The sequence below is a fragment of the Manacus vitellinus genome, unplaced genomic scaffold, assembly GCF_001715985.3.
Source record: "Manacus vitellinus isolate BGI_N305 unplaced genomic scaffold, ASM171598v3 scaffold_8_pilon, whole genome shotgun sequence".
In the NCBI taxonomy this organism is placed as follows: Eukaryota; Metazoa; Chordata; class Aves; order Passeriformes; family Pipridae; genus Manacus; species Manacus vitellinus.
This window is the reverse complement of record NW_021940864.1, coordinates 23510818-23582906: the sequence shown is the minus strand read 5'-3', so window position 1 is coordinate 23582906 and position 72089 is coordinate 23510818. Positions and strand designations below refer to the sequence as shown.

The 72089-nt window shown below is 38.8% G+C and overlaps 1 protein-coding gene across 1 annotated transcript; it reads right to left on the bottom strand.

The window, feature by feature from the left end:
• Nucleotides 1-15703: 15703 nt before the first annotated feature.
• Nucleotides 15704-54832, bottom strand: ADSS2 (adenylosuccinate synthase 2). The gene is given in 17 exon segments (XM_029965123.1): nt 15704-17022; nt 17784-17933; nt 22581-22678; nt 23328-23452; nt 23869-24023; nt 26866-26992; nt 28700-28781; nt 29083-29190; nt 32259-32325; nt 34552-34602; nt 35357-35425; nt 37678-37784; nt 51734-51744; nt 54113-54136; nt 54138-54185; nt 54187-54455; nt 54571-54832. Coding segments are annotated over 17 exon segments (1806 nt in total). The 3' UTR covers nt 15704-16969.
• Between the last annotated feature and the right edge of the window lie 17257 nt (nt 54833-72089).

The following is a 72089-nucleotide window of genomic DNA, read 5'->3' as shown; positions in this document are numbered from 1 at the left end:
CCATGGCTCCTGATGTAAATCGCAGGCCATCTGTGCATTAAGATGGCCCTCTCTCTTTTCCTGGGTTACAGAAATGAGATACAATAATTGGATCCTTCGAGCTGAAAGGACATAGGGCTAGTGCTTACTCCTTAATGCAATTATATGAGGCGACAGGCAGAGGTTTCAGCAGCATTTTAAAACCGCCAGATAATCAATACAGAGGCCAAGTAGGAGTGGTGGGGTTTCCAGCTAAACAGATAAGGTGTTGCATCACGTTTGACCTATTTCCCAGCATAAGCATCACTTCTGCCCCAGTTGTTCTTTTAAAAGATATCAGTGGATACTGCTACCACTGCAGAACAAGAGGTAAACATCACAGTCTTCCAACAAGGTGTTAAATGGGCTCCATCAAAGGTTAAATCAGCAACCCCCAGTGCAATTCTTTTGTAATATTTCTTTAACATTGAAAACAAAAATGAATGGCCCAATGGTTCAGAGCAGGCTTGTGGCTTTCACATACCCATAGGTACACCCAGCCAGCATCAAGTGTATGTAGGTCCTTGTCAGGCAGCCTCATCCCTGAGGTAGAATGGGGCAGCATCTCCCATTCCCACCTTCCTGCAGTCACTACAGGCTGACTATTGCCAAATTCAGGACCCTACCAACCTGCCAAGCTGGAGCAGGCAGGCAAAGTAGGCAGGCACAAAAATGCAGGAGTGCAGTCATCCTAGTTCATCCTGTAAAATGAGTCCATGTTACTGGAAAAACAAAGCTGTGCTCATCAGCAGGTGTGTCAAGGATCCTGCCCCAAAGAGATGTGTTGGCTCACAAACCTCCTGCCCCATCACCTGTAGAAAGTCAGTCCCAAATGCCATCACATGCCACAAGACTCATGCCAGTATCCTGCGAGTGTTGTATTGGAGGTATTAGGCCACTGGGTTAACGAAGGGGTGGGCACTGAGGAACTGGTCTGGGTGTATCTGGGGAGAAGGCAAAAGCAGCCATAAGGACACTTTTCCAGGCTGTCCCAGTACCTGAATGGCTGGCACTCTATGACTGCCCCCAGATTTTTTATGTTTCAGTGTACAGAAATACACAGATGATAGATGGTTCTTGTTCCCAGTGAGGGCACAGATGAAATCTGGGTGAAATCCAAGTGCATGCAAAAGCAGGACCATCCCTGACAAGGCACAATGTGCTTTTCACCACTGCAACTCCATGCACAAATAATTTCCTCCTCAGCAAGTTGATCTTACACTGTGCTTCCAGGATCCCTTGCTGCAGGGCAAAGTTAAGGCCTCAGCCAAAATATTTAGAAATGAAGGCAGCAATTTGTATCCCTCCTTTAACATGCAGAGCCAGTACCTCGCATGCTAGGTTGAAACATGAATGACATGGTTTAGATCCTCATCTGTCATTTAGTGGACTCTGGTCCCTGTGCTACTGGCCAGGAACAAGGACATTTTGGATATATGCTGTTTCAGTTCTATACCAGATTCATAGCTAGCAGGGCTGGAAGTGCCTCAAGAGGACTGAAGAGTGGTGAAGATGGGAGGAGAGAGCTCCACCTGCTTTCGAGTTTGTGCACCTCTCCATCATCTTCTCCCATGCTGACTGGGCACTGCCATTCAGTATCTCTCAGTTCAGCTCAGTACATCTCTGATGTCCCCTAAACTCCTCGAGTGTGGGGGCTTGGGTTGAGTCTTGTGCTCAGGACATGCATCCCCTTGTCGATTTCGAAGTCCACAAATGAGTTTCAGTCCCTGGATGGAGATGCTCATGGGAAAATCAGATTCAGTTTGAAATGAATTACAAATAGGTACTGCCGGGCAGATGAATGTCTGAAGCTTGGATCCCTGCAACCACATGTCCTGCTCCCAGATTACCTCACATCTAATGTGCTCTCTTTAGCAATTTCTCCCATTTTGTGCTGCAGAAGGCAGAGATCTGCGGCTTCAGTGCTTGTAAATCCCCTTTTCCTCATGGCACCTGGCTAACACTGCTCCTGAGCTCCTGCAGGTCTGAGTTTGTGTTTTCTTCTCAGGTGCTTGTTTAGACAAAGGAACTGAACTACAGAGACTGAACATCTTTGAGAACATCACCTTCACCAAGCTGGCCAGAAAGTTTGGGAGTTATCTGGAGGGAGCTAACAGAATGATTGCCTAGGCCTTGTTTCTACATGAAACAAGATTAAAGAAAAGCCCCACGGACCCAAATTTACAGATGCCTCTTTCAGCCTTAGTAGTGTCCTTTGCCTGTAATCTCCAATACAGCCAGTTGGTGCTCTCACCCTTCCTCTTTCCCCCTCACAAAAGTGTGCCAGACACCAAGACCTAGCTCTCTGACCTCTGTCTCTTGGCACTGAAATAGTCTCAGTATTTAGACTTCCTTCCCAGCCATCATGTGTCCCCAAGGGGGACCATAGTCTTATTTTACAGTTACAGACTAATTTGATCTGTTTTTCAAGTTGCTTCCAGTTCCTAGGTGCTTTCCCCTTGCTGCAGAAACAAACAGAAAGACAGACAGGTTTCTCTGAGGTGAGAGCTGACTTCTTGCACCCTTTGTTTGCTCCTGCTTCTGCCTCACTGATCCCCCTCCAGCATGGAGCTACTATCCTAGCGTCTTTCCTTTCTGTGGTAAGAGCAGCATATGTCTGGATCATATATCTGGATCAAAAATCCAAGTTGTATCTTTATGAATCGCCAAGAAAAGAATACTCCTTGATCCAACCCATGTGTTGCTTCTCCCCCCTGGTGCCAGAGCATATGATTTGAACAAGGCACCCAGCTTACCTCTTCTGGGGAGAGCTCTGCACAAAGTTACACTCGTGCACGAGAGCTTAGAGCCGTGCAGTGCTGCTCCTCTTCCTCTTTTTAAATGTCAGATCCAGGCCGTCACTCTCCTTCACTTTTTTTACTATTGCAGGTCAGCCCGTCTTGCAGTGGTGGGGGCTTGTCCCTGGCGTTAGGGGAGGGGGAGGCAGCAGCATCTCCAGGTGTGCCTGGATGACATCTGGTGCAGAGCTGTGGGACCGGGACCATTCTGCCTCTGGGTGAGCCTCTAAGAGCAGTTTTCCCAGAGCCACTGTTTGTGTTAAACCACTTACTCTGTTATCTTCCAGAGGGAAATTATTTTATTTTTTCCACAGATGAAGAACATTAATGCCATTAAAATAATAAGAGATTTAGAGCATCCCTTTGTTTATACAGTGACATGCCACAGTGACAGGCACAATGTAAATAGCTAAACACTGAGATAACCAAACACTTAGACTCATGTAAAAACCCCAGCATTTTTCCCATTCCAAATTCTTTAGAGTAATCTGATTTGACTTCCAGCACAATGCATACTTTAATGATGCCTGAATAATGACTAGGCAAGGAATTAACTCCCACAGTGGGTTAATGCACTCACTTTCACCCAGAAGACCTAGGCTCAAATCCCAAATAAATCAAATGGATTTGGTGATCTCATTCCAATTCCTCATGGTCCTTTGTTCACACTCTGCAATTTGATAGAGCCGGCGGCCCCTGCCTGCCTCCTGCAGAGAGGGGCCAGCCTTTGGGGAACAGAGATGGTGTGGGCTGGGGGTGGGGGGAGCATAGCAAAAACCAGCATGTCCCTCTAATCCAGGGATCTCAGCTGCTGAAACAACAGGGGTAGGGTGGGGAGGGCTTTCACAGATCGACAGCGTTGCCACACCACCTCCTGGGTGTTGGACATTCACTGCTGTCAAACACCTTGATGTCAAAAAAAAGCGTTTTTAACTGCATGACAGATGCTCGAATATAAACTGCCTAAGTGTGACCAACTGCAGGTTTGTCTCTCCAGGTTTATGCGCGGGAGAGCAAACATAATTCACTTGGCCTCTGGCAGGGTCGAGGGAGGTCTTCAGTAGGTGACTGTGCTGACAGCATTTATGTGTCCTATGAAGGTGGTAGTGCCAGCAGGGTGGGATGAAACCATGCACCTATCAAACAGGGAACATGGAGATAAAAATCTTCTTTCTGCTGTCTGATATTTTCTGCATTACTTTTGTGATCGTTGCTAGGGTCACTTGGCTGACAATGGGAACCTTTCAGTGGCATTTCCAAATCCTGTTACTGAAAGCTAGATTCCTGGCACCCATATTGGAGCCTGCAGATCACACTGGTGAAAGCTGAAGTTCTCCACAGCTATGAAAATTACATCACTCCTGCCTCGGTGCTCCACTTTGGTTAAAAAAAATTGAAAGGCTTCTTTGTCTTCTTCTATTGTTTTTTATTTAATTTATTCTGCTAAGACTGTACCGAAATCACAACCACTAACACTACAGACAAATGCCAAGGAAATAGCTGAGTCAGAATACTCTATTATTTTACCTTTCCAAATGGGGGGTGCAAAACAAGAAGGTCGATGAAACAAAGCGCATGTACCCATGCAAATGTAACTGGTATTAAAAACACCATGCAGGTAGTGCTTCATCCCAAAGAAGACAGAAAGAGAAACATTAAAAGTTTTCCATGAAGACTGAGTCATCATGTAAATCTACAAGGACTAAGTGCTTTTTAAAATGTTAATATGGACAAGTTTTAACGAGTTTAACTGTGTTTTTCTTCTCCTCAAAGTGCCATTGACTGCAACCCAGAAGCCCACAAAGTGATGTGAAGATAGCTTGTGACAGCTGAGTAGCAATGGTTGATGAAATTCTGGTCACACCAGCATCCATGAGAGCACATGCCATCATTTAAATAGTGACAGGACGTCATCCCATCTTTTCAAATTCCTGATGCTCATATTAATAAGGAAGTCTTTGTGATGATGCACATTACTGAAATACTCAGAAAATAGTTTAGGTTTCAGTTAGGAAACCAGAGGAATGTTGCTGGTACCAAGCAGGATATCCTTCCTGTGCTGACTTGACAGAAAGAAGCTTTATTTCACATGTGAAACATATGGGACAAATCAATGCAGCTGAATTATGGAGCCCACATGATGTCTACCAACTTCAGCAGGCACAGTCCTCAGCCTTTGTAGCATCAATCCTATTTATTAGCAGTGGCAGAGGGGGCTCACGGCTCTTTCCAAGCTGCAGCTCAGCAATTAGTGCCTTCTGGGCTTAGCTCAGTATTTGTGAGCTGTACCTGAGGCACAGATGCTGCTGAGGTGTGTAAGCTGAAGCACGGAGCGATAACATGGCCCCTGAGCATGATCTCTGGAAGGAGTCACTGCTGGGGAGCAGAGCTGGAAGGCAGTCCCAGTCCTCTTCCTACCCACTGAGCACCAATGGCTCTTGCCTTAGAAGAGCTGGGAAATTCAGGCTGTCTCTCAAGGTATGGAAAACCACACCCACCCTGTAACAGCTCTCTACCCTAAAGTCCTGGTTACAGGCAGGAAGCAGGAGCAGGAAACCACTGAGGTGGGCTGGAATGGTGGTGAAACCCAAGCACCCAAGTGAATCCACAAACACCCTGACCTTCTTAGTACTCACTAAGGAAAACTTAGCAACACTCGAAGTCCACAGCAGCTCCCAGGAAATGACTCCTGCAATCCAGAGGAAGGCTGCAGCAGCAGAGGGAGCAGACGTTTTGAAAATATCACATAGACCTGCAGCAGCCAGACAGGGAGAGCACAGCCAGAGAGAGGACAGAGGGGACACAGACGGGCAGTGTGTGCTACCTCCACCCCTTCCCTCGCTTTGCTCCTGCCAGCCAAGAGTGATGAAGTCATGAAAGTGGATGGTGAAAGACCAAGCAAAATTAATCTCAGTACACTCAGCACACACAACAGGGGCTTGTGCTCTCACATAGGCCGGGAGTCAGGAGTGAGACGCTCTTGAAAACGTTTCTCTGTGAGGAGGGCTCTGCAGCGCTGGGCAACGCTGAGCCCTGCAGCTCGAGGTAAAACCCCTGGGCGGGAGGTTTGTGGCAGGGTCTGCTAAAGCTCTCTGCTTCCCCGAGGGATTTCCAGAGGCCACCACGGCCAGGTAGGCCGGCAGCCACTGAGCCTTTCCCTTCGCCCCGTGCCTCCTGGGACAGGCATCGCGGCCCCGGGAGCCACACACGCCGCACTGTTTGTGCTCGCGCTGTTTACACACACGAATTTAAAGCATCTCCCCCGGTTTCTCCGCAAATTGCTGCATTCAGATGAAGTGGCAGCTGCTGTAATTAAGACACAGTTAATTACATATCCCCTTAATTGCAATGATAGGATTTTGCCAATTTGGTAAATAAGAATTGTTAGGTTTCTTCCGGCAAGTGCAGCCTCAGCATGGCTCAGATGTGGCTCCCTTTGTCTCCGGGCAAGTGGCGAGCTGACCGGCGCTGGGCCGGGAGGGCAGCTCTCAGGTGCCAGAGGTGCTCACTTTCGGCTGCCCAGCAAATTTCAGTTCGCGAGCTGCCTCTGTCTAAAAAGCCTTTGCAGAGGGCAGCATCTGAAGGGAAACGTTTAGCCTGAGTTTCAATGCAAGTGTGGTGTTGGGAAACTTAGGGGGCAGGGGGGTAAGTTGAAAGGAGAGGAAAATGTTCTCAGTCCTTTCCTTTTATTTAAGAAATGAGTTGATAATTGAAATGAGTTGGATTCCTTACAATAAGGAATGAAATCTCTCAGCCCCCTGCTACTGGGCACAGACCATGGCTGTCGCAACCTTTTAAATTCCAGCTCTGCCCTCTAGAATGACTATAAAAAAAACTTTGCAAGTTTCTTTATTTACTGTATCTATTTTTCTCCCTTACTGACTGTGCTGAATTTGGAAATTGCTCTTCTAAACAGCCAACCAAGCAAAGCCCATGACCAGCTCAAGCCAGTGCACTCTGTCCCATCAGTTTCTAGCTCTCGTCTCCCATGCAGCCCCACCACTGCTCTTCCAGGAACAAGTCTCCACCTGCCTGCACCAAAATTACCACCTTGACACAATTTTGCCTGAAGGGAGAAAACAGGAAGACAGAAGGGTTGCAAAATGCCAGGGCTGAATCTGACCATCGTTGCTTGTTTCTGAATGAGAGTGAACTGGGCTCCCACAGGGACGGCCAAAGCCTGGAGTGAGCAGAGTGGTCAATGTGAAGAAAATCCGTCTTTCCATTCTGCTCTGGAAGCAGCTTGATACTAATGAGATTATGTCCTTTTTGGAATTTCTTTTTGGTGCTTCAGTAGACAGAGCTGTCATCCATATTAATGAATGAATTGCGGTTGACTGAACAAGTATGTTCAGAGTACTCTCACAAAAAAAGTGGCACAAAAATCATCCATTTACAGCCAATTTTCTAAGATCACTCTAAACTTAATAATTATTAAGTAATTTAATAAGTTATGATTAGCTAGGAATTAGTGAAAATATTGTTTGTATTTGCCTCTCACTTCTTTATCCAACAGGTAAACTCAAGCTTTCTCCTCATGGGAAGCAGCAAGTACCACCTCCAGGTGAGCAAGGCAAACTGGTTTGGCACAAGACTCAGCAACCACAAACTCAAGATCAGGTTATTTTCTTGACAGCATTAGCAAGCTGTTGGTATCAGCTCGAATTGTGACATATTCAGACTTGTAGGATGTTTGCAGAAACAAACAAAGGAATGTGGTCTAGATAAAACTGCTTTGGGTTAGGTGCAGACTCGGTCAGGGGGAAAAAAAAAATCACACCCTGGAAAATGGTTCATCAACAAACCAGGAAAATCTTTTCAGTGAATGGTCTCTGCTTTCATATAATCTAAAATTTTCATTGGTGAAGTCAGCAATGGGATAAAGAGTGTCCTCAGTAAACGTGCAGGTGATGCAAAGCAGAAAGCAACCAAAAGTACAATAGAAAACACACTGAGAGTTCAAAATTACTTTAACATTGGAGAAAGGGTCTGAGAAAGATAGGCTACAATGCAGTAAGGCTGTGGACAAGTTTCTACACCTAAGCAAAAAAATATCAATAAAGCAAATGGAAAATGGACCAAAATATGAATCAGCAAACCTGTGACATTAAAAAGCTGGGAAACATCATACTAGAATCCATAATTAAGTTTCCTGAAGCAAGATACATTATGTCATCCATCCCTTTCACTCAGCACAGCAAACATCAGCGGAAAAACTGTGACCATTTTCAGGTCTCAACTCCTCAGTCACAGAGAAAAATAAACCAAAGAGACAGCCTTGGAGATCTCTAAAAATTATGTCCAAGCAGAGCTTCAGAGAACTGGTCGGTCTGGGGAAAAAACAGGGACACAGCAAATACCCAAAACATTGCTGCAGAAAAAGAGGGAATGATCTGTCCTCCCTATCCATAGCAAAGACCACCAAACAGCAAGCTTGAACTGCAGCAGGAAGGATCTGAGTGGCTGGTAGCAGAAACTTTCTAAGAGTGAAACACCAGAGCAGATCACCACAGAGGCTGTGAGGTCTCAGGTTAGGCAAGTGCCTGTCTGTATCACTGAAGGCAGAGACCATCCGCTCATACCAGACCCTCATGGTCCCTCCTGGCTCCAGGAGTCTGTGTGTCAGAAGCAAAGCTCTTCCTTCTTCCCTGCCCCACCTCATTTTTCCTGGTCTCCCTATTTCAGTGCTGAGATGTAGGTCGTAGCTCATATGACAGAAGGGTGCATAAAAAAAATCTACTCAAATTACGCCTACATTTCTAATTCCAGAAAGGTTAAAGAAAGCTTTACTTTCTGTCTACAGCAAGTAAGATGTACGAGAGAGCATGTCCAATAAGACATCAGAAAAAAATTTACCCTTTAAGACCAACCCTGGACTCCCTCCTGTGCCAGATCATAGTTTTTGTTTCTTCTCCCTTCGACTTTCTTCTTTAAAATTCACCAGTTAGGAGATGTTCCTACACGCAGACCTAGGAGTAACTTGAAGAGAATGCAACCTGAGGATTAGCAGACACTACAGTTTAATTTACCAAAGTGCAGCAGCACTCCGGAGGGTGGCTCGGGTGTGCAGGGGCACAAGTTTCCAAGTGATTTGTTGACAGATTAATTTTTCCCCTCTCCTGTCCAGCTCTTAAGTCTCCCAAGACACCACTCCATTTTATTGTGTATAGTCAACTGCAACATTGCTAGTAAATTGGCTCAAACAGCACTCCAAAATGCACTCACACAAGGCTGACACTGGTGGGACTGCTCCCCTTGCCCCTTCCAAAGTCAATATGGAAAGTAGGAACTATCAAAAAAACAGGCCTAGAGAGGCAGAGGGACTTGCTCACACCATCTTAGCAAGGGAAAGGGAGCTCAGGCAGACAGTGCCTGTGACTGTGTCTGCAAGCTTTGCCTTTCCTGATTTTAATTCCATAATTTATTGAAGTCTGTAACCTCACTGCATGAAAGGTAAGCTAACATTGCAGCCTCGGTCTTTGTCCAGTCTGTAAGCAGAAATACCACGTAGTTAAACTTTACTGGTATGAGTTTTCTTGGTTTTCAAAAGCAGTATGGATTTCACATTGGAAAAATAATTTTTTTTTCTGTGTTAAGTTACACAGGGTTCAAAAGCAAGATTAGGCTATTTTTTAAATGGATTATTACTATTTAGCACAAGCAAGTAGATTACAGATGGTCCTGCAATTTTAACTGTATGGCTGGAGCATTTGGACATGCTGCTTCCCCTTGCCTCCACAGGCTCCCTGCAGGTCCCTACATGAACCATTTATCTTCTGCCTTAGGCCTCTCTCCTATGGGGCTGTCTGTTAAATCCAAAGCCACATTCACTCAGAGCATGGTGAGGTTTTTTAATACAGCATGTTTCAAAAGCTTCTGAAACTTGTAACTAAAGTTTTACGGGCAAAGTTAAAGAGAAAGATGTAACCTAAACATTCCAATGGCAAATTTCAAAACTATTTCTGGGTGTATGTCCAGGCGAAGGATAAATTCTGACATGAGGGCCCTTGAAATGTACACCAGGAGACAGACAAGCTACTCAGGGTTTGGGAGAAACCTTGTAAATTCTGTGGTAGACATGGTTGCTACTGGCACTCTCTCAGGTAGCTGGGTTGGCAACCCAAATACAGAATTCCTGCTGGAGAAAGGAAGATGCAACATCCCCCACTTCCCAAAGACGAGGGATGAAGAACGCTTCCCGCTGAAGCCATGCCAGGGTAAAACTGGAGAAGAAGAATCACCCCCGGGGACGAGTTGGGGAGAGGAGAGGAATCTCTGTTGGTGCTGCTGACTATGATGAGGACAACAGTTGTGCAGAACTGGCTGACAGGGATATGGAAATGTTGGTAAATATAACAGTGATTCTCAACAGCTCATATTGTGTGTGAGTGTTGGAGTTGTCACTTTTGTATGTTGTATAGCTACATTTTCCAAGATTGACTGAAATTATCTAAAGCATGAAAATACATTCTTTTGTAGACTGAATTAGATAAGGAGGTTTTACATCATGCTCTACAACTAAGTGGAAGATGCGATGGTCTTAGTTTTAGGAAAAAAAAAATTAACTGTGGATGTATTTGAGTAGTTTCTAAGATGGCTGTGTCATGACACTATTCAAAACAATAGTCTGACTAAGATCTCTGGTGAGAATCAATTTTAACACCAAACTCCTGGAGCTGCAATATTAATTCACACTCCAGTGAAGTTGTTGCCATGGAGTGGCCAAAACATAAATCACCAACTTTGATGGGCAACAAAGCACAGAAAATATCTACTTTGTTTTCCAAATACTGGTGAGTCAGTGTTTTATACACAGCAGCCAAATTTCATTCTTCAGGAGGTAGAATAAATTATTACTTAATTGTGACAAACAAGCAGACCATATCAGACCATGGATATAATGAATCAGTCTGCAAAGAAATTCTGCCTTTAGTCACAGAGCAGCACGCTGTTGTCCTGACATAAAATACTCTTTAAAAAGTTAACTGGCTCCTGCATTTGTTTGTACTCTATGACCTGCCACTGATATTGTGCAACTCATTCTAGAGACTCCCATAGCTCTGCAAAATTTAACATTTTGTAGAATCTTTACTATTACATGCAGACATTGTTTCTTTTCTTCCTGAGGGATCCCTAATAGGCATGCTAGCCCACAGGGATTTTGCTACCAAAATGGAGATTAATACATTCAAGCCATGTAAGCAAGTTCTTTCAAGTCTATCAGCAACTCCTTAAGAAAAAACCCCAACCAACCAACCAAAAACCCCCAAACATTTAACATCATTGTCTGTAGGAATTTGGCATGTTATACTCTGCAAAGAAACTAAGGGAGTTTATAGATCCTGCACCGATCTTGCCACCAGCCTCTTGAACCACAGAGCACACAGCATGTGCACAGGTCAGGCTATCAGTCAGTTGTATAAAAAAAGTCTGCTCAAGACTTTTAGCATTTCAGAAGGGTACTCTTTTTTTTTGGGGGGGGGGGGGGCAGGGAGGAGAAGAATTGCCCAGCTCTTAGTTCTTAAATTAAGAAAATAGTGCCTTCATCTGCACAAACTCATATTTCTTCAAGAAAGGCAAGATTTTGCATTGTTATCAATGCCACCCCCTTATTCATTTGTAAGCTCTGTACTGGGAGAAAAATATTTTTTTTCCATAACTGCCACACAAAATAAATTACTTTTCCACAGCTTGGGTGGGATTCCTGCTCTCTGGCCTCCTCCTTATACCTTCACTAACTTCTTTTTGCTTGATTCATCAGCTCAGCTGTTCATCCTGGAAAGGATGTCCAATTTCTAACCCGCACAACTAGGATGGGTCCACAAGGCACCTGCATCCAGAGGAGCTCCAGGGTAAGTTTGTGCATTGAAGTAAACCCACTAGACCTGTGGAATAAGCCTTCCCCTTTTATGCCTATTGTGGGCAATGCTGCAACAACTTCTAATGATTTTTTTATGACTTTGGTCTACAAGAGGAACAAGGGAATCCAGGCAGAGTAAACCAAAGCTACACCAAAAAGTTTTAGGCCATACCAAGAGTGCTGCATGACTTTATCATGTATATAAGAATCTAGAATGGAAAACATTGTAAAAAAAATCTGGACTTCTTCCCACCATGAAAATTTGCTGTATTGCATATTAACTTCAAAAATGTTTAATTAAAAAAAAATAGTAGAATGTCACTGGCTATTTCTGTTGGGAAGTCAAGGCTTTGGAAATTCTAGTTATATTAAACTAATACAGTTAGTTGCTTGACTGCAAGAGGCACAACCCTTATCAAGCTAATTACAAGTCAGAGCCAATTGAACAATACTGAATTATTAAGGTCTTACTGTACATTCTCAGGCTGTTAATATCTATTAGATTACAGCTGCATTATACTGAGCGCTCATTTCAGCAGGAGATTAGAAAGTACATTTATAATGCTGGCTACTCTTTGGGTGGATCATGGTATTTACATACCATATGTCAGCATGAGATTACAGAATGATTTATGCTTTTTGCCCAGACCTTTCAGTAAACTGCAACTGGTTCCAGTAAACTACAAAGCTGAAATCCCATTCCAACCTGACTCTGACAATTCAGCTCTCAGGGAAAGATCACTAGCAACTGGTACAATCAAACTTCATAAAAAGCCGCATTTGATTTACCCTATCTAAACTCAATTAAGTGATCCATGCTGTTTTTCCTGTCGAAAGGGACACACAAGATGAACTAGGGAGGTCTGCCTCACTGTAAATGAACTAGTCCTAACCTGCATGCACAAAAAACCAGTAATCTCACTTTTTGAAAAAAAGAGCTGCCCCCAAAGCCATACCAACTGCCAACACTCAGGTATCCCAGTTCCCTCTGTAACAATGCAGAGGGCATCCAATGAACAAGGAAAATTATTTGTACTTTGCAGTTGTTATCTAAAAATAGTTACTCAAACACACTGTAGATAAGGCTAGTAGCGTGCATCAAAAGAGCTAAAGACTAAGTACCTGGATGTATGCACAAATTGATTAATCACTTAAAAAATCTAACCTAGTGAAAGAAAATATATTGCTTTGATAAATTGATTTAGTGGTTCTAAAGTGACAGTGAAGATCCTCAGGATTTAACTCAACTTTCTCTGTTTAAAGTTGAATGGAACATATTTGAATGTGTATCTATTGCAAGGTATTTTAAAGATGATACGTCAGATAAGTTGTAACACTCAGCCCAACGAAAAATGGTGTAAAACTTTAAGTCTCTTCAAATTATGCATCACCTGTGTGTACATATGCATGCACAGCAGTCTGTACTTTACCTTCAGTAGGTAAAGCTGTCACGCACCAAAAGCAAGTGTGCTTGATTACCGTAACACCAGGTTTACTAAGTTTCACAGTTTCAGAGACTAGGAACAGTATGGGCAGGAGAAAACTCACCAGATTTAGTTGTCACTTTCATTCCCAGCTACTTTGGCTTTTACTTTTTCTAAACCAGTCAAACTCTCAATTATGGTTCATTAACGGAGCTGGCCATGACATCGAAAGCAAACTATCATCTTCTATTAGGATGTAGACTTCCAGGATGATGATAGACAAAAGCAGCTGTCATGCAGGACATCAACATTATCTATCTGCCACTTTATCTGAAGGTTTTGTCCATTAGCTGCATGCCAAAACCCAATTACACATGGAACACAAATGGAAAGGCTAAGCAGCAGAAGTATCCCTCATTTTCCTTCCTATCTAGTTAGTAAAGGAGGCTCACTAAACTGTAGGGACTTAAGGGCTATTAATGCTGCAGTAAAGCACAAGCCGGGGAGAATCAGCCTTGTAAATATTTCAGTGGCAGCAAGAACAGAATGAAATCAAAATACCCTGTCTGTCATCAGCCTTGTTGGGTCTAACAGGTATCCATTCCTCCTGAAAACATCCCATTAGCGGGAGGGGATGCTTGGAGGAGAATCAATTTCAACTACTATCCTATGCTGCCATCCTCTCCCCTTACATGCCAACAACAGAAGAGACTTCAGAGATGGAGCATACAGGATGGGCCTAAGAAATATATGCTTGTTCAAGCATGAATGTTTTTCTTTTTACTACAGCTCACTACTAGCCTGTGACAGACAACTGAAAGCCTTTTGCCATTAAGTGTGGCATTCCTTTCAGACCAAAGGGCTCTTGACTAATGAAGGGGGGGGTGCGGCAGAAAGAAAGCAAAACACTGGATTTTATCTAGAGGAAAAAAAACTACATGAGTCTTCAAAGCTATTTAACTTTGCCCCTGCTGAACACACTGCTGGTGGCAGAGTATTAGGCTACTGGTCTCTTCTTCCTTCTTGCTTCCATAGTTGAACATGAAGCTTGAAACAATCTCTGAAACTTTTAATATTTGTTTCCACAACAGTCAGGTTGGTGGTAACATATCACAGCCTTTCCCGCTACGTGCAAATGAAATAAAAGGTAGAAAAGGCCCCATTGGGGGAGGGGGAAATTCCTTAACAGAAGGAAAGTGTTTGTGCACCAGGTCCAAGAATTTACTCCAGGAAAACTTGGGCAAAACTAGCATGCAGGGACAACACGACAGCTTTACAGATGCCAAGCTTAACCACCTGAAACTGGAAAAGAAAGATTCTTCGCTCCAGGTCATAAGAGTAAATATACATCAACAGATCCTGGACCACACATATCCTAGACCAGTAGTGGTAGGAGGACGTTTTCAACTTTCCAGGCCTGCACCTGAGTGGAAGAACCATAGAAAAATCTCAGCTGAAATTAAAAGAAAGCAAAAGAACATAAATCACTACTGCATCCAAGACAATTCTGTTTTGTTTCTTTCAAAATACTGCACAAATGCTTTGTATCATTGTACACTGTAGCAGTATTGCTTAGAAATATTGCTGGATCTGGGAATATGAATTCCTCCACTGAAAAACAATAGTAGTTTGTACAGTGGAGTAACAACAATGGAAGAACTGAAACATACTCTGAACTTGAAGGTCTCTGCTTCAAAGAAATTAAACAAAGCTACATAGCTGTGCTTTATTTATTACTTACTGCAGAAGGAAATGCATGCCCTCATTTATCTACTTCCTCACTTCTTGAACCAGCTAGACCCCTAGTCCTTGGATAGTAGTTTCACTGATAGCAGAAATTCCTTTGGTGCCTCCTACAGCTATAGGAAAACAAGAATACTCAGTAATTATTACCTATTGATCACATTGCATGGTCGATTCTCTCTATTGCCTAGAAAATAGCAATTTTTTTTTCTTCTAAATACACTGGAATTTATGTTTCACACAGTTATATCCCTCCTTCTCTCCATCAGGGAATTAGAAAGATTTTCAATTCAAGATGTCCTTCATCTAGAAAGGGATGCTATGGTTCCTTCCTGGACTGTGAGTCTGACAGCAAAACTAGACCCTCATGCCCTCCGAGAAAAAAAACAAGCGTCAAGTTATTTGATTTTAACGCAGAGGACAATCATCTTTACATGCAATGCTGATGCACGGGCCTCTCAATGTACTTGCCAATTTTCCAGCATTCTGTGGTATCCTACTCTTTCTACACATTACTCAAGTAAAATATACACCCTGCTAACTGCTCTGTCACATGCAAGCAACTCGGTAGAAAACGTTCCTTAAATATCAGTAGTTTTATCCTTCAACCCTCCTGTCTTTCCTCTTACGATAAGCAATTTTATTTTGTGTCAATTTAGAATATAAACATTGTGCTGAACACCTCAACAGCAGATCCAGTCCAACAAATCTATTCCATTTCAGACAGTATATGGTTACTCCAGACAAACCAAAAGGCCTTGTATCTTTTATTTTGCATTAGAAATTTCTTATATTCATCTGCATGGCTGAAATCTACCAAACTAAATCTAAAATATTGCCCCACCCTGATACAAACTTGGTTTTAGGAAACAAAGTAAGTTTTATTTTAAAGTGAAAAGAAGCATACGAATACCATAGTATAATGTGTAAAAACAGTCATTGTCAAGAAATCTGGAAAGGGAATAGGCAGCTATTGGGTTGTTGCAAAAAGAAATCAGATTCTTTGGAATATATAATAATGGTTATAAATTTAAATAGTTCTAGAACATTTTCTCATTACTCAACAATAAAAAGCCCAAATATGTCAGATATCTTGAGGTGAACACTTGTTATTTACTCTACATCTAAAGCAAATACATGGAATACTTTAAATGTTATTTCTAAAGCATCTTCAGCTTATAATCACAAAGTGTCTGCACTTTGGCAATTCTCCAGAGAAACATCTTCTATTGACTCTAAAGAAAGGAATTTAAAAGGCCACCAAAATGTTAGACTTCTCACCAAATATAAATATAACCTCATTTAATTAGGGAAACAGTTTAAGATCTGCGCCTTGGAAGCAGAGAAGCACAGTTAATAAAATGCCAGAAAAAAAAAGTAACATTATAAAACATTTAACTCAAAATCAGAATAGTTCTTTAATAATCGCAAATGAACTTTTTACAATATCGATTTTCTAACTTTCTGGGCACACTTCCTGGTAAACACTTGAGTATCCTCTGTGAGTTACAAAGAGTAAGTTTTCTGTGTTATACAGATAAAAAAACCTGGACATTCTTAACAACTTGGCATCACATCTTCTTTTAAAAAACAGATCACACAATAATTTAGACAGCATTTATAGCATTATAAAATCGGACTCCCCCTCTTTAATTACTCACAAGAGCAGTCATTTAGAATACAACAGCCTTAGGAATACAAATAATGAGGATGTAAAACTATCTGTGCAAAACTGCATTATTTTTACTGTCTAAAATTTCAGGGAAGTAACACCGCCAAAAGCAGAGAGAGGATAACAAAGACAAACAGTCATGAAAGCAATGCTACCTTAGATTTTCAAACAGGAATTACATTATGAAGTAAGTATTTGGTAAAGAAAAAAAAAAATCTGATGGCACCTTGAACAACAATGACGAGTGTCCTGGAAATTGCAGTTGAACAAGAATTGATACACGTTCATGTTACAGTCTCTTTCAGGAGTAGCAATTGATTTGGGGGTATCAACTCTAGCATTTCTTTCCATGCAAAAATCTATCTTTCCAACATCTTTGCTTTGCGGGCTACTAATGCATTTAAGAATGAGCAGTCTTTTGAGGAGTGTGCTTTCTTCCATGCATCTGAAATCTTTAAAACAGTTGGATCATTGATTCCCTGGATTTCCCTACTCCAATCCATTTAACTGCAGGAGAGAAAAGCAAACTTTTATTGTAAGTAATACAAAGCAAGAGCGGATTGTATCTTAAGATGCGCACTTATCTTCTTAAGCACTTAAGATCTTAAGTACCACAGTCTGAATAAAAACACAGCATATACTATTTGCACATTAAGAAATTATAATGATGTCTGTTGTTCTCAAAGTAAGAACACACTGGTAACTTAGAAAAGCAGGTACAGTCTTGAAGCTGCCATAATAAATGAATTGCTTTTCCAGATAAAAAGACAGATAGAAACTGTTAAAAAAGTAAAGATTTGCATCATCTCCTAATTCCCAGCTTTGGTTGGAACCACAGGATCATCTTTATTAGGGAGCATTAGAGAAATTTATTAGTTTAGGAACTCTTACTGTCACATAAAATTAATCACGTTAATTAATAACTAGTAGTCCCACTGACTTCATAAAGTAGCAAAACTGAACTCCTTTGATAACCAATCTGAAAGACACTTAAGCAAGTTATAAAACAACCAAAAAATCTCATTTGAACAAGAACTATAGTATAAGCCAAAGAAAGAAGCATATTAAAGCTTCTGAAAATTTTCAGTTCAACAACAAAATAGATGGATAAAAAGAAGTAAAACCATCATCACAAGTGTCACCAGGTACATCACAATTATGACAGCTACAAACTAGTTTTCAGTATTTTGCATGTTCATTAATACAAATACCAGAGCAGGAATGGAGCAGGAATAAACCAAACCAGCAAGAAAATCTGTTTTACTTACCAGGAACACCCAACTCCATTTCTATAAAGCGAACATAATTTTGTGCATTTACAGGCAGCTCGTCAAACGCCCTTGCATTTGATATGTCCGTATCCCATCCTGGGAGTGTCTCATACTGAACCTCTACTTTATTTAAGACCTCCTGGTTGGCTGAGAAGCAAACAGAAACAAAAATGTTATGTCCCTGCATATTATATATTCTCTATTATGAAACACATAACTATAACGCTTTTTATTCTTTTCTTACACAAAGAGGTTTGCTCATAAGATAATACAGGCATTGAAGGTGTCATTTTTTTGTTAATATAAGCATAGGGAAAAAAAAATCCAATAATTATCAGGACTTAGACTTTAGGAATTCCAGTGCTCAGTCACATGCATTTATTTTGCTTAAACCACAATCTTTTCAGTTCAGAAAACAACTTTTTGGGGAAAATAGTTCCCAAAAATGTTGATTTTTTTTTCTGAACAAATACCAAGATCCAGCTCCCCCTTCATGAGGGAATTGTGAATGCAAAATTAAGCACCAGTTTGTAAGGCAGTTAAAACACATTTTAAAATGGCATAGGAGTGTACTTTTACTAAACATAGTCATAGGATGTAGTTTATACTTAACAGAATTCTGATGCCCACAGACCCTTTGCCCCAAAACTCTACAATGGATTTGTCAACCAGTGTGGAGTCCCACAGGATGTATGAACATAACTGTTCCAACTGCTTCTCAGAAGAGAAACAATAAGCACATTCCATTTTGTCCTTCGTTTGCTACAATGTTGTCCATTAACTCTGAACCCTGTGATGATTTCAAGTACTGAAAAAGATGCTAAGCATATTGTTCTAGAATTCAATCACTCCAGTAATTATCTGAACATTAGTCTTGGAATGACGCAGGAAAGCAAAAAAAAAAAAAAAGCCTTAAGCCTGAAAATGGTCAAAATACATTGATTAAAAAAATGGGAGGTGGCACGCATTCATTCTTGCCTTCCTAAAAAAGACAGGGGCCTGCCAGAGGCACTGTAATTAATATTACGTAGGCTCTCTGTCTTACATCAAGTTGCTCTTGCAAAGACATCTAGTCAGCCTAGGAGAAGGTTTTAAGTGCAAGAGGCACAGTAGAGGTACAAATACGAAGCCATAACTAATCCCCTCCAGCATGTGCATAGCCAACAAACTCAGACTCAGCATGCTGAACAATTTGTCCTGGTGCAGGCAGTAGTTCAACAGCAGCAATGTTGTAAGGACAGCCCTTACGAACCACACATTTTGAGTAAGACAGAAAGAAACTCTGCTCTACTGTCCTCAAAACAGTGAGGAAATGCACCATTTTTGGACTGAGGTGTTCACAGGTTAAAGGTAAATGATCCTGACTCAATACTTGTGGTAATCCAAACAGACAGACAGGCACATTAAGTATGCTGGGTTGGGGAGGCCAAGGGTAAGCACTTTCTTAACTGCCAGCAGTAACAACTGAGGTGTTGTCTGCTGTCCAGGGGATCTGTAAAACAGAACAGATATACTCAAAGTGCAAAACCACAAACTAATCTCCAGGCAGTGCAGATGGTCGCTAACCTCTCTTTCTGAAAAGGGAAAGTGACTGAACGCCTCATCTGGCACGTCCATGGGCATTTTTACTTTGAAGCCTCTCTGATGAGGTTAGAGGAAGAAAGCTGAAAGCAACTGGAATTGAATGGTCTCATTTTGATTACCATCTTCCATTAATCTATATTATCTCAATTCCTTACTTCCCCATAAGAGAGAAGAAAAAGAAGGGATATATTTCTTGATGTTTCAAATGATTCTTTAATTGTCTTCCAGCAGGTGTGATAAAAGATGTGTGGTAAATATAAGTCATAAACTGAGCTCAATGCAGTAACAGTAACAGATGTAGTCACCATCTAGATTTCTCTCAGCTCTTCACTAAGCGGATTTGTCTTTTAGGGTTTCTAGAATATTCCTTAACAGCTTAATTAGATAACAGACAGACCAAATATAATGATATAATTTGGAAAGTGATGTTACTTCCAACTCAGAAATAATAGCTTGAGTTTGGGACCTGGCACTACTGTAAGAGAAAGATCCTCCAGCAATTTCCAGAAACTGAACATGAAAACAGTCATATAGATCAAACAAAGGTGCATCTAGAATAGTGTCTCAGCTCTTTGATCTACAGCAGGAAGCCCAGGGAAAAAGCACAAGGCAAAAAAAAGCAAGCAAGAAGCTTCTCCAAAATAATCTCCCAATTTCCTAAGGATCTGTGTTTTCAAAATTTCCTGAGCTAGAGGTTGTGTGTCTCTCTGCTGAGATCAACTGATGTCTGAACTTGGATAGGAGGCCTTAGCAAAACTAGACCACAGCTTTCACGTTCCTTTTAAACTGATCAGCTCAGAGCTACCAGAGAGTTCTCTCTTCCATGAACTCCTATGACTGGTCAGCTCCACAGCAAAAGACTACAACCTCAATAATACCAACTGAGGTCAGCTGTAAATTTATAAGACATTTAAAGTTCTTTTTCAAGAAGCCATTATGAAATGCCCACAGAAAGTTAAGCTAAAAAAAAAAACCCTGAGTGAGACTCGTATGATTCTCTGATCCAGGTGGAAAGAGGAACAATGTATGAAATATGGCATGCTTTTCCTGAGATGGTGGGTACTGTGTGTGCTTCTAATTTAGAGACAGTCATTTCACAAGAAGGGTAAATCACGAACATCTCCAAGAGAGTAGGAGGGTAGGAAGGGGAGAGAGAAAGAAATAGTATGCCAGTGAGAGATTCCCAGACTAGATCTCTTCTAAATTAAATTCAAATGTCAGTGGCAAGTTTGAGAAAAAAAAAAAAAAGGAAAAAAAAAAGAAAAAAAAGCACACAGCATGCAGAGATGCAGACATCAGAAACAGTCTAATGGTCTGCAAATCAAAGTGGGAAGAAAGTTACCTTTTGTTTTTTTGTGCCAGGGGCAGGGGTAACCTGCAGCATATGTGCTGAAAATGCTGCCAAATGTTGAGGAGTATAGCAAAGAGAGGTGTGGAACACAGAGGCAGTGTGAGAGACAGCATCTTCCAGCTTACCAGAAGTTCAGCTCAAACTCCTTCCTTCTACTAAATTTCTACCAGAATTCTTAATTGTTCATAGAGTAAAGAAAAACACAGTTAGGTAGATGAGCCACATTATGCTGCTAAGACCAAAAGGTCAGCTACCTGTTACCTGGGCACATACAAAGGGGGTGAAGTCTGTCTCCTCAGGAGGTGTATGTAACCAGATTCTGGTTCTGAGACACACAATGAATAAAAAAAAAAGTACTGGACAACATGGCCACATGCTTATGCCATCTTTAATGATGGACTGCCAGAGAAGGTCTTTCTGGCTTGAGCACAAGACAGGCCAAATAGCCTCAGGTTAGATGACAGGGCTACAGGAAAAGCATCTACTGAGTAGTTCTCAATTCAAATACACTATCTCCATTATGTTCAAAGGCCATTTAAAGCATATACAAATGTCCTTAATGTTTTGATATGGGTATCAATTGGGATTATCTGAGTCTTAAAAAGGGAAAAGCATTCCCTGGTTTAGTGCAAGATGAGTACTAATTTCCTGAATAAAAGTGCATGACATGTCTTTCAGCATGCATTCAGACTAACTGGCACTTTTGTTTGAAGATACTGAAAGGCAAATCAGAGAATTCCCACAAGCACATGGAGAAACAAAAGATTTTTTTTTTTAATTCCTTATGAATTCCTCTACCAGGTATGTGCTATTTTCAAGGACTACTGGTAGATCATCACTTACTCCTTTATAAGTAATTACATCTTTGTACTTCATAAATCCTGCTGTGAGTTGTGTATCCAATTACTACCGTTGATCTCACCCGCAAAAAGTTCTCTGTTGATGATATCATGTGAAAAACTGTAACCTGTGACCAACCTCTACCCAAGTTACCAATCAGAATGAAAATGGGTATCTACACACACATTAGAAAAATAAAAAAGCCCTGTCTTTCGTACTGTCTAATGTTCTTTCTTTTTTCTGGAGTATCTCTACTACTGCAAACTGAAAAAGATGCATTATCTATAAAAACACTGGCTTGTGGTAGCTGAATATTTTAACATGCAGGTACACTGATGAAGTAAAAAAGACCACTAAAATGATCACTGTCCCCCTCAGGAGCTACAGTTTCTATCATGCTAAGATGATATACTTTGGTCATGCACTAGAAGACAGACTTGCTTTCACCTAAACTAATTGTTCGTTTCCTCCTCCACCCCTTTTCCCTCTTTTCCACTTCATAGGTGTAAAGGGTTTTTGGTTGCTCTGTGAACCATTTAAGGAAGTGAATTGTTACAAAAGTAACACACAGAGAGAAAAATGTGGCTTTTCAACAACACCATGTCTCTCATGTGGTTCACAACATGCTTAAATGAGACCTGGCCTGCTAAAAATGGGGATCAATACAGTAGTGGGAGCAAGATAATTTGGTTTAAGAGTATGAATCAAGCTTCTAATTTAGCTTGAAGGTGATTCGGGCTGTATAAAAGAAAAGGGATAAAGCAGTAACAACATTTCTGTTTTAGAAGCTTTGTATAGCACTTTGCATCTTTCTAGCAGACAAACAACAGTATTTGGTACAGGCGTTTTCAGGGTGCGGGTACAGGTGTGGTAACAGATGTCCCTGCCACATCTGGGAAGACACTAATGGCTAGATACTCCAGTAACACATTACTGTCCTAAGTTTTACAAGTAAAATGCATTTAAAGTATCAGATTATATTTCACCAAAATCTAAAATTGTTAAACAAGGAATCTTACCAGGAAAATGAGGTATGATTTCACCATCTAGTTTGTATGCAACGCCAACTTTGATTTCTGGAAATACATCCAAGATATCCAATTTGGTAAGTGCCAATCTACAAAGAAACATTACTCTGGTTAAACAAGTTCAACAACTCGTGAATCTTATCACATTGTAAACGACAACAACAAAAAAAATCAAATATAACACTGATTTCTGCAAATTGCAATTAATCTCATGTGGCACTAATCTACTATCTGGTCTGACTTCAAAAAAATCCCCAAAAAACAACAACCACCCAAACAAAACAATAAAACAAAAAGCCTTAAGCATCCTTTTTGTTGCATCCTTAGATCTAGTACTACAAGAAAATGGCAAAAATCAAAAAACAGGTATTCTCTAGTTGAAGTGATTGGTCTATAGCTTTAAGTGTTATAATTCTAATGATAATATATAATTTATATTTTTAATGAGCATGTTGCCAATATACTTTATGACCATCCATTTGAGACTGTTTCACTTCATGATGCCTGTTGCTGTCTGTTCCTGTCCTCTGCCAAATATTCCTGTCCTACAGCGAAGGCAGCAAAATAATCAAACATTGGCTCTGCAAATACCTGGCTGCATCTTATTTTAAATTAACAATCAACAAATCAATACTAACAGTCTGAATGTTACTAATCAGCATATGTACAATTTACAGTAATCTGCGGCATTTCATGATTTTATGTCAGTTTGCCAGCAAAGCTGTCAAAAATACTCACGCAGTAAATCCATTAATCATGTAGGCGTATCGGAGTGAGACGAGGTCCAGCCAGCCACATCTTCTCTTTCTACCAGTGGTAACACCGAACTCTTTACCTCTCAGTTGCAGCAATTCTCCAATTTCCTAACAAAGAGTAAGACTATCACATAAGTGTGTTGGTTTTTTTGCTTTGCAACACATCATGCAGGTGATTACTTAACAACATTTTATAATATATAGTAAATTACCTTAAGAAATTTTCACAGTGCTGTCTGTTGGGATGAAAACAGAAATACAGAATGCTCTTCCTAATTCAAGAGAATGCCTTTTACACAAACTTCTCAAATTTGTTCCTGCTCTAGCTTTCTATTCCATAGAAAGGTTTAAGAAACTTACAACCATATTTGGCAGCCCTGTAAGCTCAGTACAGAATCAGAAGATTGAGACATCCAAACACAGTCATCTACTTGCATTTAACCATTAATTCTGATTTAACATAAGAGAGACAAGACAAGTTATTTCATCCAGTCGCAGGTCACATCTAGGGCTATAATACTCACATTATCTTGTTCTGTAGGAAAGGCACCAATTCCAACTCTTGTTGTATATGCTTTCACAACTCCATACACTTCCCCAACATTCTGTGGTGGCATGCCCAGACCAGTACACACACCTCCAACTGTGCAGTTTGATGAAGTCACAAAAGGATATGTGCCTATTAAAAAATAAACTCAATGGTTTTAGAAACTTATTAAAACTTGGGTTTAAAGTGTTGGGGTTTTTTTAAAGATCTAACCTGGTGATAAATAGTACTTGCATTGCACTTACCTAGGTTTTACAACACTAAAAACCAGAACACACAAGAAATGTATTTTGCAGTCAAGAACACATTCAACGAGCTCTTAGATTTGTATGTACAGTGTCCACTTCTACTGACAAAGGTAGAAATCTTACCACTTACTTCAACTGGTACAGAGGGGAAAGTTGACTACATAACAATTCTGAATGATCATACAAGTAAAAAATTGGAGTAAGACACCAGAAAACCATGCCTTGCTATCTTATATAAGATATACTCACCAACAGAACAAGGCAAAAATTTAAGTGGAGACTTAAGAAAATAGTATTAAAAGGTTAGAGAATACAGGTTTGCCATTTTTAATATTGGGCAAAAAAATAAAATACAATCTCTACATACTGGTCAGCACACTATAAGGATAAGAAATTGCAATAAAATGCAGAGTTCTGGCAAGAACAACTTTGCTTCCATAATCAAATGAAAAAAAATCATTTAAAACAGAAGACTCCTGGAAGGTAGTCTAGTTAATTAGTGGTAAAAGTTTGTTTCTAGTTAAATAGTCATCCCTCATTTAAAATGCAGCCTGGACTGCAAAGATAAGAGTTAAACATCTCAAAATCCTTAGGTTTATACCTTTTCTCTTTTTTTTTTTTTTTAAACTCATGGAAAATGAAACAGAGCATGACACTCCTTAGCTGAATTGTGAACAAATACTTCAGTCTCATAATAACTGCACATAATCAAGAAACTTCTACCTCAAGCATCAGACTTTTTTTTTTGTCTTTTGATGCGAGTCAGAGATGGGTAAGAGGGGAACAACCAAGATAAAAGGAACTGAAAGCAACAGAGTTCTTTCAGCACTACAGACAACTTTAAAAAGTCAAAATCCTTCAGAGGCTGGTTCAGTGACATTTTGCAGATTAGCTTCAGGTATCTCTACCTTCTTTTGCTTAACTCAAATTGCTCAAGAGGAAAACCCAGGCTTACAGGGGATATGTAACAGCAGTCTGCAAGCATTAGTCTTTATCCTTCTTAGAACACAAAGTAGTTGAGGTTTTCTTTACTGACAGGTAAATATAGCAAGTAGAGGTCAAAAACAGAGTCAATGAGACAATTCTTACTCACTTTTACCTCCCAGCCTAATATATTTACATTGGTTTATCCTCACTCAGTGTTTAAAACAGGAGACCACATATCCCCAGACCTGCATCCCCATCCCCAGACAAATGCACACGTGACCTTCATTACAGGCTCCAGGAAAGTGTGATGGACTGCAAGGCTGGGCATTTACCAACTTCACTGACAACAGACACACATTCATAAAACTCACTTCAGGATTAAGACTTTTATGCAACCAGGTACAGAAAAAGCCTCACTCAGAATGCTTAATGATCAAACTTGGCATTGTCAAACCTTTTGACTACGGCTCGTCTACTGTAAACCCAAGTGTCCAATCTACTGATGGTGTCTACCTAAGGAGAGCAGATATTCTGTGTGTGGGTCTCATGGCACAGGCACAGAAAAAAAAAAAATCTAAGTGACCCAAGCAACTCTGTATATATCACAGACATACCTGATGAGTTTCAGATTATTTGCATCTCCTATTTATATGAAATCCAAAATCCTCACCACTTACAAAAAACAACCGTCTAGAGTTTTCTGTAAATACCTCAGTTTTGCATCAAAGATTTCCCTGTGACAAGCATATTTGAAGAATTCTTTCCTCTTTGTTTTTTTTACTTGTTAAAAAAGGATGTGTCCTTCTAATATGCAGATAATAATCAGAAAACTTGGGGCGCTTACACTTCGAGTGACTAGTCTAAGACATATCTTTTCCTCTTAAAGGAAGAGGCTTTCAAATTCAGTATGTTCGAAAATGCCCAGTGTCAGAACTCCTGTCAGCTGAAAGCAGAGTGCACATCAGCTTTATATTTGACAGTTCTCCTTACAGGCTTCAATTTCAGGCTTTAGCATCTTTCTAACAATAAAAATTATACAGTTACAAGGCTAGTGAGACTGGAAAAATGTGACAAAATGCAGGAGGTCAATCATAGAAGCTATGAGATATATATATATACATATATATACACACACACACACAGGTATAATAAATTGCCTGTTCTTACAATATAATGACAACCAAACAAAATCATGTCATAAAAAATAGGAAGCTGCTTCTGTCTAGAAGCTTCTAATTTTATTAGCAAAATCACAGTGTTTTCAGAAAAACTGCACCATTTTTAATATCAAATTGATTGGGATAACCTTTTCACTCTTGCCTCATTAGCAGTTATCGACACCTTTCCTGACATTGTGAAACAGTGGAGAACCAAGTGTTATATAAAGACTTTAAAAAAAGGCAAGCTGATTTTCCAAAAGTCAAGAAGTACTGTGCTTATACACTTTGCCTCTTAAAAGTTCTCCATGGCTATTCTCAAGTGTTTTCCATAGATGTATACAGTTGTGAGTTATTACAGACACTGAAGTAATAGGTACACTCTAAGAAAAGCCACCTGATATTTACTGTTATTCAAATAATTACTTTTGGGAGAGTCTAAAGCTTTTTGAAATATTTTAATTAACACACCCACTCATCCATCCCTTATTATTTGCTAGTCATACAGAGCACTGTTCTTCCAAAATACAAAACACTTCTGCCATAAAAGCAGCTAAGCACGGGAGAGTTTATATTTAGTGTTTTTCTTTCACAACATAAGTAAGTGTATAGCAACATGTGTCTCAGAAAGGTCATACCTACCAAAATCTATGTCCAGCAGTGCTGCATTTGCACCTTCTACTAAGATCTTCTTTGGTGGTCCATGTAAAGCCTCATACATGAAATAAACACCATCCCTTACCATTGGTTTTACTTTTTCCATGTAGCCCTGAATAATACAAAAGACTATTGTATAGTATAATTTCATTATGATAAAGACAGCTAGAGTAGAATTGCTATTGTTCCCTCATAACAATGCTCATATTCCTTCTGAAAAGGAAAAGCAAACAAAGAAATCTAAATATGACATCATATGTGAACAAGGGAAGGAAGAACATGAGACTCAGATTTACACAACGGACATGTATGCCCTTCATAGGAGGAAAAAAAGAAAAAAGGGGTGGAAAGGGGAGCAGAGAAATAAAATCCAAACTTCTGGAATACTTAAGAAATATTCAAGCATGACTATAATCACTATACTTTACTGTGTTTGGTATTTCATTTCCAAGTGTTCAGAACTCTCCCCAAAAACCAGGGAATTTCACTTCTGGCCGTCTGAAGCCAACAAATTCGTAAGTAAAAGAAAAAAGTTACATATTGGAATTAAGGGTCAAATGCTTGAATGCCACTGAGTAGCTGGATGCAATGCAGTAATTTTCAGATTATCACTTGGTACACAGTCTTTTTCCCCATTAGAACACGTGGAAGTTCTCATTCCAACAATTTACTTCACATGAAATATAACACTTTGTCTTTCAGAACTGAATGAGGTGTATTAGCATAACACAAGTAATTTTCCTCAAGCTACAAATACATGTTGTGTTTCCACCCTAACAATGAGTTTTAGATATTCTGTAATCCTAACGTGTATTAAGTAAACTATAAAGCATTATGAAGTACTCAACTAACAGGTTTCTAGGTCTACATATTGATAAAAATACTGCGACTCAACATGTGCAACAGGCATTATTTAAGTAAGAAAAACAGAAGTGCTAAGAACTCCCATATATTCTACTCTAGAGCTGTAGAAATGAGTTTAGTGCCAACTAAGGGTACAAGAAGGATGATTTCTTCGGCCTGATTTTCTGAAAAAATTAAACGCATAATAACTCCCTGTTCCACACATACCTCAATGTTTTAAATAATGTGTCACATTTGGTTGAAGTTTTCTAAAGGTAAAAAAAAAAAATCTCATGTAGTTAAGTTTCTATAAAAATTATTAACAAAAAGGCTGAGTGTAAGTGAAAAAACTTCACAGTTTTTTCAAATAAGAACTTGGATGAGTGCAAAAAGAAGTTAACAGTAGTGAGAAATCTCTCCACTGTCCCAATTGCAGGGAAAACACCAAATCAGAAACTGTAATTAACCACAAGACTAATTTGCTGATAATCATGTTTCATTAGTTTTGCTGCTATCAACTTACATTTTTTATGTTGCTAGACATAGGTTGTTTTTCTTTTCTTAAGGCTTGTTACTTATAATAACAATTTACTTCAGTTCTTAAGTTTCTGACACAAGGAATTAATATTCTGCTTTACAATGAAACATACTTTCCCAACTACAATCCTGGGTTTTTTAATCCCAGACAGTATGTTTGAGCCAGGGGAATTAAGTAAAAAATCGTTCTCCGTATGTAAGCCTTTTTCCTAAAATTTACAATATTTCTCTTGAAACCAAGTGTTGAAATGTTGCATAAAGTGGGGTTAAAAGTGTCCTTAAGGATAGCAGACTCTTCAAAATGGATACATAACGATTTTCCATGATATGTATTCTATTTTAACTCCTCACACAGCCGCAAGCATCAGTCACCAAGGGATTTACGTATCAGTAGCTGCACACAGTGATCACATAACTCAAGAGACAGAAGCAGGCTTACCTTGAGCTTTTCCAATTCCCCTTCAATATCTATCTTTAAGGTAGGATATATTGCTTTGTACTGATTGGCTAACACTTTGAACCTGGAAGGCAAAAATGCTGCATTTAAGTTTTTGTTTGTTTGTTTTCTGCCTTAACCCCCCACAACCTTAGGTTTTACTGGTTACATATCTGCAATAATTTGGTAATTTAACAATTTTAAATAATAAATTATGCCAATAATTGACTATATTATTTAATAAAATTATAAAGTTATTTTTATATTTTAAAATAATTTTAATTTAAAAATAAAATTAGGAGGAACCAGATGTAATTGCTTACACAGGGTACTACCCAGAAACTGAAAACTAGGCTTACAACTGTGTATTAAAATACAGAAGTTACCTCTCAGAAAATTCATCAAAATCAGAAACAAGATCACACATCCTGAGTCCACTTCGAGCTGCCTTTGAAGAATATACTGGACCAATTCCTTTTTTGGTAGTTCCCAAACTTGCAAAAGATAATAACAGGAGTTATTCTTGATATAAAACTAAGGTTTTTCCTGAAAGGCAATACATCCTTAGCATTAAATAAAATACTGTTAATTGTGAGCATTTAACCTTGTTTTAAGCAATTAAAACAAGATACTTCCATCCAGTATGCGATCTAGTTTCAGAATATCACTGTTTATACATGCAAATATGTTAATCTTACACATGCTTCTGATTTTAAACCAATATCTTTTCATACTTCAGTGAATTCTTAAATATTTATTTGTACAAGATTCCCAACTTTTATACTTAAAGAACCAAATGCAAAGAAAACATCCTTCAGTACTAAGAACTGAAACTAATTAAACACCTTCTAAAACATTGTCCTGAAGACCTAAAGAAGTTCTCCATAAAGCAGCAGCAAAACTAGTACGGATTTCAAGTCTGTATATAAGAAATATTTCACTTAATTCTAAATACATGAGTTGGAGCCAAGAAAACAGAAAGCACTGCCAAGTATCCATGAGTGGCAATGAAACTCTAAATGCTGTATATGTTAAGGGTTTAGGAATGGATTTTCCACTGTAGTTGATTTTGAAAACCTGAATTCCTTCTCCTCCTTACCTGCCCACTCTGCCTGAAAACCCTTTTTCAGGTTAAGTCAGTGATATCATAATATATAACTTGCTTGCACTGACTTTACTGTGAGAGAAGTACAACTAGTTCAGAAAGTGTATTCTGCCAGAGTCTTGCTAGACAGCTATCAAAATGGAGCCAACCTGCACTTGTCACAGGCAGATTATCAAATATCTTCCCCATCACTCTCAATAGATTAAGGAACTTAATAAGAAGTGCAATGGCTGCAGCACTTTCAGAAATCTGCTGTATATTGCTAAGCTTGGTTTTACACTGAGTTTTAACTATTTTGGTTTGTTTTTTCTGACCAGACACACAGCCTTATTTTCTTCCATTATAAATTCTGCATACACAGAGTGGCCCATATTTCTTCCAACTGCCTTGAAGGTACCATGCCTCAGTTCAAGAGGGTCTCCATTTCAAGTAGGAGGCACAGGTCACATCTAGATTTTATGTTAAAAAGTATCAATTGATATGTGAGTGAACAGAAATACAGCTCATTATTCATTTTAGTTAGGTCCTTAGTAGTTTGTATTACATTCAACACAATAATTTTGTAAAAAATACCCGTAATTCTTCCAACTAGACTCAAAACCAAGTATTCTCAGGGAGTGATGTTTACCTCCAGTCCAAAAAACCAGACATTCTAATCAACTTTGCATCACACAGTATCATTTAACCAGACCAGGATATTGTGGATTAAATAACTAACTCTAGCCTCTACCCCGACTCATACCCCCCACAGAGAATCTTTTTAAGGAGGAGTAGTTTCCATTTATTTTGTTTCATTAAGACATATCAATTAATAAAAAAGTTAAGCTGTCAGAAGACTGTATTTACAGAAGTCATAAGAATTGTATGAGCAGAAGATACTGTATTATATTACCTTTTCTATAACCTTTCTGCAAGGAAAACTACATGAGCCTTACTTGTGAATGGTTTTGAGTTACATCTGAACAGGTAAAAGCATTCAGTTAAAATAAAAAAATAAACTTACCTCTTACAATGTTCAAAGTGTTAGACACAAAAGAATTTAAACACCAGATATGCTATGTAGTCAAATCCACATTAAGACATAACAGCAGGCTATTTCAATTCCTCACCCCCAACAAACAGGAGACAATCTTTTGATAATCCATGATAGCCTGTTCTTAGCCAGCCTGCAGTACTACTCTCTCCACTACAGTCACATAGACAGCCTTAAAATTTAGGAGGAAATAGAGAGTAGTTTTAACAAGTTTGAAAACTGTATGATTGTTGCAGAAGAGCTTCACAGAAAGAAGAAATACAGAATTTTTAAGAGTGACTTGAGTTTTTTAGCTTTGAATGCAGCTTTTTTTCCCTGGGTTTCTTTAAAGAAAAACCTAATTGGGCTTTCCCTGACAATCAATAACACTAACCAACAAAGTAGTGCCTTCTCTCAAGTAGCTCATTGACTGACAATATTTTTAATTGCAAAAATTGTCATACAGCAGTTTTGGCTTTCACTCCATCAATATTCAAGAATAGCTGATACAGACATACTGACTCATTAAAAAAAGTATATTCTTCCATATACATATATATGTGTGTGTGTGTGTTCTTCCTGTTTGCTTTTTAATTCCTAAAATAACAGGTAAGGAGACAGCTGGCACAGCAAAGTCAAGTGTGAAAATGACCCAGTGTAAAAATAACTGACAATTATCACTCAATAGCAGCCTGTGTGAAGTAAGATACACTCAAACCAGACACTCTCTTAAAGGTTATCGTTGTAGAAAATAACTTTTACAGGTAAGGATGTTGGAACTACTTTTCATTCACACAATATCTCTTTTTGCAAGTTTGTCTAAGTTCACGGGTATCTGAGAAGTTTAGAGTGCTACCATTACTTTCCAGCTGTAGACAGGTCACTGTTGATTCTGCCAGCTTTTTCCCCAACACCAAGAACTTGTGAGCTACTTAGAAAGCACAAGTTAAAAACATAGCAGATAGTTTCTGAAAGCTTCGAAAGCTTCAGAGAGTCAGCAGCAGCCTGTAGTAGACAGTGTGAACATTTACTTGCACTTCTAACAATAAAGCATTGTGAGATACTAAATTAGTTATACGAGAGACCTTTCAGTTATTTGGAGATGACAGAAGTGTCCTTGAATCTTCATAACAAGAAATATATTTTTACAGAAACTAATACCTCCAGTAAAAAAAACATTTGGAAGCAGGAACTCTTTTTATAAAGCAAATTAAGAATTAGGAAATTTTTCATAAGACAGAATATCAAGATAAAACTCTTTAATTAAGAATATAACCTTTCACTAGCCCCTGGAAGACAAAAGTGTAAGAAATGATCCCTACATTTTCCACACTGAAGAGTTATATGGATAATTAATATTTTTTTAACTCAAACAATAATGGATATTCAATGCATTCAACGAATATTCAAAGTCATCCCACATTTGACAAAATAAAACTACCTACTTCTTTCCTGCTTGTTCCTGCCTCTGTTGTTCTTGGATGCCATCAGCAGCTTGGTGGAAATCAAACACTAAGAAAATAAGTAAGTTGAAAATTTGTGTGAAACAAATTACTATATCATTATTGATTTCTTCAAATCAACTCCAGTCTATTTTTTTATCAATGTGGAAAAATAATATACACAATGAAGAGAGGCAAATAAAATGAGAAGAGTTTTTTTCTCCTCTTTTACAAGTTACATTTTTTCACATGGAAGAGTTCTAAGGTTTTTCAGATACTTTCTTTAAAGTGTTTATTTTGTAGAATACTTGCAGACTGAGTAGACACATCCCACAGAATAACTAAGCCATTTCTGCTTTGTAGTAGCCCAAAAAATTATATGGATTAAAAAAAACATGCAGTAGAAGAAAATCCTGGAAACAGATTGCAGTAAAAAAAGGTCATACTGCTGAAATTTAGGTGGGAACTTAAAGTGAACATTCTCACTTATTCTAAAGACTTCTTAAACCATTTTATTTTTATGTTTTAGACAACATCAATTAAAACACATCTGGAAATAACAAAAGCTCCCACCAACATCTGTTATGATAACAGAGGTCATCTTCATAAGGCCCGATTTTTTTTAATGCATTACATTGTTATTAATTACAAAGATTATGAAAAGTATCTCTTGCATCAAGTCTTTGTCTACCATAAAAGCCAAAAAAACCCCAATCAAAATCCCAAATCTTACAAAGACTCATGTCAAATACAAATATCTGTGCACAGTAGACAGACGAACAGAAGACAGCTTAGTTGTCTTAAGTGCTATCCCTCCTGAAAGTTAAAAACTAATGTACACATTACACAGGAAAGACTGAAAACTTACAAGAAACAGATTCATTTAATAAGTACTCTAGTCTCTCTGCAAGTGTGGTTTTCCTGTTTGCCTTATTAATTTGCTTTTGTGTTTATTTCCACACATTCCCGTATTGTGAAGGATTATGATGTTATGCCCAGTAGCTTGAACCTATCTTTGGTTGATCCTTTGTTATAAACTAATTATTCACAGATCAACAACAGCCCTTTTAGAGAAGACTTTTTTATCATGACAACAGATCTTCAGATTGCCATCAGAACTTTCCAAACAGAGGCATTCTGAAAGTTCATTTCTGTTAAGATGCTGAATGATTATGAGTGACAGTCAGTTACTAATCCTTTTTACTCACAATTTGTTTAGTGATAAAAACTTCCCAGTATTGCCATTGTAATATAATCACCACAGAAAAAAGTTTTTCTAATAATCAAGCAGTTCCAAGTAATTCACCTACAGTGATTCTACTATCAGAAAAGATATTGGTAACTTAGATACAGTTACTAACTATTCCAAACTTATTAGTTACTGCAAAGTAAAAACATTTACTGTGAAATAACATGTTCACTCACTAAGCTACTCCAGCGTTGTTTAAGAAAACAACACAAAAAAAACCCCAAAGAAAGCAAAACCAAAAGCAAAACCTTTTTTCGGTGTTATAAGCTTTTATCTCATACAGTCCTCAACAGTTTGCATCTTCAGAAAACGACTACCAGAGCAGCAATAATGTTATAATATCCAAAGAACTAATTTAAAGGATAAACCCACATAATAAAGATGTGTTAGGAGTGGTACAGGAAGAGTCTCTGAAGCTCTGCATTAGTGGACTGGACTCTAAACACTCTTTTACTCCAGGCTCTGAACTGCAGTGCTGTCTGGAGCATAGCCTGGAATCAGTGCTCGGTTGATGAGCTCCCTGTGAGGAAGGCAGTCATTCTCTCCATCCCTACAGAGTCCTTACCATAAAATCTCTTTTCAGAAGCATGTGGCAATTTCCTTGGTAGGGAGACCACTAGTTTGAAACCTGGTCATGTGGTTTCCCAATAAAAAAAAGTTGCTGTAAGCAACACTGTATTTGCACCAAAAGGGTAAATGAATCCTTCAGTCAATTCACTTCTGAATGCTTTTTGACTGCTCTATGCTTCTAATCTTTGACTTACAAAGTGAACCTGCTTTCCTGACTAGGTGATGCTTATGGGATAGGATTAAAGAGTCACTAGAATATATAACTGGGAGGGTCCTGAGTGAGGAACAGTTTTTTCTAGGACCTTCAATAAACCAAAGCAGCCCACAGAGACTTAATCCAAAGAAAAGTGCAGAACTGTGTAAAGAGATGTTTAAAAATGGTCACACTTTTACTGCCACAGAAAGTTCAGAGAAACCAGAGATAATTAAAAAAAAAAAAAAAATCAACAGAAAACCAAACCCCAAACAGAAACTTACCAATATGAGCCCTGTCAGAAATTATTAGTCTTTTCTCCCAGCCTTCTAGCCCTTAAAAGACAAAATTAAATAGTTCAAATTATGTTTCGTATAGCGTTTTTGTCTTCTGATGTAAAAAGTGTAAATGCTTTTCATGTTTAGTCTTCAGTCAATCTATTTAAAGACTGAGCAATCACATTGCAGAGTGAAAAAAAAAAAGTAATTTCAGTAATTAAAACTTGGCATCAACCTATAAAGCTGAGAAAATCAGGCTTATTCTGAAGAAGAATTCAAGCTATTCTACTAATTCCTCAATTCTAGCAAACAATTAGTAGCTTTTTTGATTTTGAATAATCTAGACCACTGCTTTACCTCACTTATAGTAGACTGCTGCCAAGCATAGCAATAGACATAACACAAAGTATCCAAAAACTGAGTTCTGAATCAAGAAGTGATTACCACAGCACTTGTTTACATTAACAAGGTCAAAGTGTACACCAATATTGTAAGAGATAAAACAACTATGAACAGATTAACACACTTAAAGAAGTTGTTTCACTTCTTAAATTCACTTTTTTAAGCAAAGAAAAATGTCTGAAGATAATTTGTATTTAGAATATATTCTGAAACTCTACAGAGACTTCTTTTTTCTGTCTTCCCATGAGGGCCATGAAACTTCTAGCAAGACTCTTGTCAGTATGCAGCAGTTAAAGGGAGTTATGGAAAAATACATTGTATATAACCTCAACAGAGGCATCCTCCGTCTAAATTTTTTAAAGAATGCCCCACAAACTATTTTAAAGGTAGTATCTTAAAATTTTCTCACCTTTTCCTTTCTTTAAGTTTTTTTCAGCTTCTTCAAAGAGTCCTGGCAAATGAATTACAACGCCATTTCCTGAAGAAAACCATTACATTGCATTAATTTAATGCATTGTTGAGGATGGGAAAAAATATTTCAAACAGCTCAAAGACACTTCATGTTTTGTGTGCAGAGTGTTTTACTTAAGTTTTTAAACTTTCAAGATAACACAATTTTTTTTCTTAGGAATTTGTCTAGAAGACAGATTTACTCCTTTCTACAGGCATTGAATTTTTTTAATAAACTCAACTAAACTTTCAATTTAAAGGAGAATAGTAACAAAATCGTGGGACAGATAGTCTGAAATGCAACTTCCTCTTCTTCTTATCTAAAATTAACTTCCTGCTTTATACTTCACTGTAATAACTCTATTGTTTTTTAAAAGCTTAGCACATTTCTATGATCATCATAAACACTAGCATCCCCTCTGCAACAGACACGAGATATTCTGTATATAGATTTGGAGTTGGTAACAGACTAGCAAAAATAACAGAGGAAAAAGATCTGTCGAAAGCAAGCTCACCTTCCTATAGCCATCACATTGCTCAGAAAAAGACTACTGGGTCATACAATTAACTGGCATCACTGAGTGCCTAAGGAGGAACATTCCCATATGGCAAAACTGAACCATCCTAAGATCATGGCAAGCTCAGTAGATCGAAAGTATAACATCTAGGTAAAAAAGGGACCTGCCCTTCAAAACTATTTGCATATCACCTAATTTCACAAAGATAAAAGCATTCTAAGCATCAAAATACAAAGTATTTTAAGACTTCTTCACTATAACCTTCATGGTGCAGTCCTAATCAATGGGAATACTTTATTATAATACTCCCAATTATTTTGCCCTTGCCATTTTTTTGAACCCATAAGCTCTTTCACTGGAATCCTAAGTTGTTTTTTTTTCCCCAAAAAGAGACTTTAAACACATCCTTTTTTACTGTTTCCAAGCAATAATCTCCTTAAGAAACATAACACAGTAACACATCAAAAAAGAACAGAAGTACTATCTGCATCAGCCCTCAAAACTAGAAACAGTTAACATCCCAAACTCCCCTTCATCAGCAGGAATCTATTTCCATGCCCATTGACTCAGTTTCTATAGAAGTACTAGGAAGGGCAAGTTGATCCAAAACTATCCCATTAGCAAGTCACAATATAACAGCTGAAAAGAGGCAATTAACCACCAAATCCCATCAAGTACAGAGTTAGGGATGACTGAGAGTATACAGTCACTACACCTGGACTGTTTATGAATTGAGTAACTTGTGACAGAGACTCTGGAGCTGCTGTTTAGCAAACTGTCAGTACTGTCAATGACCCCTTGCTCTTGGCACACGTACCAAGCTGAGAGGCAAGACTACAATCTCAAAGCAATGAGGTGGAAGAAGGGACAGGAAGAGCATGGCAATAGAGCCCTGATTTGGACAAGTACACTGTGTAAGGGACAGGAGTTCTGGATATCAAAAAAGCAAGATGAAAGTGTTGTGAGGTCATAACCTTTAGTGACCCAGAGATCCACCTTCTTAGTGAAACAGCACTCAAGCACATATACAGTTATAATGCTGTGTACACATTTTATATTTATATTCATTTTTAGAAGGAAATTGTATGGGCCATGTAGCATTATTAAGGTTGGTCATACAAGTAATCCAAAGGAAAAAAAAAACACACATGTAGGATTGGAAACAAGATTCCAAGACAAGGAGGGGGGTAAGTAGTTTTGTAGGGACAACAGACTGAACAGTCTAAATCCCCTTTCATGAAGAAAACAGATCATAGATCCTGACATCACCTAGTACTGCCACTGCCCTAAAGTTCTAATGTACTCTCCTGAGAGGACTTCTTGGTAAGAACTCTACAGTGGGGAAGTCTTTTGGAGTCAACATTCATTTCACAGTTCAATGGGAAAAAGAGGAAAGATCTATGTTTCAAAAAGTACCAGTAGGTCCTTAGCAGGCCTAAAGATTTAAACAGAGAGGAGGTAATGGGAGAATAAAATAAATAATTGGTAGAGAAAATAAGAGGGAATGGGAGAATGAAGATATCCTGGGCAGCTAGCTGTTTGTATCAATAGATAAGAACAAAGACAAACTAAGACAATACAGGAAGCTTCTGTAATCCAAACTTCACAAATGAGTTGGGCAGCATTAGGATGATAGCAGAACAGTTCAAGCCTATGAAAAACTGAAGAAAAAAAATCCTTAACCTCTATGTCCTCAAATACATTATTTTAATGTCAGAAGACTGTAACTACAGTACTCTATCTTTTAGAGATGTCCACTTACCAATGAATGCAGTGACTCTTGGATTGATGATCCCACTTGGCAGAAGGTGAAAGTCATACTCCACAGCATCCACAACAACAGTATGCCCTGCATTATTGCCTCCCTGAGTGGGAGGGAGAGAGGAGAGAAAAAAAAGGGTTAATAGTTTTTGACACTAAAGGCAAATGAACATAGCATAAAGATGGAATAAACTTGTTCCAGCCCTAATTCTACATTTTCATTTCTGTTACTGATAAAAGATCTTTCAGAGATTTCCTTTTCCCAGGAAGTCACTCAAACTTTTCCTGTCAAACCGGACAATTTCAACATCAGTATTATCTGCCATATAGACTTTGCACGGTGTTTTGGTTCATCAAAGGTACAAAAGCTTGGAATAAGATTAAAATGTTTCTAAAAATTATTGGACAGAAGTATGAATATTCTAGAACATGCAGCCATTTCTGAAAGCCATCATCAGTTTCATTAGCTTTCTGTTACAGTTACGGAAAGTGTTGAAAGTGGAACTGCAACCTTAGCAAAGTGAAAAAAACAAATCCCCAACTAAACTCTATAAAACCATCCAGTTATTGGGAAAGGTAAGTGTAGTTGTTTGGCAACATCCAGGCTTGTTGTTCTGAATTTTGGCTTCAGTCTTTTGAGTGCTTTTGTATGAACAGTAACCAGCAAAGTTAACTGGTTCATTCTATACCTACTGTGTGATGAGAGAGGTTCTGTAACAGCACAAGTAATTTTTACCTTAAGTGTTTTGTTTATGTAGAGAATCTAGAAGCAACTATGACTTTGTGGTTTTGTAAGTTACCAGAAACCATTTACATCAAACTAACACTTAACATTTCTAGCTCTTTTCATTACCACAGAGAAAGTATTAAGAGATTTGTTGAAGTGTGAAATATGTCTAAAATACCAAAAGAAGCTTGTGACCAAGTCTTAAAGAGGGTCAAGAAAGGCTTATGAAACTAAAAAGATTACAAAACAGTTACCAAATATCCCCAGATCTTGTTTATTGTACTTTTGAAAATAAGCTTATACTCTCTTGTGACCCTGTCATTTGTGCAAGTTAAGGTTACATACAAAATGGTTCTGTCTGTCATAACCACAGGAACATCCTTTACAGGCACCTTGCACCAGAAATAAACAAACTGCTTCAAAGAGAAACCTGAAAGGAAAGACTTTTAAACTAAGCTGCCTTTCAGCACAAGACAAAGTGAAGAAAAGCATTATATGATAAGAAGACAAATTATATGAAGTATTAATCCATGGAGCTATAAATCTGAAATATTCCAGAATATTGTCTCACATAAGATCTTTTCTAAGCAATGAACTCAACAGCTACTCACTACTTCTACAATGTTTACAAAGCACGAATCCAATACATAAAGCCGTATCTGACAATACAAATAGAGAATAGTTGTAGATAACAAACATTTGTGCCAGTACATAAACACACATGTCATAGGTTTTTTCCATGTAGTGAACATTACCTGGAAGCAGCTATAAAGATTTTTGGATGCAGATTTTCACTGCAAGTGATCTGACTCAAGCAGAGAATGACAAAATTTTTGATTCACAACATGTGAAACATATTGAATGCAAACAAAAACCAGGCCTTTCAAGTTTATTCTTTTAAGAAAATAATAAATGTTCCGGAATAATCCTTCTCCTCTTGCTTCTATTTTTTCTACTCAGTGGTAGCTCTAAGAGAGATTATTTCACCATCTACCACTCTACAAATATATCTTTCATTTTAAAGGATGTTAGCTAGCTACATTAGCAGGTAGATCATTTACAACTATTTCTGAAATGCAGTACTGATACTCCTCAGCTACTACAAGTTACTCCAAAACTAGATATTATTCTGAGAACTATAAGTCATATAGCAGTTTTTCTAAATAACAAGAGACACTGGTTTTCTACTCGGTGTTTGAGAATCTAAGCAAAACCTTTCCTGGCGAAGAACAGTTATGCACTAAAGTAGCATTTATAGTTAAGTACATCTGCTGAACATGGTAGTTACCTTCTTCCACATCAGATTCCTTCAAATTATTCCTTTCTGTTAGATCCACTGTTATTATCAGTCTAGTTAATATCAGTTTGACATGAACACCGAAGTACTTTAGATGAAAATTCAATAGATAGGTCTAAGTACAACACTGAACTACTGAGGGACTAGTAATTTACAAATGGGGAGACAAGTCCAAAGTCTCCCACTGCAGCATAAATAAACTGGACTAACCCATAAGCAATACTAAGATTAGTAAATTAATTTGAAATTCTCTACAAGCTGGATGGGTTAATGTTTTGCTTCTCAATCTAAAAAAAAAAAAAAATGGCTCTCTAGTGTCATGAATGTCAAATAAAGAAAAGTGGTCATTGTAGAGATTAGATCATGATCAACAATAAATTCTTAGTATCAAAGCTTGCCAAGCTACTGGTGCCATTCAGACGTGGTAACTTAAAGTTCAGCAGTCACATGTGCTTGAATAAGGTGTACAGCATGCAGCCTCTGACTGCTAATCACAAGAACACAGCTCCTGATTTTTGGTGCTGTCAAGATTTCTTCTTTGCACTGCAGAGTGATGCAAACGTGTGTTGGTTCCATGCTCACTGAAAAATACCCCACTGTTAACAGAATAAAAATGGCATTTTACCTTTTAAACCTTGAGCTACTCACACAACAGCATTCATGATTCATCTAGAAGGTAGTTGTATTTACTTCTGCATGTTTACTGTGAGCATTCTACTTTAAGAGATTTTGCTAGAGACTAATGTAGAAAATGTGTGATGAATCACCTTCTGAACACACTCTTAGGCCATACTAATACCTTAAGGTTTCCAAAAGCTTATTTTCAGAGTAGACTCAAATTTGAATCTCAGAATTTAGTTGTTTATAATATTATGATGCCAACAACAGAAAAAGATTCAATCCCAAAAGTGCTATTGATAGCAGCTGTCTGGTAGAATATTAAGTCAGTCCACACCCTGCTTTGGATGTCACTCTGTCAAAATGTGCCATTTTGAAAAATATTTTTAATTTTAAATGCTACTTTAGGAGACCATTAAAATAACAGCATATCGTGAACTCAGTTTTCAAAATTCTTCTGCTGATTTACAAGTAAGCTCTACCCTAACCACAGAAGTGCAAGCATATGGATTGTAATATATTAAAATAATGGTTCACACTGCACACTTTACAGTACACTTGCAGTGAAATGTACACATGTTGTGTGCTCAGACATTGCTCAACACGGGTTTGGTAAACAATTCTAATAACAGAAATCTGAACTCAGAGTTCTACTGGTGGTCAGGTGAAGGGGAGGGTTGCTGTTAGGTTATGAGGTTTGATTTCATTTTGGGTTGTTTTTTCACTCCTCCAGAAACTGATGTTAATGCAGGCAACTATTGCCTCTGAGGATAACTCCAGCTGTAAACTGATGAAGTTGCTCCTGGCTTCTTTGCTTTCCATCTGGATTCCTCACTTCTTCTCCCTCAAACTAAACCAAATGGGACCAGTTAGGTCATTCAAACTAACTTTGATTCAACTGTTTAAACATTATTAATGGAGAACTAACTGTGGAATTTATTTTCACTATTAGTTAAACAAAGTTCATGCTCAAATGATCTTCAATACCTTGCATAAAGCTTTTGCCAGAGGAAAATTAAGACATACAAGTCGTTTCTTGAGGCTGGCAACACTCTTCAGTTAACTAAATAAAATTATCAGTTTACCACATCTCAGTAACCTTATAGGTACCAAAGCAACAGAAGTTCTCTCCCATAAATGGGAGAGAAAAAAACAAAACACCTGTGTGCAAACACAAACAGAGAGGAAAAGTGTGCAGCAAGACCAAAAGATGCTGTTGCTCAGTCTGGAATATACTACATACATGTAGCAGTGGCTCCTTCTGCCTTTTGCCCTGCACAACAAGACTTCCTTCAGCTGAGCCAACACCTGTGCCATGGCCAAGATACTCACTCATGAGGGCAAGGCAACTCTGGATTCAGCTTCAAATAGATGGATTGCACAAAAGGATAGAGGGGAAATGATGACTTCTTATCTCTGAGAGGTATAAGAAGGCCCCAGTAGCACTCTGAACAAAGAGCTTCTTTACTAGGATGCTTTCTTCCCATTCTGCAGAATGGAAGCAGAATTCAGAATGCAGGCTGTGAAGGACATCAGGCAGCCTAGACTTTGCCAGAGGAACAGAAATAATATTGTGCAGGTATAGAAAAACCGGAAAAATTAATTAAGAAGTAAAGGTAATCAATACAATGAAATAGTATGATATAGTCAGCAATGTCTAACAGACTCAAGACTTTGCTTGCATGGTACTGCAATGCAATATTTTATTCCAAAATTATGCAAAAGAAACTTTCTGAAGGACAGCAAAGACACAAATACCTAATAAAAAACACAAGCAGAGAAGCCTTTGTGAGGAAAAAAAAACCCAACAAAAAAACCCACAAAAAACCTAACAAAACAGTTCAGGACAGGCCATATAGGTAGGACCAGAAGAGAGCTTTCAAGATCAAAACACAGACACACTGAACCTGCTTCATAAATTTTTGTGTTCTCTCCCTCTGCTTCCATGGTTTCCATGCTCAGATACAGCTGTTATAAGAGCGGTCTAACCCCACTGACCTAACACATGAAGGAAAAAAAAAAACTACCAAAACAAAGCAACCACATGCACACAAAAGACCCACTCGTGTCTTTATGTGCTTCCCAAAAACATGTTTGTGAAAATTTTCCTTTTTCACTGCTGCATCTCACAGGATGTTACAATACCAGATACAGCATTGTAAACTCTCAGATCACCTGACAGAAAAGGAGAATCAAGATTTTGGACCTAAGTAAGACTGTCTCAAGTCTCTTAAGAACCTTTTTCTTCTCCACAAAACCTCCTGCCTCTGTCAGTTTAAACACTTATTAGGAAAAACATGTATAACTAAAAAAAAATAAATTCATAATACTCTAAACATTAATCACTGAAATTCTGATTTCCAACCAACCAACAACTGTGCATATTATTTTCCTAAATACAGAATTACCAAAGAGAAGATAAATCGTTGTGTTCATTTCTAATCATAACCCTGTGCACATCATTCAAGTTCAGTTACACACAGCAGAATCCCTACACACTGCAAGCTTCTCATTTCAATACGCACAATCTAGAACATCCCAACATTTTGTTATTTTAAATCTTTTCATTCTGGAATTCATGCCAGAAGGTATTTGCTAGTTACCTAAACATTTTCTTACCACAGCATCATCCCAGAACATACCAAGGACATAAAATCAAAGAAACACAGGAGAAAAGGAGATGCTTATTACCCCAGAGGCTTTATCACCTAATATTCAAATTGTGTGAAGTGACAGTATATTGTTGGAAAGTATTAGAAAAAATATTAGAAAAAAAATCAGTTTTTAATATTACACCAGTGACTAGGAACTTAATGAAGTAAATGTGCATAATGCTTAACTTTTGCTTATTTAACAATGAAATATCTCTCTAGATTAGGTTATTACTAGGCTATTTAGGTAAGAATATAAACAGACTTCTCCCTTTAAGTTCTAATACAGCTCACTCAGAAGAGAGTGACTTTTAAAAAAAAAAAAAAAGCCAAACCATTTCTCTTTAGGTTTTCCTTACATTAGAAAATAGCCTCCAGACTTGAGCTCATTTCATCACAGAAAAAATTAGTATGTAGGAAAAGAACAAAGAACAGAACACAAAACCGATTCTCCATCTAGCAACAAAGCAGCAACCCAAAACAAGGACCACTAAGAACTCCTATCTAGACGCTAACACAGCCACTACTTGTGAAGTCCCAAGCACACTTTGCTTCAATACAGCACCATTTATTTGTGCATCTCTATCAAGGTACAGAACTGTAGTTTAAGCACACTTTGAGGTTTTCAAAACTGGATTTTCTGCTTCAGCAACCTTCTTAGCACTAAAAAGTTAAAAGCATTGTTTGTGTGACCCTTCTCCTTTTATTCTGTTATTTTTTTCCTTGTATTTTTCAGCATAGTATTTGGAACAGTTCTCTTTCCTTTCCCAAAGGATTTTTTGGTGACCAAAGAATCTGCACTTTCAGCAGCCCACAGATGTACCAAATTACAATGTTAAATTGTGTCTCTGAATTTCTACAACTGTTCAACTGCCAGGAGTATGAACCTTTTAATAGAAAGTAATATAAATACAAGCTGTCCTTCCTTAACTTTTGACTTTACCTTGGAGTCAATACCTAGGACCACTGCTGTTGCTCAAGACTTTGAAACACACCAAAGATAGGGTAGTTGGTCTCATCGTTGGACCCAGTCTCCAGTTTTTCAAGATTCCCAATTGCAGCCTACACTGCTGCCAGCAATGCTGAAGGAAGAACTGCCACCAGGTGACACTGAACACTTGTGCTGGTAACACGGAAAACACGATCTTGCTCAAAGTGAAAGGAAAACCAAACACCTATTTTTTTCCCCACAACATTATCAGTTCAAACAATTCATGGAATTAGGAAGTTGGGCATCTTAGAAATAGCTGCTCTAATCATAGTCTTCATGCAAAAAGAAACAAACCAAAACAGAATAGGAAAAAACACCTCAGCCATGAAAGCTTCCTAGTACTATTTAAAGAGTTGCTGGTTTGGTTGGGGGGGGGGGTTGTTTGTTTTTTAAAGCTTCTGCACATATCCAGCTGAGAAGGGTGCCAGTTGGATTGGAAAGAAAATATTTCTTTCCATTTATCTGAGGACACAGCATGAAAGTCACCATGAATAACAAGTATGAAACTATGCCATGTGTCCCAACATGACATGAACACGTTGGAGCAAGTCCGGAGTAGGGCCATGAAGATGATCGGTTTTGTGGACACAGCTTGAGAGAGCAGTGCTTGTTCAGCGTGGAGAAGAGAATGCTTTGGGGTGACCTTACTGAAGCCTCCCACTACCTGCAGAAGACCTACAAGAGAGCAGGAGAGGGACTTCTGACAAGACCACATAGCAATAGGACAAGAGGGAATGGCTTTACACTGAAAGGGGGTAGGTTTAGATTAGATATTAGGAAGAAACTCCTTACTGTGAGGGTGGTGAGGCACTGGAACAGGTTGCCCAGAGAACTGGTGGATGCCCCACCCCTGGAAGTGTCTTAAGACCAGGCTGGGGCTCTGAGCAACCTAGTCTAGTGGAAGTTGTCCCTGACAACGGCAGGGGAATTGGAACTAGATAGTCTTTAAGGTCCCTTCCAACTCAAACCATTCTATGTTTCTATGATTTCAGTATATGGGTTTAGTTTAGGGACTTCTTAGTTTGATGCTCTGATGGATGAACAACTAAAAATCCTATTAAGAGACAGTAGCTTTTTTTCTTCTTACATAATCCTGACACTATTGAATTATAGTATTATTTTAGAGTCTTTCAAGTAGAGTATTGAAAGTAAGATCAGGTGCATGAGCTTTACCCAGTCTATAGTATTTTAAGCAAAACCTGTTGTAGGATAGCCAAATACATAAGCTTTTTTAAAAGGCATTATTCCAGCTTTACTGGTACAGTATGCTTAAATGGCTTTCTCGAAAAAGCATATGATCCCTAACCAGTAGCTGGTAATCTTGAAATATCTAAGCTATTCAACATGTAGAAAAGCTAAGTATACAGGACATATGACAGAAAGGTGCACACTAAGAGACAAATCATCACACTAGTACTGTTAGAGTGACAGCAATCCTTGTAACAAAACCCCATATTTACCTGATTTTCTAGAAGCCTAATTCCATAAAACATTCCCTATGAAACACTACTTTTGAAATGTTTTACAGTGGTAAGTTGCTCAGAGATACTATTTTTTTAAGGAAAAAAAAAAAAAAGGTTTTTTCCTTCAGCTTGCTAACGAATATTAAGTAGCCTAAAAATCCTTCTCAGTTTAAGCACCACACCCAAGAATCTCCACATTCAATTTAGATAGGCTGATCAGTACTACACACAAGATACTATTCTAAAACATACCTATCCCGGCAAATGTGAACAGAATCAGTGACACATGCACAGAGGGGTTATTAGATAGCAAAGGCAGCTGCAAGTATTGCTCATCTGGGGGCTGTTTGATAAACATTCTTTGGAAACACCCTTTTTGCAATAGTTTTGAGTGCCTGAAAATACTAATTTGGAAGGGGAAAAAGTCAGCTAGCTATCTGCTGGCTGACATTGGACTAGACACAAGCTTGAAATATCAATAAATCAAACAATCCCACTAGCCAAAAACCACTATCAAAGTGCTGGAAGGCAACACTTGCCACAAACACCATGCTTGTGCACCTGACACAAATCCATGGTCCAGATGATACTACTGGTAAACTTACAGAAGACTAATCAATAATATCAAAGAGGACACATTTAAAACACACTGATTGAACAGTGTTTCTAATAGGACATCTATGGTAATTTTAAGGTCAATCATGTCAGCACTTCCCCCATCTATGCAAAATTACTTACTGCCTCTTGCCTTCTATAGCTTTTAACTATCATAACAGTCACCTAAAGTGTTTTGGATAAAGAACAGAATAGAGCTAGCAACAATATTCATGCAAATACCTGACTACAGTTTTATGATTTTTTTTTTTCCTTAGAGCTCTGAACAGTGAAACAATATTTAAAAGTGTAACTCTTAGAAAGGTATATTTTGGACCCAGACTGGTAAACTCTAATCCTTAAAGTTGTTCATACACTCAAGTCTTCTCCCTTTGAACCTTCCCACAGCACAAGAGCTCTTTAGTTTGTTATATTCCGTCCATGCACAACAGCTTTCAAATCACATATAAAGCATGGAGAAGGAGCATTGATAATAATATTTAACAGCAATTTTTCTTCTGGAATTGCATTGCTGTACTAGTGAGAAGCCCCTAGGGAACATTCATGTATTGAGCTGATTCACTAGATAGTAAGAAGTAATCTTTTTTTTCTGGAGTTATGGCAGAGTTTTGATAAGTTAATGAAGTAATTTGGCAAAACAGTAATGACTTATGCTGGTCTTCAGAAAGTTGTATTGATGGCTACTTCATCAGCCTTTTTGCAACATGACCTCTAATGACAGGATTAAAGAGAGATGCTCTTTTTAAACAAAAAGATTATTTTCTTGCTGAATTTAAATAGCACAATAAAGTTTATCAGCTAAGACTTCAAGTTTACAGTGTGTAACCAGCACTACCAAAACTGAGCTAACGGAACTGGGTGTTACAAACTCTGATTTATTCTATATACCTGCTAACTTAGAAGCTTATCTAAAGCTAAGTGAAGCCAACAATTGAGGAAACATGGAATCTCCAAAGACTCTGAAAATGATACAAAGCCCTGCTCAAGTGCTTACACAGGGACATCCTGAACCAGAACCTTTTTCCTCTGGTAAGTTTGATCAAAGAAGTTCCTTGCTCCTAGGTTTGCAGCCCATCTCACTGGTTTGCCTGAAAAGTATATAAAGGACTTGACCAATCAAGGGATAAGGATCTGCAGTTCTTCCATTTTCCTGGCACATGGGACTCTTCCAGAAAAAATGTGCATATTTAATATACCCATTTTTCACTTAATTTCAAATTCATTCTAACTTAAAACTTTGGGTTTTTTCCTTTCTCTTTTAGAAGAAAAATGCCAACAGTCTAATAGGAAACATGAATGTACCAACTCAGATTTTCAGCAAAACCAAAAAGGAAAGCAGAGTTGCTTGTTCTTAAAATGAAAGCAAAAATACAACTCCTCATTATAAGAAAGAAAAAAAAGACATCCCTTGCTTTTTAAAACCTTTGTGTAGAGCACAAAGAGCAAGAATAAATGTGTGCCACGTGTGCTAGCCCAGGAAGCGTACACTTCAGTGTGACGCACATGCATATACGTAAGTAGAACGTGTAAGTAAGAAATCACTGCACGTGAAACTAAGATGGAGGAACAACAGTGCATCTTTCTCCATTTTAGATCTATGTAAGTTGACTTATGTTTTTTATTTTCAGAGCATGTCTCCATTAGTCAAGGGCAGACTGGACGTTAGTATAACAACTAGAATGGTTAAATTAATTTTAGACACATCAAGACAGCAGTTCAAACCCCGCTGCCTCACCTACAGCCAGCAGTACTCCTGTAACCACTAAGACTGGTTTGCATTACTGCAACTTTACCTGGCAGTGGACGTGCACAGGGAAAAAAACATCTGAGGAAAGCAGACTGGAATTACAATTAACAGCATATTGTGAATGGCTTTCTATACTGGTACTAAATACGAAAGTATTTAAAGCAGCTCTGAAATACTGACATGTGCATGTAAGAGAACCATCTACCCAAAAAGTCTATGATGACAATCACTGCCTTTTCTTATGACATGATCATGCCAAGTTGTCTATCTCAAAAATACGATGCCTCAGGGAAGAGCAAAGAAGTCTTTCAAGTTATTTCCTCTAGAATAAAAATTAGTTGTCTACTTTAAAGAGATGTTATCTCATGCAACGTTTAGGAAGAAGCCATACACTCCTTTCAACTCTCCCCATCAGATGTGTGTGTGCATAATTTTTTCTACAGTTTACTTTTATTGCTACCACATTCCAGCATTCATTTTTAGCTCAGGGCAACCACTGTTGTTTCTGAGCTAGCTGTCCAAGTGACTGCCAAGTTGGACAAGAAGCAAGTCGATGCTGCTTTGGCATCATACGGTTGTAAACATTTTCTTTTAACTCTTAGATGAAAAGTCAAAAATACTTAGAGAAAGCTGGATACTACCATTACTTACAAGAAACACACAAAAGGCTGCTTCTTGTCACAATCAGATTCTGTGAATGCTGAGCACATCTTTAAAAAGCTCATCAGTCTAGGGAAGAGACACATCTGAACCCATGTGACACACCCCAACTAGGCATAGCTTTGCAATTTCTAGGCTATTTGCTCTCATTTCAATACATAGTGTCAAAAACCTATTTTGAACTTGACTGCAAACAATCCCCCTTTCAAAAATGCATAATTAAAAAGAACTAAAAAAATCAAGGTTTTGATAACCAATTCATTCTCTCACATCCCAGATCTTGTGATTAATTTCTTTCTCCCTCCTCCAACCCCAATTAATTAACAGCTAACGAACTCTGCTCTGAATAAAATATTCCTGAGTTTCAGTACGAAAAACATCCAGCAGCTAGCCATTTTCTCGTTTAACAGATCCATTCATGTTTGCAAGACCTAAACCTAGTTCAAGGAGCCATTATATCACAGACTTTATGAAGGTGTCTGAAGCTTTGGCTAGACGTCAGAAATTTTTCAGCATGTAGTACAGGTATTGCTGAATCAGAACAAGATCAAGGGTATAGTCTGAGGCAGCATATGACAGAATAAACACATTATTTTACACATTCACCTGTGGTCTAACAAATAAAACATTAACTTTACTGAAGTCTATTAATCTCAAGAAACTCCATCCATTTTTCTGTAGTGACAGAATTAGCTCTGATGAACTGCTATTGAAAGACAATATTCAGAAAGACTCCTTAGAGCTAGTTTTGACTTCGTTTTATCTCACTTGCAAAACTTTATATTGTTGTAATGCCTGCATATGTTAGGTAGGCAACGGGAGTCATTATTCAAGTCCAGAATAAAGACCAATTTATCCCAAAGAGATAGAAGAGATCAAGTGAGGCAGGCAGATCAGGAACAAGAAAAATGTTCAAAGCACAGATATGTCCAGCGCTACATTGCTTCAGTGCACAAAACCCCACCAGTGTTTGCTACAGTCATAAGAATATTCAAGAAAGGACAACAAAACCAAAAAGTGACTTTGGGAATACTTACAGAGAACACCTTCCAAATGTGTGAGGTAGTACAGTAGAAATAGAAAAAGCATTTGAAATCTTAATTAATAAGCTGCTACAGAGTACTGCATCTTAACCAACCAAACACACACATTAAGCTTCTGTACTTACAGTAAGATTGAAAGAGCAATAAGAAATCAATAGATCAAGGTGTAATTTGCTCTTCAGTGCTCTTAAGGCTGCCTTTGTTTATGGCAAACTTTATGAACTGTAAAATCAGATTTCAACTGTTATTCTCTTTAAAATAATGCAGACTTTGTGTGATTGTTTACAATAACAAGAGATCACCTGTCAGTGATGCTCTAAAGCAGATTTGTAAAGCATATGACTCACTGATGGAGTAGGCCAAAGAACTCATTTTAGTGACCTCTCTTTCCTCACCAGAGCACATCACTGGCACACTGCCAACCACTACAAGGTCCAAAAGTGCACCCAGCACTGAAAAAAAGAAAGCTCTAGCTAACATCACTTACTGAATGCCTGAGCAGCTAAGAAAAAGCACTAATAGCTATAGCTATTGATTCTGCTATTCCTAATTCTGCATGGCTTGCATAGGCTTTAGACTAAAACATTTTTTAAAATGAGAATATTTAGAAAAACAGTGGGTTTGGTGAATGGAAGATAAAAGAATTCCAGTTCAAAATAAAAAGTGGCCATATACAGATTAGTAATATGGAGGTATCAGGCAGCATTGGTGTGGGGACTTCAGTCAGCAGTTGTCAGCTGGTCATTGGTAACTGCTTAACCCCAAGGATCTGCACACTGAAGACTTCTCTAGATCGTGCACTGCAGTTGCCACATATCAAATGATCAGCAGTGGCACTGCTAAACACACTGTTGTTGGGGCAGGAGGAAGAGGAAAAGGGAGTACAAAGACTTCACACACTGCAATTCCCACGCATTAGCAGTACAGGAGTAGGAATTGTGTGACCATACAGCAGGCAGACCACACTGAAACTAGATGAGAAGATTTGGTAAGAAGCTGCAAATCTGTTCAGAAGTAGCAACAAGATGCACAACAGAACTGAAGAAGCAGAACAATGGGATTCTTTAGCACAGGGAACATGGCATAGAAATGATGTCTGGAGGCTTAGAAATCTTACCTCTGTGAATTACATTCTCTGAATAAATCAGCTCCCTCCAACAGTTAGAATAGGAAGTGAGCAAAAATTTGCCGGTGAAATGAGTGAATAAGAACAGATTCACGCAGTGCAGACATTACATATTTTGCTGTATGGCACACACTGGTAGATTGGGTGGAGGGGTGGTGTTAATGCAAGAGACACATAGCGTATTTTGGTACTGTATTTGATAAAATTATTATCTAAAATAATTTGCCTGCATTAATTTGCCACTTCCATCATTCCCACAAATGAATAAAACTTGGTAATTAATTTCCCAATTTGGTTGCATTCTGCAACAGTAGGAAGTCCCTTAAACAGAACAAGAAGTTTTTTCCTTTAACTCTCCATTACCTGGGGAATTGACAAAAATACAATGCATACTTTTCAAAACTGCCATGTTTGATGATAGCAAGGCTAGCTGCTTACTGAGAGGAAACAATGTCAACCAAAACACATAAACCCACAATTTCTCTGGCAACTATCTGTGAATCTCAAACCAGTTCTCGTTCTATTTTATTGTCTAGACTACAATTTATGTGATAGCAGGTAAATAGACTTTGTTCTTTAAGCCACTGAAAACAAGATGTAAGTTTAAGGGCAAACGTTTCACCAATGCATTTGTTTTATCAACAGCATCATTTTACCAGATACCTCCTAGAGGTAAATCAAGACCAGTTCAACTTTTACAGTAGAAGAACAAGTACGTGTTATGTGGACATGTTTGTTTAAACTGCATCTGAACCCTTGGTGCTAGCAACATTTTCACAAAACTATCATAGGTGCCAGTTTTAGCAACAACATGTGGCCCCTTGGATGTATTTTAATTTTAGCTTAGCCTCTTCAAACAACTGGATTTGAAAACATAACGCTAATTCTGATAAATACAAAGCTGTCTCCTGAAAGGAAAATACCATTCTCTTGCTCTGAGCACAAGACTCCTTTCCACAAACTCTAAATCAAAGATAAAATACTTGGGAGGGTAGTGTTTAAAAGAAGTAAGTAGTCATATTGCAACTTATTTCCCAACACACTCATTCAGCTAATTGTGCCTAAGTAAGTACCTGGTTCCAAATGTCACAGCTGGCCAATCAAACAAGTCACTGGAATCATCAGCACACCTGCTACATAGGAGACAAGAAGGCACGGCCATAGATTTGAGAGTACAACTTCTTGGAATGCCTTTACAGGCATTGTAAAATTAAGCAATAAGTTGCTTCTCATTTCTGGGGCAGGACATTTTTTATGCTAGGGTTGACAAGGGTCAACCCTAGAGTGTTTCACTGCAAGTATAACCCAAGTTTCTAAGACATCTTAGACCTGCTACAACAACTTCCCTAGTCCTCCAACAGATGTACTAATAAATTTTCCACAAGAACACGCTGGAAATATTTGATGTCATCCACAGGCATTCTAGCAACTCTGGTGTGATGAACAGAAAGGACCATCGTGGAATACGTAAGAGTATAGTGTTGAAATAAGGATCAGAAGCTCCAGTTACGGAAAGCTGATATTAGCAGGGGCCAGACCAAGTGTGTTGTGACTTTTCTTTCCGGACTTGTACCACTACAAAAAGCACAAGGGTCACACTCTAATTTACCAGCAGTAACAAAAGCATCACAAATATGCTCACATACATAACAAGATTATGTAATAATATTAAATTATTTAATAATTTAATAATACATTTACTTAATAGCTCAGTACCACTGAAAGAAAATATTCCTATTTTCCCCTCTCATTCTGAGAAATTGTTCTTTGTGCTTACCCTGTCCTGGGTTCTCCTATTCACCAAGGCCCTCTAAGCCAATGAAGTTCAGTTTTATTTTCTAAAACTGCAGCAAGTAAATCCAATAGAAAATAGTTTCCTGCCACTCCGATGAGTTTAATCAACTTACAGAACTGTTCAAGTGCCAGAGTCAGGGCATGGGAGGAGACTTGGGGAGCACAGCCATCAACAGGAAAGGGAAGAAAGGAGGAAGAAAAACTCCTTACTTCATCAGAAGCAACAAGCTGTTAGAAATGGCAGAACTGGCCAGGAAATTCAAGACTGAGATAACACCATAATTTTTCCCTTTTCTTGATCCTTTACCGAGTGGATTCAAAACAACCAACAAATACTTTAAGACATGTGCACACAGAAATTCATGGTTTGCCTCTCTGTCTCTCCTCTAAAACTTCCTAGCATTAAACATACACACTCACCTAGGTGCCCTTCAAGTTTCAAGAACAAAGTCGTAAAGGACAAACTGAGTCACTATGTTCTATGACCCACAAAGCCAGGCAGTCACGCCACAGCACCAAATCAGATTATTTTAAAAAACCATGATCTAAGGGGGGAAAAAAATTTCATTTGTGAAAACATTATTTAAAAATATGTTTGTTTACTTCAAAATTAAATTCTGTGAAGTTCAAGGTATTGATTTGTCAGCTTTGCAAGGACTTGTTTTTGAAAACACCAGTTTATGTGCAGTTCTCATTGGATAACACAAACCTTCAGCGTCTGCACTCTCAGGGGAAGGGTATGCTCTTCCAAAATATGTTTATTTAAGACCAAATTTAAATTGTGCATTCAACAAAAGTACATACATAACAATACTTACAAGAAGCCTGCACATGTTGTAGGCATTTTTTGCTACTATATCTCTTAACTTTAAGAAAACACCGTGCATGGCTTTAGCTCATTGTGCTGTACTCTACAGCACTACTGAACTAGAGATGTTAAGAAAAACATCTCCTCGGATCTGTGTTGTTTTAACGTAGGCATTTAAGAGTACTGTGCTCACAGGCTAGACTCGTCTGGTTGTTTGTGTTTTTCTCTTTTGCTGGAATAAGGCCTCTACACAGAGAAAAAAAATTATAAATAAATAAACAAAGAGCTAAACATAAGATTCCATTGACATAACAATCCTGAAAGCAAGGGCAGGCGAGTCCTCTAGCAGCTCGTTTTAGCCGAAGAGCCCGAGTTGTGGCGGACTACAGGGATCCCCCCACGTGCATCCTGCAACTGGCGCTCGGCTCCGCGCAGCTCCCGGCGCTGCGGCCCGGGAGGGTTCCCGCCGACACAGCCGGGAAGGGGATCCTGGCCCCGCGCGATGTCTGCGGGAGCAAGCCGAGCGCGCCCATCCCGGCGCCCCCCCCCGGCCAACTACGAAGGGTGGAGGCCTGAGGGGGATGGGAGGACCCGATCCCGGGCGCGTTCCTCCTGCCAGGGGCCAGCGCTGGGCGACGAGAGGGCGCCTTCCTCCTCCTCCTCTCCCCGGCGCCGGGACAAAGAAGGCGCGGGAGGGCTTTGCGGGGCAGCGGTAACCCTTCCCGGTGAGAAAGCCCCACAGCCCCCGCCGAACTCCGGCCCCGCGCCTCCCGGTCGCTGGGGGAGAACCGTGGAGGGCACAGGCCCGCGGGGCCGCCGCCCTCAAGGTGACATCCGCGGCCTCCTCCAGAGCCCCCGGCCGCTCTCCTGCCTCCTCACCTGGCACCTTGCAGAACGATGTCGGCGTCCTGCGCCAGTATGATCCACCACCTTGCCCTTGCCCTCGTCGCCCCACTGTGCGCCCAGCACGAACGGTGACCCTGTTGCCGGGGCGGCGGGCGGCGCACTCGCCGTTAGGGATGGCCGGGGCGCCGTGCTCCGTCCTGGCTCGCGCTGCCCGCACCGGCCGCCGCTCCAGGCACCAAATGCGGCAAGCGCGCGGCCGGCTCCGTCCCCCCGCCTGCCTCCTCTTCCCCTCCCCGCCGGGCGGCCGGGCCGTGCCGCCGCTCCGCGTCAGGTGGTGCCGGCCGCCTACTGGCTTGGCCTGCCCCGCTGCTCCCCGCCAGCCCGACCACTGCCCTCAGCCGGAGCTCCCCTCGCACTCCCGTAAAAAAACAGAGCCGCCGCCGCTGCCCCCGGACGCCGTTTTTCTCCTGCCACTCCCTCCGCGCCTCGCGGCCGCGACTACAACTACCAGCGTGCCGCGGCGGCCTCCTCCGCGGGAGGCCCGCAGGGTAGGCGGAGCGCAGTGCAAACGCTGGGGGCCGTAGTCCCCTTTTCTGCCAGCCTTGCGGCAGACAGCGCCCCGGTGGGGCTGCCCCAGGCGGCCCCGCGGCGGCAGAGGCTGAGCTCGGGCGGGAGGAGGGTCTGGGGCGGCCAAATGCCAGGGCGGCGGGACGGTTAGAGGCGGCGCCCAGCAGGGTGGAAGGAGGGGTCAGGGGCGCAGATGTGTGCATATTCCCCAGAGGTGCTCTCGTTACCCCTCGGGTTTCATCGCTGCCGCCGGACCTGCGGCCCCCTGTCCGCGGTGTCAGCCCTGCATGTGTGTGTGCAGCAGCAGTGTCAGCAGCATCGCCCCTGGTAGTGTTGCTGGATTAATGATCACAGGAGTGTAAATTACAGTTTGGGGAGCCAGGGGGTGAATGTAAAAGGCCATTTTCTCCAGAGACACCGGAACATGGCCCCAAGCCTATTCATGAGAGCATAGCAGAGAAAAGCTTTCATCATGTGCACTTAGAAGTGGAACTGACGTCTCAGTGGCTGTTTTCATTCTTTCCTGCTTCACAGAACCAACAACCCTGGGGGAAGATTTTTTTTCCTTGGTAAAGTAGCTATTAAAAAGACATAAAAATCTGAATGATGTAATTATTGCTAAGACAGTTATTCAAAGACCTGAGTCACTGAACAGTCACAGTCTGCAGCTGTCTGGCGGGCTGTAGTGCTTGATTTTAGTTGCTTCTTTGCTCCTTCAGATTTACTCCAACCAAGAAGTTGGGGATCTATAAAAGACACTGGAGAAAAGTTTAACTGTGTCTTGTAAAGCTAGGGAGACTTATAACAGGTAATTAAATACAAAGTTGTCAGCATTTCTTAAACAACTGAAAATGTCTAAATCCTGAATGTCAATGCAAAGAGATGCTATGACCGAGTAGTCAGTTCAGAACAAAGATGTTGAACAATTGCAAATGATGGGAGGCAATTGTGTGTATACACTTCAAAGAGCGTAGTTCCTTAAAGGTACCTTAATAGTCCATATTTTGTCTGCTTATCCTAAAAAAAAATACATAGACATGGTTTCTGTATCACTGCACAGAGCTTGTGGGAGTCACTAAAAGCCACAAGGAGCTGCTGAAATCAGTTTCTCCAGTCTTGTTGACACAATGGCAAACTTTGTTTTACTACACTCACTTCTGAGGACATCGGTCATCTCACCACTCCCCAAACAATGGTCAAGATTAATGTTTCAGGATATGATTTTCCAGTATAGCTGAATCATATTAACACCTCACCGTTGCCAATACAAATATTCCCTTGGATCTCAAAATAAATTTGAGCCTCTCTTAGTGTCCTAGTAATGTGGTATTAATGTAATGCCACTTTCCAAAGAGTCTCAGGCACAGGAATCCATTGTTCTGCTATTTTTTAGTGTAGAAGAGCTCTAAGATTATGTCTTGATATAGTTTCTTGATAGGGAGGAAAGCTATAAATACTTCACTTGCAGAAAACCTGTAAGTGTTAATCTTAATGAAGATCAAGTTAATCAATACTGACTGGTACTGTCAAGTTCAGAATTTTTCTTTAATATATGGCATTATGTGCGTCCATCATCCACCCTCTTTTCCTTGCAAACTAAATGGAGGCTTTCATTCTAATACTAAAAGATACTAAATACTCTTTACTGACACAACTCACTAACTGTATTTATAATATAGTTCTAAAACATGGTAACTCTTGACCAAAGCATGAACACAACTGGTGTCTAATGCCCCTTACCAAAAACAGGCATTGCACTTGTGGTTCATTCACTATAGGCAAGAAAACCATCAAGAGCGTGCAGTGGTACTGTACTGGGTTTTCCCATGTATGGAGTATATTAACATTTTTTGCTATTTGGGCAAGCTGAATCTGCTCTGTGAGAGGTCAGGTGGGTATTTAGAGGTGGCACAAAATAGCAAGAGTTTATATTCGAGGAATGAAGGAATGTGAGTGCCTCTTCTGGCATTAGCAAGATGGTATATATGATTGACTTTGTAAAACTGAACCCATGGCAGAAGCGTTCACTGATAAAGTTTAGGTTGTATTGTCTTTGGGATTCTTCAATGCTATTGACTGGGTATGAAAACTAGAGAGTTACATTTATCACAGATTCACTCTAATTTGGGTACATTCAGGCTTTTCATGTGACTGCATTTCCCGCATCCCAGTAAATTACAAAAGACTCAGGAAATTTTTATAAATGCTGAACAGAAGCAGTATGAGACATGCATTTCATTCAGATGTGTCAAAGATACATGTAGAATTGTTACATCTATATGTTTTCGATTATACTGACAAAGTATCCCACATATTCTGATTGTGCATTTAAAAATTATGTACAAAGTAGTTTAGAGGAGAATTTGGGTAAGATCTCCAGTAAATCAAAAGTAAGCATGAACAAAGAGAAAATGCTGTAACAAGCAAGAAGGCCAGCTGGACTATTGGCTGATGGGTCGTAGTGGGCTATTTCTTTCTCCTTAATAGTACTTCTTAATTGTGTTGAAGGACTACTGAATGATGTTAATACTTTTTTGATACAGTTTCTCCTACTGTAAGCAATTTCTGAGTTTCAGGGAAAGTATAGATTGAAGAAATAACTGTTGGCAGTGAAAATGTCAGGGCACGTGGTCTGTGGTAGGAGTTTTCTGTTAAAATTGGTTCTGCCTGTGACAGTGATGTATTACACAGATATTTTACACTGAGGTCTTATCTGCACTAGAACAGTGGTTGCAGAAAAGTAGTCTGTGGGCCACGGTTAGCTAATCTGCATATGTCCTAGAGAACTGTGTTAAACAATAAAATTTTGAAGTTTTTCACTAATCTCATTAAAATATTCAATAAAATATCAGTTTTACTTCCTGATTATTTACAGCATCTTTAGAGCGTTTTCCTCATTTAATTTGATGTTAAGATGTAGAGTGACACAAAAAATATTAGGTATTGATAGTCAAAAGAAGTCTAAGGATCACTGTGCCAGACACGGTTGGCATCTGTAGAACTTCAAACTCTCCAGAATGCTGTCAGCTTAGCTTAGGAGGAAGAGAAATCATTATGCAGTTAGGACATACATAATTTTATTTGGACAGTATGCTAATGTAATTGAACCCTGCTTGTTGCTTGTTATTATTGTTTTTAAATTCATTTTTCCAGTTAAAATTTCCCTTAATTATTTTTGTTACCTTTTTATTATTGTTAATATTTTTTATCATTATAAAAATAAGATTAAGAACATTATAAAGTAATGGTTTTATATGTTGTCACAAATTATTTGGACACACTAGCAAGTATATTCAACCTTTTGGTTAGGTGTATCTAGAATATGAAAGAACTTCATTTATTGAAAGGGAATTTCCTGATGTATGTACTGCACAAGATAATTGCTGTCTTTACAGAGCAGAAATGAAATGGAGATTTCTGTATGTATGATACTGTAATTTAAATATATATGTTAAATAGCTTATAATATGTTAAATATTAAAATGGACAGATATGTTACAAGTTAGCTTTTATTACAGTGTTCCCCCCTGATTTTCATTGCTTTTTGTGATTTGAGCAGCAACTTATCCTTCAGGACAGGTGTAAATAAGTTCCCTGTTCCTTGATGTTACATGTTAAGTGTGTACAAAGACACCATGTTCTGTCTCTCTCTTAGTCTCTAACAGCATCAGCCACTGAAGTTTAATAGAATGGATATGTGATAGTTATTGGGTGATTTTTTTCAGGACTTTTTAGATTTATGAATTTCTCAGAATATGTCTCTCTCAATCAGAGAGAATGAAGCACTATGTAAGAGAAACAAACAAACAAAAAAATCCCTAATGAAGTTATAAATCCTTTTTGTTGTTTTTATTCACTAAAACAGGATGTCAAACATCACACAATATTTAACAAAGAAAGATCTTGAATTCACCTTTTTCCTAGATGTGTTTTTTGGTCAGAATAGGTCCTTTATCTAGGTCATTGCAAAAGTGTCAGCTCAAGGCAGGGGAGCACAGTAGCCCCAGTTTACACAGTCTTAATCTGTTTGAAAACAGCACCCTGAGTTCAGAACTTCTTGAAAGTGCAACTGGGGCTGTGGGTGAGAGCTACTGCATCAACAAAAATTCTATTTGGTTGTTAAATACAGATTAGAATAAAGACTTTTATCTCTGTTAACCTGTAACCCATATACCTAAGCTCTGATAAAGCCTTAATTTCTTTTGCTACTAGGTTTTGGGACATTGTAGTATGAGACTAAACTGGTGAATGGGGTGAAGTGTGACCTTAAAGGTGGGTGATCGAGATGTGTCAGCTTTCAGAATGACCCATACCACATTCTTAGAGAGCTCAGGGGCTGGGAAATGCGCCTTACCAGTTGTCTGTCGTAAAGAGACTTGTTTATATACCTGTTGAGAGAGTCATCTTGTAGGTCTCCAGACTGTCACTGATATTGTAGAGTAGTTAGGTTGTCTCACATATATGTAAAAAAAACTTGAGCCAAAAGCTGAGTGAATATTTTACATGCTTTTAGGCTCAAGTTTCTTTCACATTCTTCTTTCTTTTTCCTTTTTTTCCTTTTTTTTTTTAATTTGGTCCAGTGTGCTTGTAAATAATGCTATAATCATTCAATCTTAGAGGTGTAGATTATCTGTCACTGAAATGCTGAACTGTAGATCTATGCTCTGTTTAATAAAAATGTGAGTTTTTTCTCAGAGGACTCCAAAGTCCTAAATTTTCAAGATTTAATCTAAATACATTCTCAGAGGCCCTTATCTCATGTTAACTAGAGTTAAACATTTGTGGTTTGTGTGGTGTTTATTTTTTTAAATTTTAGTTCACCAAAACTAACACTGAACTGTTCATTTGCTGGGCATTAGAGAGCAAAACCACAGGTAAAGTCTAAGGTAAGCTGTGTAAATACATTGTGAGAAAACTAATTGTGTTATTTTCATTGTGTACTCATGACAGTTTGGATGCAGATGTCTCTGATAGCATCCATTGCCTGTAATGAAATGGAGCTCCAGAATTAAATATGCCATTTACAAAATTAACTCATCTTTATTGCTGAAGGTTGTGACGGAAAACTGCCAAGTAAGAACAGTTTAACTGGGGTAGAGGTGGTTTATTGAATCAATGAATCTGAGATTTCTGATAGCCTCAGGTTTTATATTGCAATATTACGTATTTTGTACTTATCCCTTTAACATCCAGCTACTGTTTGCTCCACAGTCCTATCTGCATCCCATACTTTCTCTGGGGACAAAAGGCCACTACTTATCATGTATAGCTGCAAAATCCCTCAGCTGTCTTACAGGAGTTTTTGTAATGACCACTGAGTGGTTTCATACCTCTTTCTGTATTTTCTAGTATGATTAAAGCTTAAAAACAGTATGGGACACTGTTAACAGATTTTAATCTTACATTAAATGAGAGGTAAGAAACCACTAAGCAGACATTGTTGCTATTAAGTAACAATGAATGTAAGAATGTGAGAAACTTCTCTTAATTTCATGTTTTCTCTTACCAGATGTGATTGCTGAAACTTATTTCATGAACATCAAAACTAATTGTTGCCTATTTGTTTGTGTTCTCTAACTCTCTCAGTTTCCAAGCATGCTCTTGTTTTTGTAAATAGTCTCACTGAACACAGTGAGAATTGGATTATTCATAAATCAAAGGTCTTTCTACAAGTAATAAAGCATCATATAGACGTGTGTATTGATACAGGTAAAACATAAACCAACAGCACTGGGAAGAACAGTGTATCAAAGCAAAACCTACTTTCAATCAGCTTCACAAATGGGTAAGGTTTTTTTCATTGTAAATACTTTTTTTGGAAATATATAATACTAACAGAGATAATACTTAATGATCTATGTGATTAATTAAAAATCTGACCGTTTGGAATTTAGGATTTTTAGATAATGTTGGATATTGTATATCTATATACGAGTCAAATTGAGAACTCCTTTGTTTGCATATTGAATTAAAATCTATAGAAGGTAAAAAGAGGAGCTTTCTGTACTCTGGTAGAGGTCTAAAAATGAATGTGAATTCAGATGTAGCACTGAACAAAACCACAGCTCGCCATTGCCCAGGGTAAATCAGTGTTTCAAGAAAGAATTGCAGAAGGCAGCTCATGAGCAGTAGATTACAGAGAACAGACAAACTTGGGAGTCAGAGTAAAGTTGCAGCTAAAAAACCTCTGCTCAAACAAACAGGAATTAAAAATAATTGAACAGAGGGTGCCACTTGTGTGGAGGGTGAAAGAATGTTCTTGAAGTGTGCTAGATAGGACAAGAAAAAATGAGTAGTGAAGTGTAAGAGCACGTATTTTAGCACAGCAAGACCTGACAGGAACCCTGGTGGTTGTCAGTCTAGGAAGCCCTACCAGACTTATGATCACCTTATACTCAGAAGCACAAGGAAGAAGGAAAGAAAAAGTCTGATAGTTGCAAGACTACTGAAAAAAGTTCTACAGATTTTCTGAATAAATCCAGTAGTTTTTAGGTGAAAACAGTAACTTGTATTCTGCTCCTGTTATCCATGGACTCTGACAGTATTTGGCTTGCTTTATTCATTGTGGACGAAAACATTTATAATGCTAGTCAGGAGTATTTTTAATGGCATGCTTTTGCTTATGAAATATGTATACAAAGTCCTCTTTCTCTAAACATAATAGAAGTAAATAGCAGTAGCTGTATTTTTCGTGGGTTTTGAGTCCCTCTTATAACTCCTGTGAATACAAAGCATCATGTGCTTGTTCTCAAAGCCATGTAACTGTTCAGTTTATTTGTATAGTAGGCTAGTAAGCTCCTTACTTTTTTCTGTCAACCCCATGGTAACTTTCTTGCATGTCTTCTGTTTGATTAGTGTTAATATTGCCTGAGAATGTCTTCCTACATTTACCAGATATTACTGCAGAAAGGAGCACTTAATTGCCTTCTTAAATTTTGTTTTGCTGGAAGGAATGCACCAACTACAGTTACCAAACTTAAACAAAACATGATTGACAAGAAGGCCTTGATTGACAAGAAGACAGCCTTAATAGCAGCAATCTCTCTCATCCTAGAACTATAGATCAAACTTTTTTTCTTCTAATTCAGTCACAGTAGTTAAAATTACTTGTGTCTTTTTTTGAAAACTGCAGATTTAGTTTTGTAGTAATATGGATTTTTTCCAGCAAATTTGAAGACAATCTGTAGTTACAGAATCACAGAATCACAGAATAGTTAGAGTTGGAAGAGACCTCTGGAGATCATCCAGTCCAGTCGCCCTGCCAAGGCAGGGTCACCTAGAGTAGGTTACACAGGAATCCAGGTGGGTTTTGAGTGTTTCCAAAGATGGAGATTCCACAACCTCCCTGGGCAGCCTGTTCCAGTGCTTTGCCACCCTCACTGTAAAGACATTATTCCTTGTTTTGAGGTAAAATTTCTTGTGTTTTAGTTTATGGCCATTGCTTCTTGTCCTGTCACTGAGCACCACTGAAAAGAGTCTGGCAGCATCCTCTTAGCACCTGCCTTTGAGATATTTTTACGTAGCGATGAGGTTTCCTCTCAGTCTGCTCTTCTCTAGACTAAATAGGAGCAGCTCCCACAGTCTCTCCTCACAAGAGAGATGCTCCAGACCTCTAATCATCTTTGTGGCCCTCCAGTGGACCCTCTCCATTTAGTCCTTGTCTTTCTTGTACTGAGGAGCCCAGAACTGGACCCAGTACTTCAGATCTGGCCTCACTAGGGCCGAGTAGAGGGGCAGGATCACCTCCCTCAACCTGCTGGTCACACTCCTCCCGATGCACCCCAGGATACCATTGGCCCTCCTGGCTGCAAGGGCACACTGCTGGCTCATGGTCAACTTGTCATACACCAGGACTCCAAGGTTCTTCTCCATAGAGCTGCTCCCTAGTAGGTCAGCCCCCATCCTGTACTGGTACTTGAGGTTATTCCCCCCCCAGCTGCAGGACCCTGCACTTGCCTTGTTGAACCTCATGAGGTTTCTCTCTGCCCAACTCTCCAGCCTGTCACAGTCCCGCTGAATGGCAGCACAGCCTGCAGGTGTATCAGTGACTACCCCAAGTTTCATATCATCAGCAAACTGGCTGAGGGTGCAGGTCATTGATAAACAAGGGTTTCAGAGTTTATAAGACTATAAGAGTTATAAGACACTTATAAGTGTTTATCAAACTGGAGCCAGTATTGATCCCTGGGGAATGCCACTGACTACAGGCCTCTATCTGGATTCTACTCCACTGACCATGACCCTCTGAACTGTGCCACAGCTCTTTAACATTTTACTTGAGTGGTGATTAAAACACACTTCGTATTCTAACTCTGATCACTGTCTACAGCTTCTTTTTTCTGCTTTAACTGATGGATGAATTCTTGACCTCCTTGCAAGGCAGTGGATGTTTTAGTGTTGACTTCATCAGACTTAACATTTCATCCAGGATGTTTAATGTGGTTTGATTTCATGCAAACCTAATTCTACTGTATTTCTCACGTCCAAGATACAAGTCTCCCTGCCTTTCCCTCACCCGTGGACGTTGCCCACTCCAGCTGCAGCAAGATTGCAGAAGACTTGGAGGCCCTAATTTTAACACAAGAAGCACTTTGCTCTCTGTCATGTCCTTACAGACCGGGATGTGTCTCCTTTATTGGAGAAGGGAGTCTTCTCAAAAAAGGGCACAACACAGAGTCTCCATTGTGCACTCTGATACAACAGATGTACTTCCTTGCAAGCTGATCTTTTTAATCTGATAACTTTAAAGAAGCAGTCACGCTTTCTTTAAGTAGTACATATTTTTGGTCAGAGAGAAATTATAAAAGAAGCCTATGATAGATGCTTAGAGTATGTTTTAAAATGAGAAACATCAGCAAATATGGACCTCTCTTTAAATATTAAAATATTTATGCAGTGGAACAACCAAAGCCAGTATGTTAAAAACATTGTTTTAGACAGTGTATACATATCTCATACAAGCAGATTGATTTAAATTGTGTCAAATACTTTTATTCAATAGGAAGCTTTTTAATGATAATTTAAAGTCATACATAATTTAGTATTTTTCTAGAACAGATCCACTCTCCATCAGTGAAAGCAAGGTAAATTTAAATCTGAATGTGTTCTTTGGCCTTATATCTTAATTTAGCTCCTCCATTTTTTTTATTTTTATGGAAAACAATTTTGACACAAACTCAGGCTGATTATGGGAGACTTTGGCAGACAAACCTATTATTAATTTCTTTGAATTTCTGTACTTGTTTGAAATTTTTAAAATGTGTGTGGCATACAATGATTTTGATTAAACATTCCATTGGTACAGTAAACTAATATCATTTTGCTTATAAAATTCCTTATTTTATAGCATCTGCCAAATTTAATATAAAGAGATGATAACATACATTCTTTCCTACCTCACCCCCTCTTTGAGAGAGTGTGATCGTGTGGGGAAATATGAAAGCTTTAAATAATTTTAAAAAGTGCCCTTGCTAACAAACTGAATTCATAAGTAGTTTGCAGTCTGCTAAAAATGATTGAACTTCACAGCTGTGGAGGCAAGCCTTATATTTTCCCTGTGCAAGTTCTTCTACTCAGCCACCTCTGAGCAAGCAGCTGTATGATTACTCAGCTTGCCCTATTCTAAGGATGGATTGCAAGTCTTGGCATTTTGATTTGAGTAGATGAATAGGAAACTGCAGGGTGCAAACTGTAGGATGTAAACTTGCAGCGTGTCAGCTGTTTTATGATAATTGCCTCTGTGCACATCCTTACACTGCTATACTTTGTGGTAAATGTGGTGAGTCTATCTCACTGAATGTTTGTTCCTCTTGCACGTACCCTGAGATGGAAATATCAGGTATTTGTCTTCCTGACTGAAACAGCAGTATGTCAGCGATGTGCCAGTCATGAAAGCATACATGATGCATGCTGAAATAACAGCTTTGTAACATTTCCTTGACAAAAAATTCAACAGTGACTAACCTCTCCTCCCCTGCTGCAGTAGAACAATCTGTATATAGCTGCATGGCCCACAAGAATGGAGAAAGACTGAGGAAGGACTTCTGAGAGAAGTGTGATGTCATCAGAGGATAAAAAATTCTTCTGTATAAATTCTTACTCTTTCCCCCTTTATTTCTGAGACAGAAGGTTCTGCTTCCCTCAGAGAATCACAGAATCTCAGAATGGGTCAGGCTGGAAGGGACCACAGGAGGCCATATGGTTCCAACCTCCCTGTTCAAGCAGGGTCATCCTAGAGCACATGGCACAGGATTGTGTCCAGAAGGTATCTCTAGTCAGGGAGACTCCACAACCTCTCTGGACAATCTGTTGCAGTGCACAGTCACCTGCACAGTAAAAAAGTTCTTCCTCATGTTCAGGTGGAACTTCCCATGCATCAGTTTCTGCCCATTGCTTCTTGTCCTATTGCTTGGCACCACTGAGCAGAGCCTGGCTCCATCCTCTTGGCACCCTCCCACCAGAGACTTACAGACACTGAGGTTCCCCCTCAGTCATCTCTTCTCAAGGCTGAACAGGCCCAGCTTCCTCAGCCTTTCCTCATAAGAGACATAATCCAGTCCCTTAATCATCTTTGTTACCCTCTGCTGGACCCACTCCAGGAGCTCCATGGCTCTCTTGTGGGAAGCACAGAACTGGACACAGGACTCCAGGTGCAGCCTTACGAGGGCTGAGTAGAGGGGCAGGATCACCTCCCTCAACCTGCTGGTAATGCTCTTCCTAATGCACCCCAGGATAACATTGGCCTTGTTGGCCACCAGGGCACACTGCTGGCTCAGGGACAGCTTGTTGTCCACCAGGATCCTCAGGTCCTTCTCTGCAGAGCTGCTTTCCATCAGGTCAGCACCCAGCTTGTACTGGTGCACGGGGTTATTCTTCCTCAGGTGCAGGACCCTGCACTTGCCTTTGTTGAATTTCAGAAGGTTCCTCTCTGCCCATCTTTCCAACCTGTCAGGGTCCTTCTGGAGGGCTGCACAGCACTCTGGGGTATCAGCCACTGCTACCAGCTCTGTCAGCAAATTCACAGAGGAGACACTTTGTCTCTTCATCCAAGACACTGATGAATAAGGTATACAATACTGGGCCCAGTACTGAACCTTGGGAGACAACACTAGTGACAGACCTCCAACTAGACCCTTTGCCACTGATTTTGATCCTCTGGGATCTGCCATTCAGCCAGTTCTCAATCCACCTCACTGTCCACTCATTCAGTCCACACTTCCTGAGTTTGCCCATGAGGATGTTGTGAGAGACTGTGTTTAAAGCCTTGATGAAGCTGAGGTAGACAATATCCTCTTCTTTCCCCTCATCCATCCAGGTAGTTGTTTCATTGTAGAAGGTAATAAGATTGGTCAAGCATGATTTACCTCTAGTGAATCCATGCTGACTACTCCTGGTCACCTTCTTCTCTTCCCTATGGATAGAAGTTGTGTCTAGAATGGGGTGCTCCATCACCTTTCCAGGGATGAGGTGACTGACTCAGTTGTTGTTGCCTGTTCAAATCAAAAAGAAATAAAGAGTACAAGAGTAGCTTGCAGCACTTGCATTACCTAATTCAATATTGTTACACTATCTTATGTGTACACTATCTTGTCACAAGGGGAAATACTATCACAGTGATAAATTAGTATTTCTTTAAAAACTATCAATTTGTGTCTCTTTTTTACTTGTTAGAAGTTAATTTTGTGGCTATATGATCCTGAAAGTGCAGATGCTTCCAAACTGATCACACTGCAATTATTCCATCACAAGTATGTTGAAATGATGCCACTTAAGAAATAAATGCATGCCTCGTGAAAATTTACCAGTTGAAAGTGAAAATGTCTTATTGAAATATACTGCCTGTGTACATCTTTACTTATTTTTCTTTTACTGTGTTAGGAAAAATAAATTTGCAGGGGTTTCTTTTCTGTTAATACTGCAGTAATAACACAGGTATAATGAGTGAGGTGAAGCCTATTATCTATTTCATAGGGATAGAATAATTAGTAAGTTTTAGTGATTCAGTATGACAGTCAAACAGAAGTCTCTCCTCAGATTTACTCATGCACCTGCATGGCAAACTGTTGGAAAAACATTTAAGCAAAAGCATTGTGGAAGTCATGATATGTGATAAACAGGGATGTCAATTTGATTGTTTAATTTAGACCTAAAATGTGACACCCTGTTGTACAAACTGATCTATAGGGATTGATCTCTGGACTGAATGGATTGAAGAGATTATCACCCATGGATTAGTTGTAAGGATTAATATATACAATAAATTTTGTTAGGAATGGGTTTCTGACCTAAACAGTTGGCAGAAAGTAACTAGTCTTTGGCACAGTATCTGTCACAAGGTATGCATTCATGCCGCAACAATTTATTTTAATTTTTTCTTTATTCTTAAGCTACCATAATTTTATATTTTTGAGGAGTTTTTTGGGGGTTTTTTAAACCTTTGTTACTATCTAAAAAAAAATATTAATAGTATTCTGAAGTCTTTTTTGTTGCCTTTACTAGATGTTAGGAAAGTGCTTTTGTTTTCTGTCTGCTGCTGTGTAAAGAATGCAGTGAAAACTGAACTTGGCTGTGAGTGTTGGGTATTCTGAAATTATTAGATTGAGTAAATATGATTTCAATGGTATGTCATTGTTTGAAAATTTATTTTATAATATCAAAGCTGATTCCAACTTAAGAATTTAAAAAAAGAAATGTAATATACTGCCTTAAGATAGCTGGACAAAAATATAATTAATAATAACCTTTATTTTACTATATTAAGAGTTCTGAGATACTCTGCAGGCTGTTTTGGAACTTGAGACAGGAACCTGTTGTTCATACCTATTTGACAAAACAAAAAGTACAATACTCATGAGCTATTTTTCCTTTTCTTTGAAGACAGGTTCAAGACAGCAGATGACAAGCTGTCATCTACACGTTTAGCTGCCCTTTCACCACAGTACTTAAACTAAAGTTGGCCTTTCTGTCAGTCCTAAAAAAATTCATTGCATGTAATTGCTCCACTTCCTTTATATAGAAGCTCATGGAGTAGAAAGCAAGATAAAAGATCACCACATTTTTTTACTGTAATGAATGGTCTTTAAATCTTAATTGACAAGTTCTAGGTATCAGCTGAATGTTCAATATATCCTCCCATTCAGGTGTGCCATTCCTAGTGTTCAGGACCAGTGTGAAATCTTATGTCAAACACCTCATCCTCATTTAGAAAAACATCTTAGATATCCACTTTTCTTCACCCCTCCCTAGACTTCTAAGTGAGAGTTGCACAGTTTCAATTTAAGTGCTGATATTTCAGGCACAATTTCAAAAAAGAAGTAAGGTATATCAGGCAGAACATCATTCAGGTTCATTTAAACTGATCCCAGTGTCTCTGCTAGCTTGTTTTGTATAAAGTTCAGGTATTTGTGCAAAGTATCACATCTTAAACAATTTCTTTCTTTCGTCTATTGCTGAAGGCTTCAGTATTTTCTGTGAATCCACAGTTAATTATACCCTTGATGAGCAGTAGAAGGGCAATGGCAGTAGTAATATGGTTCTAAATATATGTGATAAAATAATACCCAAAGTTTTAATCCTTTAAATGCTCGCTTATATTACAGTCATGTTTTGACTGGGAGTTTGCATATTCTCTATAGGACATAGGATAGCAAGGAAGGGGTTGGTAGGTGAGGGAAAAACAAAAGGGATCTTGGAGTCTTCTCATACTACAGCATCCACCATGAGGTGATGTTCACAGGAGCTTTTTTCTTAAGAGCAGCAAAGGATTCTAAAGGATGAATGAGTTTCTTTTCACAAGCAACTATGGTTAATAAATACTAGAACTAATATAAGAACTCTTATACTGTTAGTTGCTCTACTTTTATCACTGCTTACGGTATTTTAGTGCAATGACTTCCTTTCCAAGAGTATGTACTATTCACCATATTTTGCAGCATGCCATGAAAACACAACAGGTCAGCAGTGACAAAAACTCAGTTTTTATTTGATTGTGATTTTATGAGAAAATAGAACAAACCAATAACCAACAGGGAAGTGAACATACCAGGAGTTATGTGTAGCAAAGGTATTTGTTACAAATTATGCTATCTGTAGGTCTCCAGTGAAGCTAATCCAAATCCATCAGAGTTAATTTTTGTCATAGGGTAGTGACAGTGACTCTGGTTTTACATTTTACAAGGGGTTCTCAACTGCAGATGTTTCCTGCAGCATATTCGCCATCTGACCCTTACCCATTTTATATAGTCTCTTAATGCCAATTATAAAAACTTCACTACTATTTTGTGACTTCACCTTCTTTTTATTAAAGAGTTTAGCCTCAGCATGCAATTAGTACTATGTATTATACTGCAAGAAATGGGTATGGCTTTTAATGGAGTAAATAGTGCTGTTTACGCAGGTTTGATTTCCTCTCCATCGGCCGCTATCTATTGTACCTTTCTATTTTATCACTAGATGGCAACATAGCAACACTCCATATCAGAAGTTACTATAACCAGAGATGGGCTTTTTCTATCCCATTTTTCACAGCAGAGCTTAAATAATTTACCCCACCCCTTGAAATGGGAACATATGCATTCTGGCAATTTCAGTAAATTGCTTCTTAACGGTGTGAGTTCTAGTATTACTTACTAACTGATGCTCTTTTAGACAACTGAAGTGCAGAATAATCAAGTAAAGAGAAAATAAAATTGCTTTATTTACAAAGTCTTTTTTTTCTACCAAATGAGGAAGAGAGTCCATTGATTCATCTAAATCACCTCACATATGCTTGATTATTTTGTGGAAACACCTTTAGGCTCACATCTACAATAGCAGAATTTGCATAATTTTTGACTTTTCAAATATTTCATTTATTAAGATAAGTCTGGAAGTTAATATATCTGTTAATAGAAACGGCAGAAGTGAGTTTGGGGTGAAACAACTTGTATCCAATAATCATATGCAAGCAACACCTTACCATCCCCTCTTGAGAGCACTGAGCCCATAGACTAATTCAAATTCTAGTCAGACTGGACAGGATGATTATCACTAGAAAAGGTATGAAAACTGAAATTTCAAGCTCGATTTCTCTGAAAATATATTTTCCAGTGAAATGAGAGAAAAAGAAACAAAACCAATCAACTGAGCTACCAGCCTATTTTGCTTTTGGAACCTTAAACAGACTAAACAGTTTTGCTTCAATACATCAAAATAGAGTAGGGCTGACGGAAACTTAAAAATCAAACAATTCAGCTCAGTATTAAGCTTTCTAGTTTTGGCCTCTGGAGTAAACGTGAAGCAGGATAGAACCTAGTCCTACTCTGACAAACTTTTTTGAGTTTTGAGTTCTCTGAGAAAGCTGAGTTTCAGAGAAGACTTAAGAAGCTGAAGAGCCTCTCACTGTTTACCAAGGCAGCAACATCCAAGAACAAGATACCTTTTTCTGTGTCGTGTTCTCCCTTTCTATCCTGAGCCAAAGCTTAATCTAATTTTTGTTACTGGTATAAAGTGGTTTGCTTAATGTAGTCTCATGCAGCTGTAACTGAGAATAAAATTAGATCTTGGTGTGCTAACTGGGGCCCTGACCCAGAGGAACAGTTAATCATACACTTATGTTTTACAACAGCACATTTGGTTATAAAATTTTGGAACTTCCTATACATATGATAGATTCAAAACTTAGACAGAAATAAAAGTACCCCCAGATGCTTTGACCCAAGGGCTAAATAACAATGTAACTGCTGTGACCTAAGAAAAAATGGAATCATATTTTTAATAAATGGTACTTTTTATAAGTCATAAGCTAATAGTTTTTTTTAACTTGGAGTAGAACACAAGCTTCCTGAAAGTGAAATAACTGGAATACAATCAAGATACTGGTGTTCCATCTGTCTATCCAGTGCAGGTAGGCCATCTGTAGTTCTCATTTGACACTTACGATGTGGATGGTCTTCATTGAATATCTGGATAAACCTATTTTAGATCTACTTTTCATTGATGTAATGCTGGTTTGGGAATAAAAATGACCAGACAGCAACAAGTTTATTTAAAGAACATTTTGACATAAGGTCATCGTGCTGTCTGTTGTTCTCACTGCATGAGCTCATGCAGCCATATGAAATCATTTTTAGGATCACAGCTTAAATTTGTAAATGCATTTCAGTGAAGCACTCCTAATTACATTAGCTGCAAATGTATCCCAAACCATCTTGATTTCTTAATGTACATCCTTGATATAAACTTTAAGAGAAGTTACTATTCACCTAATCATTGTGTCATTTTTTTAATAGAGTGGAAAAAAAGTATTTGGTAGCATGGACATCTTCTTGGATATTTTGAAACATTTAATAAAATAGGAGATACAGCAAACTTAGTGAAGTTCTTCAATTTTCCACGCTGCTTCTTTATCTATAGAGGCTGCTATCTATGACTCAGTCCCATCTGAATTTATGTTGCTGCTGATCTGCAGAGGCTGCAGCTCATCTAGATTTTTTTTCTGGCTGTTTATAATGAAGACAGACAATTTTGGGGCTTAAGAAATTTTTACTTACCCGTTCCTTGCAGATCTGTTTTGGGTATGACATGCAAAAATACAGAATTATCATCTGGGCTGCTGTGGGACGATGTGAGCATTTTCTACACTTACAAAAACAACACAGCTAATGGATATTTTCAAGTATTTAGATCAAAACCTTCTCCACCAGAAATGTTTCATGGGATCACTATTCATCAGATTAAGTATATAATATTTTAAGTACTTATTATTTTTTTCTTAAGTGATAAAGTAATAGAAATTTCAGGTAGGAGATCACTGAAGCTACCTTTTTATAAATGACAGCAGCAGAATAACACTCATTTCATTGGTGTGTTAAGACTGAAAATTATTACTTTTAGATGAACAGATACCATGAAGAGAGTTAGCAAACTAGAGTTATGTATTCTTCAGATATTGTAAACTTGCATTTGTATCAGTATGATTCTAATAAGAAAATTATGGTTTTCAGGGTCAGCAGTTGTTACAGGAAGATAATTATTTTCTCAAATTCCATTGTACTAGAAATTTAATGGCATGATAGCTTTGATTTTTCTCAAGTGGAGGTGACTAAAATGGAATGACAACTTTTCCAGTACATCAAAGAGAGATTATTTTGCAACTTTCTTTAAGGCACACATTTTCAGATTAGAATCACAGCATCATATTGAAAATACCTGGAATTCCCAAGTAGAGCACAACTGTTATTAAGGAAAGTCCTTTTGTTCATTATTCCAGCTTCAGAAAACCCCATAAAGTCTTTTCCCAAAGTAGTTGCTCCACTTTAGTTGACTGTTAAAGGAGAATTCAACAGGTGCCATTCACTCAACAGAATGTCTTTTTGGCTGCTTGAGTCACCTGGTAACTGTACAAAAGACCAATCTGAGTCCATCCCTGTGAAGTTCAGAGTTCAGTGGAGCGGTTCCGAACATTACCACAGCCATGTCCTA